The 65058-nt window shown below is 32.7% G+C and overlaps 3 protein-coding genes across 3 annotated transcripts; 1 reads left to right on the top strand and 2 right to left on the bottom strand.

Moving 5' to 3' along the window:
• The first annotated feature begins 1311 nt into the window (after positions 1–1311).
• LOC111699610 (uncharacterized) lies at positions 1312–9884 on the top strand. The gene is made up of 14 exons (XM_023470321.1): positions 1312–1379; positions 1939–2021; positions 2674–2795; positions 4380–4464; positions 4641–4724; positions 5375–5449; positions 5515–5588; positions 5716–5831; positions 6992–7072; positions 7134–7193; positions 7927–7981; positions 8329–8368; positions 8993–9036; positions 9576–9884. Exons 1-14 carry the CDS (start codon positions 1330–1332, stop codon positions 9780–9782), a joined length of 1176 nt encoding a protein of 391 aa, XP_023326089.1. The 5' UTR covers positions 1312–1329; the 3' UTR covers positions 9783–9884.
• Positions 9885–15120: 5236 nt separating this feature from the next.
• LOC111699604 (uncharacterized protein DDB_G0271670) lies at positions 15121–16251 on the bottom strand. The gene has a single exon (XM_023470313.1). The coding sequence runs from the start codon at positions 16249–16251 to the stop codon at positions 15121–15123; it is 1131 nt and encodes a 376-aa protein (XP_023326081.1).
• Positions 16252–24429: 8178 nt separating this feature from the next.
• LOC111699609 (uncharacterized) lies at positions 24430–49021 on the bottom strand. The gene is made up of 11 exons (XM_023470320.1): positions 48590–49021; positions 46740–46844; positions 45877–45973; positions 39938–40047; positions 37697–37785; positions 32630–32711; positions 30237–30292; positions 29424–29500; positions 28688–28784; positions 27973–28059; positions 24430–27142 (listed from the first exon to the last, which is right to left on the bottom strand). The coding sequence occupies exons 1-11, from the start codon at positions 48858–48860 to the stop codon at positions 26165–26167; spliced, it is 2049 nt and encodes a 682-aa protein (XP_023326088.1). The 5' UTR covers positions 48861–49021; the 3' UTR covers positions 24430–26164.
• Between the last annotated feature and the right edge of the window lie 16037 nt (positions 49022–65058).

Here is a 65058-nt window from a genome sequence, read left to right as displayed (position 1 = left end):
CCCCCCCCCCCGGCCCCTACTGGAAATTGGTCTCTAATTTTCACTAATAGCGATCGGCTTCTTGCTGAACCCTAGCACGTGATGGTCTGCATACCAGACCAGTGATTCAATTATACCCGGAGAACTCATCAAACCTTCCGGGGATGGGAGAATGGGGTTGAATGAAGCGAACTTGCAGGAAAACAGCTTCAGGGATGTAATCCTGAATAAATTGGTTGGGTTCACAGAGTAGAGAATATATATAGAGAGGAATTTACTCAAAATTGTTCCATTTTTTATTCAGATTGAGAAACAAGTAAAACACAAATGTTTAGTCACAGATATATTCTTTACCGTCACTCAAATTTTTAAATTAATGCAATCTTTCAAAAAAAACATGCAAATTTGCGAAATTTTACAGTGTTATTGTTTTGTACAGAGCGTCCAATATCATATTAGATTATCTTCAAGCTTTAACATCAAAATAAACAAATAATACTCAAATAAAAATAGCATTTTCGACAAAATTTTTTTTCAATTTTCAAAAAATTTTCAAAATGACTCATTATTCTTGAATTTTCTGATTAGTCCTGAAAATTGTATTTCAGACCCATTGACGATCTAATATGATGATGGGACACCCTGTAAGAAGAAAAAATCTCGAGGTGAAGCAACTAGTTTTATAATTCGTCCTGATCAAACATTGTTAAAATGTTTATTCTTGTAATTGAAATCCTATATCTTTTCAACCTAAAAAAGTATTTCAAACTTAGATTATTTAATTTACCAGAATTCATAGTTTGAAATATATCTTAGGTCTACGAAATTGGCTTGCAAATACAATTATTTTTATATTGTTCGTTTTTGTTAAAGTACTGACAGGTCCTATTTCTACTTTTTTCTCTTGAATTTTAATCTTTATGTAGATGCTCTTATGTTTACTGTATTAGTATAATTTAAGAAGAAAAGATCAGCTGTGTAAATATATCCTGCTTATCTATATACTTCTATATTAAAGTAAAGTTTACACATTTAGTTACATCTTGTACGTTGTACAGCAGTGTTTACTACTTCAGTCTTCTCATTATAATACTTAGTTATTGCCAAACCGATAATTATCTCCAAAGAAGGAAACTTTAATGACGACCTTTAATGACGACCTTTAATGACGACCTTTAATACTAATATAATTTAGCAATCTGAAGGTTGAATTTGATCTTTATTTAAAAATGATTTCAGCCTTTAAATAATTAAACTTTCGTGAATCGTGTATTGCCATCTTTGCATGGAGGTCACTTGAAAATCCGCTAACAGTCCCTTTAATATAGAAATAAACCTGTTTCAGAGGGAATGGAATCCTGGAATGAAGAATGGAGATCTATGCCTTGGAAGCATTGGACGTGAGTTTCAGGGTTTATTTATAAAAGAAGTTGGGAGGGGGGAACGTAACTTTAAACTATGATGGGCAATTTGCATTAGCAGTCAAAAAAAAATTCCGAAGAAATCCGAAATTTCGTATAATTTTTCGCAAACATGGTCCAAAGGTCACTTGCAAAAACGGTTACAGTCCCTTTAAAAGAGACTTTCGGATTTATGCAGGAGAGATATAATTGGAAAATGACACTTTTTAAGAATAATGGGGGGGGGGGGGAATTTAATTTACGTTGAAAACTCGAGTATGGAATCGAAGGGAGATACAACTGACGCGGCCCGCCCTACCATATGATTATACACTCCTTGCAGACGGTACTCCAGTTGTATATGAAATATTCAGAATAGGTTATTGTATACACGGTATTCGTACTTCAGACAAATATTTCTTATTCAAATGAAGTACCGTCTGCATAGCATTTATAATCATATGGTAGGGCGGGCCGCGTCAGTTGTATCTCCCTTCTATTCAATACTCCTTGGTTAAAAGTCCCTTTAAATAGTTCTAAAACAGGTTTATAATTTTAGTTCCCCTGTTGAGAGATTTCAAGTTCTTCCCTCCTTCGTCCTTGGAGAGTTCGTATTCATCTTCCTAACTCTAGTTACCTTAGGAATACATAAACATTCATCTTCCTAACTCTAGTTACCTTAGGAATATTTAAACATTCATCTTCCTATCTCTAGTTACCTTAGGAATATATAAACATTCATCTTCCTAACTCTAGTTACCTTAGGAATATATAAACATTCATCTTCCTAACTCTATAGTTACCTTAGGAATATATAAACATTCATCTTCCTAACTCTAGTTACCTTAGGAATATATAAACATTCATCTTCCTAACTCTAGTTACCTTAGGAATATATAAACATTCATCTTCCTAACTCTATAGTTACCTTAGGAATATATAAACATTCATCTTCCTAACTCTAGTTACCTTAGGAATATAAAAACAAACATCTTCCTAACTCTAAAAAAATCTTTTCGACATTACTGGCACGTTTAGTGATCTCGTAACTTCTTTATTTTTGAAAATAGCGTGTTTATTAGGTTACAAATAAGAAATTAAAAATATTTTTGATCTTCTCAATAGCTCTTTATTAAGATAAATTATGATTAAAAACATGTAAGATTTCAATCTTACGTCTGATTCACTTTAATCTAAAGTGTTTTTCAAATAAATTTAAGTGTTTTCTTGGATAAACTACAGCACACCTAGCTTTCTAAATGAGAAATCTGAAAAATGTTTATGTATTGAATAGTTCATGCTGCTAGACATGGAAGAAAATATGTAGCTGTCTGGTTAGCAGCTTTTCTAGCCGGGACAGCTAATGATGCTATATTTATGATGCTGCCAATGGTTGATAACTTCTGGCAGGCCCAGGTAAGACTTGTTTTTAGTGGTCTGGGACAAAAAGTGGTCATAGACAAAGTTGAACCACATCTCTTGAAATTGAATCGGTGCACAAAATAAGTGGTTGAACTTTTTCTCGCTATCCTTACAATGTGGTCCCCGAACCAGAATATTAGGACTAGAGTCTAAAACAAAAGAACGAAAAGTTTTGACTTAAATTTTAAGTTCGTGGTTAAATGCCACTTTTGACTTAATTTAAACCTGAACTTTAACCGTGAGGTTAAATATTTAACCCTGTGGTTAAATATTTAACTCGCCGAAATCGACGAGATAAAATTTAAACACAGGGTTAAAATCTTGAAATCCTGCATTTTCCCTATTTGTCTATTATTCAATCATCATTCAGCTGAGAAAGTGGCATTCAACTTTACGTTATATTTAAAAGTGAAAACCTTGTTAACGAAATTTTTCGTTTTAGGTTAATTAATTTTTGCATGTAAACCCAAAATACGGTTGTAACTCGAAATATGTTTTGTTTTCGGTTACGTAATCAGCTGATTAGCGATGGTTATGTAATATTCTTCGTAAATCCTTTTCTCTGATTGGTTCAGATTTTCCCGGGAAATTCAAATTTAAAATTGAGAAAGTTTAATATTTAAAAAGCTATTCATTATTTTACAGAACTTTTAACCCAGAACTTAAAATTCGCGCATTCTTTAGTTTTAGACTCTGGAATAGGAGGGAGGTAGCTATTCTCAATGGAAACGTTTAAATTTAAAAGTTGAGATTCTCTAGTTAGTTATCGTTTTGTACAAAATTTATTTACTACATAAATACATAGCAATTGAGTTTTTTATAACATCGTAATACATACAGGGTGTCCCACGAAACATGACCATAGCAAGACGACTTGAAAGTCGTCTTTGGTATTTGAATTTATTTGTGACATTTAGTCTTCTATCTACTTTAACATGTATGATTCTTGAAACAATTATCACATAATTCTCCTAGCCCTGGCATTTTCAAAAAGTGGTCTGGCTTTTTTTGTGCTTTCAATTTTACCGGAGATATAAAAAGTTTGCTTCAGATTTCAATTTTGTTAAATAAAAGCAAAATTGTCGAAATCTGAACGAAATTCTTCATATCTCGGGCAATATTGAAAGCACAAAAAAGGCAGACCACATTTTGGAAATGGCAGGACAAGGGAAATTTTGTGATTATTATCTCAAGAAATTTACTTCTAAAATTAGGTTGACAAAAAAACGCAGCAAATTATATCAAAAATCAAGACGACATTCAAGTCGTCCTGAATACTGTCATGTTTCGTGGGACACCCTGTATTTACGATCAAATGCCGCGGGAAAATGAGTTTAATATTAATATATCAATTGCATTCATATTTCAGGGCTATTAATTTACCTTGAATTAAAAATAAAAAGAAGTTTCTTTAGAATTATAAAAAACCTTATGACGGTCTATGTATTCATATATCTGGGATTCACTGTATACAATTCATATTTTATTCAAATAAAAACACAGTTTTTTTTCCTGAAAAATTGTTATAAATTACAAAAGAATTACATAAAAGATTTATTTAATATGAATAATATTTAGGCCTGCATAATGTTAACACCAAGAATGCCGCTGTACATTCCTTGTGTTTACAATATCTTTATGTACTGCGGATTTGTTGCTGCAGGTAAATAAGTAAAACGATAGTAAAAGCTTCTTTTATTTTGTCATTGTTGTTGCCCTTACTTTATCATCCAACAGATTTAAATGATACAGTTTCTGTTAGTGATATTTACTCACAAAGGATGATACATACTTAAGATCCAATATTATTATATATTATCATTTTTATAAATATATCAGATATGCTTCAGCTCTCCTTGGTACCTGGAGCTTGCCTTGCAGGGATACTTGGAGAAGCAATTTATTCTCCTTATGATATCACAGGTTCAAACTTTAAAATCATCTTTTACAAGTTTTACAATTAAAACTTTGCTGGTTTTTAAAATGTAAACTTTTTGTAAGGCTCATCATTTGTAATTGAGTACAGAGGGGGAGAGATGTAGTTTTAAATCTTTAAGTCTTAATTTAAGATGATTTCTTTTTATTTCTTTGACCAAATCATTTTCTTATGTCAAAGTACAGTTAAACCCTAAATGATCCATACATTGAAAGAATTTATCAAATGTCGTCCTGACAATTTTTCAATGGGTTTTACACTATTTTACGTAAATCTTAGTATTTGCGAAAATAAAGAAATAGCCATGAATATGCCGGAACAGTTTTAAACAGCTGCATATAATCATTTAATCAAAATCAAAAAACAAAATATCATTTCATTATCAGAAAGTTAAGAATACGACATTTGATGAATTCTTTCGATGTATGGCTTATAGGGCTTAACTGTATAACACTCAATTTGGATACTGATGCTCAGTGCTCGGTTCGAATTACTTCCTAATATTAAAAATGCCATTCAAGTTTATCTATAATGTAAAAAATAACAAAACTTTAAGTAAAAGAAGTAAAAGAAGAGTAACGCATATCATAACAGATTTGTCTTACATATGCATATCCAGATTTTTTAAAATGTTCAGGCGCCAAGTTTTTATGGTGGACCTGGCATGATACTGATGCCCCCATTCGGAACAAACTTCTTGGAGTGCCAATCGGTAATATTTGAATTTGATAATTTTTGCAAGTTTAAGAGAATCGATTAAATGTCGTCTTTGTGAAGGCTCCAGTGTCTGGGTTATTACATTTACCTGTTCTTTCTACTTTATCCTATCTATGACCCTGTTCAGAAAAAAGGTAACAAAATATACTATAAAGTCAATTAAATTTCTGTCTACACCCCATTAAGATTTGTTCATTAAAAGACTCGTCTATGAAGTCTCATCCTTTGTGGGTGCACCCCTGTAACAATTGACTTATTTAGATGTCTACGGGTTTGAGTTTATTATTAACAAGTTTGTTTTCTACTCCTCTCATGGTCCTTCAGATGTCAGTTCTTCAGCTAATAGCAGGAGAAGCACAGGGCTTACCTACTTACAGGTCATATATTTATATGTAGATCTCAGGGGAGGAACAGTTTATTCATACATACAGGTCACAAATAAAAAGATATCAGGGGAGGAACAGTTTATGTATTGAGATCTTGAACAATGTTTTAGAGGCTTTGATATTATCTTACTGTAATCTAGAGGAACAAACTGAACACCATTTTAGTACCAAGTCCAACCGCCGCGCTCATCGAGCGCTGCAACCAGGCCAGGGGGCGGCCATTACAGTTTGCACAAACGAAGCCAAGTTTAAGCTCCGTTCTTTTCGCGCTCCCGCCCTCCTCCCTTTCACAAGATATCTTTCAGAAGAGGGGAAAGACCCTCTCTTCACTTTGGGTCCTCCAGGTTGCTTTACCCAGGGCCAGTGAACAGGGTTTACCGGCCATGGGACAGCGGCCAGGGGGAACCAGGTTGACCGGCTAACGACAAACTATTCAGAGCCGGTCAGCAGAGTTGACCGACCTAACCTAGCAGATAGCAAGACAGGTAGGTCAACCAGGTCGACCAGCCTACCTGAAAACTATTCTTACGAAAGTCAGAGGTACTGTCACAGGCTGGTCGACCTCAGGAGGCAATTATTCAGATCCAACAGGGTAAGGGAGAACCATACAGTTGGTAGAGGAATACATACTTAATCCTTTCGCCAAATTCAAGTACAGGTAAGGAGGACAGAGGCGGCCAGAGACAGAAGCGACCTGGCCTTGAATGTTCATAGATGAGGTAAGATAATATCATGCATACATATTACATACAGGTCACAAATAGTAGATATCAGGGGAGAAACAGTTTATGCATACATACAGGTCACAAATAGTAGATATCAGGGGAGGAACAGTTTATATATACATACAGGTCACAAATAGTAGATATCAGGGGAGGAATAGTTTATACATACATACAGGTCACAAATAATAGATATCAGGGGAGGAACAGTTTATATATACATACAGGTCACAAATAGTAGATATCAGGGGAGGTACAGTTTATGCATACATACAGGTTTCAAATAGTAGATATCAGGGGAGGAACAGTTTATGCATACATACAGGTCACAAATAGTATACATCAGGGGAGGAACATTTTTAAGATTAAATTTCTCTATGAATCAAATGTTGCGGAAATTTTTAACACATTTTTTGTTTATTATTATAGGTCCCTGGTCTTAGTTCTTATCCTCTACTTATCATTGATCGTAGTTGGATATATCTACAGAGACCAAGCTAAACCAAGCAGGTTAGAACTCAGTGCAGTGGTGTCAATACATGCTCAAAATATCTTAGCTTTTTTATTTTAGATTTAAGGATGCAAATTACACCCTGCTGTTCTTTTTAGTTGGATACTATACATTTATGACGTAAGTTTTATATCTTTTGAAAATTTTATGAAACTATAGTTTACTTTATCATTCTTACTCACTTCATCGTGAATTTCACATGCTCTGTAAAGTTTTGATTGGTTCCCGGATTTTCTCCAAAAAATTTAGGATATTTCCAAAATATTTTTATCAATTGAAATGAAAATAAAATTAAATCAACTTTACATTTTGACTTCTGTTTTGTTTCAAAGCTTATTTGATCAAAGACCAGCCATTATAAGAGACAAAAACACAAACGTTTCATGAAATTACCTATGCCACTATTATTTAGGCTTGAACCTTCTCGATAAAGAGACAATTTCTGCCGACAACTTTATAAGATTGCGAACCAAAATAACAGTGTTATGAATAGTTATTAGAACCTCACAATGTTTCAATGAAACAGTGATAAACTTGCAAACTTTATGTCTTGCAAAGGAATTTTGTATTTGCCTCAAAAAAATGTCTAATCCCTTTTTCTTGCCAACATGATAGAGTAAATCTTAGATATTTTAAACTTAAACTATTCAATCCAACAAAATTTGAAATATCTCCGGCCCATATAGGTTAAAAAGGAGTTAGAAAATTAGAGTTTGCGACAAAGACTCAATTCCTTTTAAACTTTACCTATTCGGGTGAGTGTTTAAGTTTTCTGCGTCAAAAATTATGATAATTCGTTTTAAAATATATTCTACAGTATATCCCAAATATGAATAGAATTCTGTTTTTCTAGGGCTAACATGGGACTAGGAAACCCTGAATCTCATATATCCTCCGGAGTTCACCAGGTTTATTTAATTCTCCGGTAGTTTTGAAAGAACAAGAAAGGCAGACCATATTTTGGAAATGCCAGGACTTGGTGATTATGGTTTAAAGAATCATAATTGTAAAAGTAGGTTGAAGAATGAATGCTGCAAATTATTTAAAAGGTAATGAAGACGATATTCAAGTCGTCATGTTTTGTGGGACACCCTTTCTATAACCAACTGTAACAGCTTTGTTTTAGGTTTAACAAAATTTGGTTTGAACTGTTATAACGAAACTGCAGCTTGTTTAAAACGTTATAGAATAAATCACGATTTTAATCAAAAATTTTATTTCTCTAAAATAGAAATTTAACTTATTTTTATCTAAGGAGTATGGAGATTGTAATATAACCGCCCCGGATATTACAGGTGATAAACCACAGCCTAAACAAACAATCTTGAAGGAAATGTCGTCTTCGATGATTTAAAATATTTTTTATTTTTTGTCGTTAGTTACATCAATTTACAACCTTTACATGATTTATTTTTAAGTTTTTTTTTGGTTAAACTAAAGTTTTATACTCATTCATAAGACTCTTTCTGGAGCAAGGTTCTTTAATAAGATTGCTTACTCACGAGTCACGATGCGCTACAATGTACGAAAAATGTCGTTTCCTTAGACAAATAGAAAAAAAACCTCATATGACGTCACTCTCGCCGCTATAGTCAGTGACATTTGAGTTTTTTAGCTATCTATCTTAGGAGACGACATTTTTCATACAGCGATAACCAGAAAACTCTGGAAAAGGAAGTCGACATTTAGACTGAATTTTTGGCTTTAAATAGTCCAATGAACACGTTTTACAGAAATTGTGCAGCGTAAACAGACCCATTTCACATAATAATTGATCTATCGCTATCGCTTTAATGTCGTCTTCCTATTCCACAGTTTTCTGGTTATCACTGTACATTGTTGCGCATCGAACCTTGAACTGGAGGGTAAACATTACGTTTACCAGGAGACAGTCCCCGTAACACATTTACAAATTTCAGGACACCTGAGACAAGTCTATCTTTGTAGAGAAACCCATGTACAGGTATTATTTAAGTACATAAAATATATTTAACCTGTACGACCTGTTACTCTAAACTCTGCTGACCCTTTTTCAACATATTGTAAAATAAGATATTTTATGAAACTATTGTGTACTTTATCATTCTTCCTCACTTCATCGTGAATTTCATAATGAACGTGCTGTAAAGTAATCATCCTGATATAAATTTAAATTAGATGTACTTTATAGCTCGTGTGCTATAAAGTTTTGATTGGTTCCCGGATTTTCTTCAAACATTTCAGATATTTCCAAAATATTTTTTTCAAAAATGAAAATAAAATTGAAATCAACTTTATATTTTGACTTTGATTTGTTTCAAAGCTTATTTACCAAAGCTCATTTATATAATCTAATAAGACTTCAACCTTCTTCATAAGGAGAAAATTTCTGTCCAAAACTTATAACACACTAAAAACCAAAATATGTTATAAATAGTTAATAAAATTAGGACTCTTAAATCTATTTTTAAACCATCTACATGGAAAAAAAAATCATTTGCCCACTTAAATAATTTTTTTTAGGATTTCAGCTTTGATTGTGAAGACGTGTGTGGGAAGGTTGGGGTAGACTGTTCTGAAGCCTCTACAAGTTGGTATACCGTCTGTGGAAGACGACATTCAAATTACTCGCTGTATTTGCTTGCAACATCAATTATATCAACTCTAGGTTGTGTTTTCTACACATTCACCCTAACATACAGAGGAAGTACAAAACAGAAGAAAAACTAGACACCATGGAATATCACGGATTAGAGTATTTTTAATAAGAAATACTGAACAAGAACTTAAATTTTATTATTTCGTTTTCAGCTCGCGAGAAATCAATTTTTTTAAAATGAAAAGTTTGTTATTTTTTAAAATGTTCATAGAAAGAAATAAACAATAACTAACAAAGAAAAACAATGTACCAACAATATTCTTTTTTATATTTTCTAGGCTTTATCATCTTTTATTTACCCTTCTAGTTTGTTTGAGGTTTAGATTTAAGTTTTTTTCCCCATGTTTTGTCCAAGATTTTTAGTTGAACTTTTAATTTATTTAGAAGTCAGAACTTTTGTGCTGTAAATATTAGAATCAAGCAGTGCTCAGTCCAGTTCTACAGATTAATTCCTCTTAGATATCCTGTGTGATCACTCCCAGCAGGAATATCTTTAATTAAGGAATCCAGCAGTGCTCAGTGCTCTTTATCCAGTTCTACAGATAAATTCCTCTTAGATATCCTGTGTGATCACTCCCAGCAGGAATATCTTTAATTAAGGAATCCAGCAGTGCTCAGTGCTCTTTATCCAGTTCTACAGATAAATTCCTCTTAGATATCCTGTGTGGTCATTCACAGCAGGGATATCTTTAATTAAGGAATCCAGCAGTGCTCAGTGCTCTTTATCCAGTTCTACAGATAAATTCCTCTTAGATATCCTGTGTGGTCACTCCCAGCAGGAATATCTTTAGTTAAGGAATCCAGCAGTGCTCAGTGCTCTTTATCCAGTTCTACAGATTAATTCCTCTTAGATATCCTGTGTGGTCATTCACAGCAGGGATATCTTTAATTAAGGAATCAAGCATTGATCCTCAAATCTAAAAGTGCACACAATATATCAAGATCAAACGTTCAAATTTAAGTATATCCACACAAAATTTCAGATCCCAGTTAAAATCAGATTTTTGAGGCTGTTGATTGCTGATTGCTAATTTTCAAAGGATAAAACTAACAGGTCAAACCATAAACTTAGGTTAAGAAAATATCGGAAAGGACACTAGATGTCGTATTTTCAAGATTTGGTTAAAACTTGTTCAAAATGACCCTGAAGCAGAAGCCAAGAGGAGTATCGCCCAGTCGGCGTAGACTTTCAAGACGGAGAGAGCCTGTTCTTCGCCGACTGCGCGAAACTCCTCTGGGCTTCTGTCTCAGGGTTATGGTGAAGAAATTTCATCCAAATCTTGAAAAGACGACATCTAGTATCCTATCTGTTATTATAATTAATCTATGCCATACACTTTATAAGTTTTAGTGGTTTCTTAACGATTTAAAAAAAGAAAAGTTCCGACCATTGTCGGTTTACCAAGACAATGTTTTACCCAAGGATGTAATGCAAGGAAAGTTATTTCAGAAGTGTACACATCTTTTGTACTGCAGTGTACTGTCTCTTGGGCGCTAATGTAAACACAAGACGGATGTCGAAGACTGACATGGGATCTATCTTTCAAAATCAATGAAATATTCTGGTCATAGGAAATTATTATGTCGATTATCAAAATTATCAAAATTTAATGCTTTTAACCTCCTCGGATACCAAACGAAAACTGATGCATCTATTCTTGTTTACAAATTCCGCCCAGAGAGAACTGGTTTCAATATGTACGCAGAGTATACGCGACCGCAATTAACTTTCCTTGCATTACATTCTTGGTTTTACCTATTTGCCTCGGAACAATAAAATAACAGTTCATCCCAGGAATCATAATATTGCGATTAATAATCGGGTGAATTTTTCTTGTATTCGATACTTTTAATACTCTTATAAATATGGGATTATTATCTATGATTTCCCACAAAGAATGAAACTGTATAGACGACCTGAAACTCTAATAAACAAACGATCCCTGAGTAAAATTAAGTCTTTCGCCTGACATATTACCTTGTAATGACTAATTTATTTAATGAATTGGCAGAAAATTATGGAGAATCGTTCGAACATAAGGAAACAGACAGTATAAATTCCTTACAGTCGTCTTTGGGCAACACTGAATATGGATAAAAAATGTAGTCATTACTTGCTTATAAAAGATTGAAAGAATATTTTATAACATCGTGAAATTGTAGCTTAAACACAAACATTATTTTGATTTCTGGGGATTCATGCAAATATGCAATGACCAAAATGACTTAAGATTTTAGTAATCCCCTCCTGCCTCCCTCCACTTCATAAAATGAATATGAGTTGTGAAAACTGAAAGATAACGGATATAACAACAGTATATATTCACTGTGTACAGTTTAGAGGAGAAGAAATTGACGGATTTCCTGTTGCTGAACACGATCCGTAGATTCAGAGATTCATCATCCTATCATAATCATAGTCTATAGTAGATTCATTAGATGAATGGGGGGGAGGGGTAATGATATAGCATCTCAGATCGAGAGATTTTTATGATTTCTTAACGAGAAATTATGCAGTCTCCCTTCCCTCTTCCCTGTCCCCCTTTCAGTCCCAATTAATCATTAAAACAGAAATGTTCTTTAACAAGAATAATATAACAGCCACTGTATACTCTCTATTATCCTCTTTACTCTCCTAATCCTCTGTACTCTCTATAATCCTCTGTACTCTCTGTAATCCTCTGTACTCTCTATAATCCTCTGTACTCTCTGTAATTCACTGTCCTCTTTATAGTACACTGCAGTACTCTCTATAATCCTCTGTACTCTGTATAATATTCGTGTACTGTAATCATTTTACTCTCTATAATAGTAAAACTATATTACTCTCTTACGTAATGATTGTATAAAAATTCCTCGTGAGTACAAAATACTAACGAACCTGGGCTTTTTGCAGAGAATCCATTCAGAAGTTTTCCTTTGTAGAGTTGTCAATCAGGATCCTGGTGATTAATTATCATTATAGTGTAGGTTGATAATCAGTATACTGTAGGTTGATAATCAGTATACAGTAGGTTGATAATCAGTATGGTATCCTTGGATATATCTTCAGTATTCCTGGATGAATCTCCAGTATCCCTGGATGTATCTCCAGTATCCCTGGATGAATCTCCAGTATCCCTGGATGAATCTCCACTATTCCTGGATGTATCTCCAGTATCCCTTGATGAATCTCCAGTATTCCTGGATGAATCTCCAGTAATCCCTGGATGTATCTCCAGTATCCCTGGATAAATTTCCAGCATCCCTGGATGTATCTCCAGTATCCCTGGATGTATCTCCAGTATCCCTGGATGAATCTCCAGTATCCCTGGATGAATCTCCAGTATCCCTGGATGAATCTTCAGTATCCCTGGATGAGTTTCCAGTATCCCTGGATGAATCTCCAATTTCTCTGGATGTATCTCCACTCTCCAGTATCCCTGGATGAATCTCTAGTATCCCTGGATGCATCTTCAGTATCCCTGGATGTATCTCCAGTATCCCTGGATGTATCTACAGTATTCCTGGATGTATCTCCAGTCTCCCTGGATGAATTTCCAGTATCCCTGGAAGAATATCTAGTATCCCTGGATGCGTCTCCAGTATTCCTGGATAAATTTCCAGTATTCCTGGATAAATCTCCAGTATTCCTGGATAAATCTCCAGTATCCCTGGATACACCTCTAGGTTCCCACCAAATGTCCTGAAACTAGTAAATTGTCCTAATCTCTAGTTCTCCTCTCTCTGGTTAGAATTGTGCTCGGAGCAACCAAAGTTTCTCACTGAACCACTATTTTTGCAAAGGTGTCAACGATAATTTATATCCCTAGTTTCAGATTTTATTGTAATCAATATAAATTGATAAGCGTGATTTCTTCATCGATTTTAAGAAATTTTTGCAATGTTTTGCGATATAAGATTTTCCAAATGAGTAGATACTGAAAATATTATGAAATATTTGTAAAATATAGGTTCAGTCGCTTCTTCTTTCCCACCAAATGCTTTACAAGATAAATGATATAAGACGGGGTTTAATTATGTTATTTAGAGAGTGGAGGAGAAAATGCTAAAAACACTGTTTTAAATTTTTTTCATCAATCAATCATTTTCCTATCTAATAAAGATCAAGCATTATTTTTTTATTTGAATTTAAAAACGGGGGGGGGGGGGTTACTTCCTGTTAACTTGGAAACATTTATCCACTCTCTCTGATGGAAAAGACGTACTTATGAAGACGTAGAAAGAATTGACATTGAGTCTTTGCCACAAACTTTTCTAATCCACATATCTTTGCAACAGAGTGTCCTAGACCTTAGATATTTCGAAGTATGACTTCTTTTTTTGATCAAATAATTTAAGCATCCCATATAAATCTTTGAGTTTGTGGCAAAGACTCAATTCTTTGATTATTTCATTTAGGAAAACAGGGATGAAATGGAAAAACACATGAGGAATTTTAGAGAATGCACTTTTGAGAGCACTTGAAAGTGGGATATACAAAAAAAAGCTTTTCGCAAAAAATCTGCATTTATTAAAACTTCTTGTAAAAAGTGTTGAGTCTAATCTAGTAATCTAATCTAACCCTTTAAACAAGAAAAATGTCAAGTTATTCATTAAATTTTCTTTTCGTTCTTTAACATAAATAACAGTTGGTTTAGAGTGTAGACTGCTGTCATTGGTCACGTTTTCTTGAATTTTCTCCGTAATAAACAATATCCGCGCATGTTGAAGGGTTTATGGATAACATGACAATATATTTTTACACTAGAGATAAACATTTATAGTTATTCTCAGTCCATAGATAATAAAGATAGGAAAAAAGGAGTAATCGTTGAAAACCCACGGAATTAAAACGAGGTATTTGATAGAGAAAAATTGAGTCTTTGCCGCAAACTCTGATTTTCTTATCCCTATATCTTTGTAACCGAATTCGACATTAGATATTTCAAATATGAATTCTGATAGATCAAATAATCTAAATTTGAAATATCACATGTTTACACTAACAGGTTGCAAAGGTAAAGGGATTAGAAAATTTGAGATTGTAGCGAAGGCTCAATATCTTTAGAAAATTTTACTATTCATTTTATCAAATCCGATTCCTGTTTCCCCATAAAGTGGATTCAAGTATTCAATTATTGGTATAAATAATAGTAAGATTCCTAAGTTTTTAATCACTTATAAAAGCGCGCAAAACCCCTAAATGCGTACTTTGCTTTATTTTGATATAACAAGTATAGTTAAATGGGTTTGTCTAAAGAAGTTTTAACATATATAATCCATTCCTATTAAACTTGTCACAGTTCCATATTTTATCACAGAATTTTATCCTTCTTCAAAATCTGAATTACCAAAAATCGATAGTTTTCAATTATACCTTTATTAAAATATAAATATTTGGAAAAGGATCAATATTTTATAAGACTGCTACTGAAATCGTTTAGGCCATCTTAGAAGAGGAGCACGGGTAGAAGTAGTTGTAGATTGGGGAGAAGTAGCTTCTTCAGTAGAAGATTCAGCAGATGTAGCTTCTTCTGTAGAATGTTCAGCAGATGAAGCTTCTTCTGTAGAATGTTCAGCAGATGTAGCTTCTTCTGTAGAATGTTCAGCAGATGAAGCTTCTTCTGTAGAATGTTCAGCAGATGAAGCTTCTTCTGTAGAATGTTCAGCATATGATACTACTTCTGTGGAAGATTCAGTAGATGATATATCTTTTGTATAAGAAACGGTAGATGCAGCTTCCAGAGTCAAAGAATCAGCTTCTTCGGTGGGAAATTCTGTAGATGTAGCTTCTTCAGTGAAAGATTCTGTTGTTAATACTTCTTCAGTGGTGGAAGATTTGGTTGATGAAGCTTCAGCAGAGAAGGATCCAGTAGATGATGCTTGTGAAGAGTAGGATTCGAAAGATGTTGCTTCTGGAGAAGAAGTTTTGGTAGTTGTGGCATCAGATGTTTCTTCCACAAATTTTGAAGGTGAAGAAAAAAGAGTCGAGGTTGAGGATGTAAGTTCAACCAAATCATCATGGATTACTGTGGTTGTTGTGCTAGTTGTTCTAGATGATTTAAACAACGAAACTATCTGCTTTGGGGATATATCTTCAGCTTTAGTGGTGGATGCTTCAACTGTAGTTGTTTCTGATACTGTAGTAGATTCATCTGTAGGTTCTTCTTTAGATGCTTCATGGGTAGTCAAAGTAGGTGTAACGGTTGTAGAATCAACTACTTGGGATTCGAATGAAAGGGATTCTCTGAGAAATGTCTCACGAGTAAGAGTACAAACTCCATCCACACATTCAGTACACTCCTGGATACAGTCCTCAGTTCCACACTCAACCCTGCAGATCATTCCGAAGAGAAGCAAGGATGCATCCGAACCTGAATCTTTTTCAGTGGTTTCTTCTGGTTCGTCTGATCCACGTGGTTTAAACTGTAGGTTTACTCCTTCCTCGTTCTGAATACTCTGCAGGAATTCGTTAATAGGGGAGAAGAATTGCTTGGGTCTAGCACTAGTTTCCAGTAGGACCTGGAGAAGGATAAAGATAAAAACTTTAAACTCCATATTGTTAGACAACGTATAAGTGACTATACCATTCCAAGCCGGCTCCTACATTATATACCCCTAGGAATTAAAGTGACCGTCGACACGTGACCGACCTGTCAATCAAAGTAAACCTGACCGACAACAGCCCGGCCCAGGCCAGGGGTTATAGCACAAACTTAATCCATCGTCAAAGATCACGGAAAGTTACAATAATATATTCTCACGGTTCCTCTTGATAATAGTTTACAAAAACGTATCAAAAAATTTAACACAATTTAAACAATTTCATTTTACATCATATTATTTAAGACAGTTAAAATAATTTCGTTATACATCCTAATGCTTGTTATAATGCCTTACAGTACAGGTTATAACTCTGACGTGACTTTTATAATTCAAATTTATAGATTGTGTTAAGATTAAAACCATTACTGCATGTATCGATCAGTGTTAACCCTATTAGCCTGATGTTTAGTTTACTAACTGGCTGCTGGGGGGAGGAGGGGGGGTCAAATTTTCTTATTTTCTTGTTGTGATACAAACCTATAACATTTGATACGTTTTTGGAAAGCCCCTAGGCTCTACCTCAATAATCTGCAAAAAAATTGCAAATTTGCATAAATCCAAATAATTATTGTGAAATCTAGTTATTCAGCAAAAAATGTGCACACAAAAATGCACAAATTACAGCAATTATACATTTTTAAAAAGCCCTTGGCCCAGCAAATTCAAATATGCAAAAACATTTTTAAAATTTTTAAAACCTAATTGTGTATTCAAGAAAAACTGAAAAAGAGCAAATTCCCATTAAGTCGTCTGTGCAAAAAACTGCGCAAAATTTATTTGCAAAATTTGTGCAATCTGCTTGCTTTGGTTAAAGGCTTTCCAAAGAGCCGTAAAATGTTGAAAACCAATGATTGGAAGTAGGTCTAAATATAGATTTAGTCTGGTGAAGGTAAAATAAGGCAGTATGCCTAAGGATTCAGGCAGCAGGTATAAAAGCCCAGCTTTTAAACTTATGTTTGGGGCATAAGTTAGTTAGAAAAGCCAGAAAATTTGAGCTTGCTAGCTCAAATACACGATAGGGGGGGGGGGGTCAATTTGACCCCCCCTCCAGACTAAATAGGGTTAAATTGTGATTCTAATCTTTGATTACAATAAACTTTTTCAACTTCTTAAATTTTCGAAAATAAAGAAATCGATAAAAAATTGTTGAAAAAAACAAAATGAAGTATGGTTAGAAAGATATACATTTAATTGCAAGAATATTTTACGAAAGAAAGTGAAAAAGGAAATAAAGACTAAGACACGAAGAAAAAGATGAGTCAAAATAAATGAAAAGAACAAATAATTAAAGGACAATGGAAAGAATGAAAGCAAAAAATGGCTGAGAAGGGCAAAAAAAAGGTGAAAAGAACAAAGAAAACGGGAGAAGGAAAGGATGAAAACAAAAAATTAATGAAAAGGTCAAAGAAAAAGGGAGAAGGACAAAGAAAAAGGGAAAAGATCAAAGAAAATGGGAGAAGGACGAAGAAAAAGGGAAAAGGACAAAGAAAAAGGGAGAAGGGCAAAGATAAGAAAGAAGTTCAAAGAAAAAGGGAGAAGGACAAAGAAAAAGGGAAAAGGACAAAGAAAAGAAAAAAGGTCAAAGAAAAAGGGAGAAGGACATAGAAAAAGGGAGAAGTTCAAAGAAAAAGGAAAAAAGACAAAGAGAAAGGAAGAAGGATAAAGAAGAAGGGAGAAGTTCAAAGAAAAAGGGAGAAGGATAAAGAAAAAGGAAGAAGGATTAAAGAAGAAGTTAGCCTGGAGTAGGTTATATTCATTAGCTTAGGCCTACTCACATACTAGCCTGGAGTAGGTTACATTCATTAGTTTAGGCCTACTCACATACTAGCCTGGAGTAGGTTATATTCATTAGATTAGGCCTACTCACATACTAGACTGGTGTAGGTTACATTCATTAGATTAGGCCTACTCAGATACTAGCCTGGAGTAGGTTATATTCATTAGATTAGGCCTACTCACACAGTACATACTAGCCTGGTGTAGATTATATTCATTAGATTAGACCTAATAACATAATAATTCCTAATTCATTAGATGAGGCCTACTACTTACATACTAAACCTATTAGGCCTACTCACACGAATCTTTAACTTTGAAAGGGTGATTAAAATTTGAGCCGGATATAAGGATGTAATATCCTGGATGAATTACAGAATAAGGATATAAGGATGAGAATATCCTGGATTAATAAGAGAATAAAGGGATATAAGGATGAGAATACTCTAGATGTATTAGAGAATAAGTATATAAGGATGAGAATACTCTGGATGAACTAGAGAATAAGGATATAAAGATGAGAATACTCTGAATGAATTAGAGAATAAGGATATAAGGATGAGAATACTCTGGATGAATTAGAGAATAAGGATATAAGGATGAGAATACTCTGGATGAATTAGATAATAAGGATATAAGGATGAGAATACTCTGGATGAATTAGAGAATAAGGATTTAAAGATGAGAATACTCTGAATGAATTAGAGAATAAGGATATAAAGATGAGAATACTCTGGATGAATTAGAAAATAAGGATACAAGGATGAGAATACTCTAGATGAACGAGAGAATAAGGATACAAGGATGAGAATACTCTATATGTATTAGAGAATAAGGAAATAAGGATAAGAATACTCTGGATGACCTAGAGAATAAGGAAATAAGGATGAGAATACTATGGATGAATTAGAGAATAAGGATATAAGGATGAGAATACTCTAGATGAACTAGAGAATAAGGATACAAGGATGAGAATACTCTAGATAAATAGAGAATAAGGATACAAGGATGAGAATACTCTAGATGTATTAGAGAATAAGGATAAAAGGATGAGAATACTCTGGATGAATTAGAGGATAAGGATATAAGGATGAGAATACTCTGGATGCATTAGAGAATAAGGATATAAGGATGAGAATGCTCTGGATGAATTAGAGAATAAGGATATAAAGATGAGAATACTCTGGATGAACTAGAGAATAAGGATATAAGGATGAGAATACTATAGATTTATTAGAGAATAAGGATGAGAATACTCTGGATGAATTAGAGAATAAGGATATAAGGATGAGAATACTCTGGATGAACTAGAGAATAAGGATATTAGGATGTATAAACAGGAAGTGAGATTGAGAAGATTAAGTTGAACAATGAAGAAGATTTGAGAATTCTCACCTATTAACTCCGTCCCAATGAATAGTTCTAGGATTATCTACACTTTCATCCGGGTACCTTACTGTGTGTGTACTAGAGCAAGCTTAGGGTACCTTACTGAATAATATATACTGAGCTCAGGGTTTTTAATCCTCAAGATCATACTAAGAATACTGTGTAGTTTGTATTGAGTATTATGTTTCTGTATTCTATTTAGTTTGGAAGTTTTTCCTTTATAAAAACAATTTCAATTTCAGTTCTTTGGGGCCAATTTTCAATTAAACTCTATCTTCTTTCACTTTTTCACGAAGACTCGATCGTTTTATAAATAAGAAAAATGTATGCAAAATTACTAGAAAGACTTTGTGACCCCGTAGATCCTCTAAATTTGATTTTACGCCCGAGTTTATTCTGTTGCATATTAGAAATTAAAAACTATTTTTCCTCAAATCCTCAAGATCATACTCAGAATACTTTGTACTTTGTATTATTTATATTCTAACTATGTTCAATTAGTATACATTTTTTTCTGGTATGCAGAGGGTTTTCTGGGTAAATCATGGTGCAGGTATTGGTTACCGCTCCTCTAATATTTGCAATATATGGTAATATGGACCTATGGTATTTCAAAACTTTGATCATTAGATCAGAGGGGTTTTAAAGTGATTTGAAATGACCATCGAAATAAACAGTGTCATTTACTATTTCAAGTTCATTTATTTTTCTATTAGGAAATAAGCATTTATTGGCAAAATTGCATATCAATTACTCTAATTAAATTTGTCTAATCTAAAAATGTTGTCTGGAAAAAATGTTGATTAAAAAATTTGAAATCTATCAATTGAAACAGAAAAATCCGCGAAATTTTTAGCAATATGATGTGAGCAAAAAAGGGCGGATTAAAAAACAATATTAAACACTAGAATATTTAAATAATTTAGAAATAAAGGAAGATTTCTTATTTTCTTACTTTTGGGACATTTATTATGATATATTAGATAAATATAATAATAAAGATGATGTTCATAATCTCAGGAGGAGTTCCGTAATTTAGCGACATCTTTTAGACATAAAGAGAGTTAAACCAACAATTTATTATTTTATTTTTAAAGCCACAAACAAACTAAGAATGAAATGTTATTTTACAACGGAACATTCGCATAGATATGAAATGCTCCAAAACTGAATTTTTAAACAATAACAAAAATGATATAAAAACTTTTTGAAAAACTTGGCAAAAATATTGCGGATTTCTTTTATTGGAATATATTTAATCTAATTTGAAAACTTTCCAAACGAGTTAAAATGAAACAAAATGGTTGAAACGGATAAGATGATAACATGCGTGACTCTCCTGCATGGAAAAGATCTTGACTCTCTGATCGGCAGCGACAAGACGCTTGTTCGTGTACAGGAGCTGACGCAGGAGGAATCACTTGACAAACTCTTGCTTGTAAAACTCATTGCCACAAAAGTATATACATATCCAAATGGAAAGACGCTCACTAGATGAGAAGTTAAGGTTTGTAGAAAACGATCGATTCATTTTATGAATCCCTTCATATAATTTCTTTGTCGATTCATTTTATGAATCCCTTCATATAATTTCTTTGTCGATTCATCTAATGAATCCCACTCTCTATATAATTTTAAATTTATCATATAATCTATTTGTCGGTTCATTTTATGAATCACTTCTCTATATCTCAATAACTTATTATAAGCTTATTTATCAATTCATTTTAAAATTATTCGTTTCAACTCATGAATACCCTTTTTAAACACTCAGTTAACCGGGAGGGAGATTCTCTCTGTCAGCATTTAAATATGTATTTAATACAACTGTTTGGCAACTAGCTGACAATAGGAATCAGACCGGTGACATGGCTCAAATTTGGTCGTGTGTCCGACGTTAGGATTTAAACTATGTCAGGCTGAAAAGCCTTCACCTATAGGGGATTGTGATGGCATACCCCTTGTAGGTCAAGGAGCTGTTGGACGCATCCCTAGCTGTATGATATGATATGATATGATAGTAACAATTTCATCAGAGGTTCTTCGGGGACATTTTCCTATCGATTCGTCTCAATATTTCTTTTCACGAACACTCCCTTTAAGGAATAGAAAATTTATGGGTAATTATTAGAAAGACTTATGTGATGTCGTGGCTACTCTTGTTTTGGTTTTACGCCAAGTATGAGAAAATCAAGTTTATTCTGTGGCATATTAGAAATGCAACACTATTTTGATGGACAACATGTCGGATTTAACGTAAAATTTTCTTTGTTTTGACATCCTTCATAACCTTCAACCCCCTGCAGTAGGCCTGAATAGTTGATACACAGTGAAATCTATAAACTTAGCTTTGGGTGTCTTTGTGTTTGTATCCAAACGTCAAAACGGCTGAACCGATCAAGCGAAAATTTTGTGTGAGACCTCACGCGGCCCCAGGGAAGGTTTATGAATGATCAAAATTTCATATATTTGTCATCATCAAAATTTGATTTGAAAATTTAAGAAATTTTTTGTTAAAATCCGCGAAATTTTTTTGTTTTGTTTTACGATGTACACAAGAGAACATATTCTTTTTAAACTTTTAATTTTGGCTTTCTCTGTGAGCATCTTCTCTTTGTACAGTATAAACATTTTTTTTTTAATTTGCGGATTTCAAAATATTTTTTCGCGCATTTTCAAAATTTTACAAAATCAAATAATTTAAGATACGAATATTTTAAGATTACATATTTAAAGTCTGATTGGTCATACATCTTCCTTGGAGCTACGTGAGGTCCCACACAAAATTTGGGCCTGATTAGTTCAGCCGTTTGGACGTTTATTGAATACAAACAAACAGACACCCAAACAAAGAGACAGACAGACAAGGTAAATTTATAAATAGATATTCAACATATTTCATCAAATTTATTTATTTAGTTCTTGAAGGTAGAATCCATGTTTATTTATTATTGTTTGTGTGGAAAAGTTCTAGATCCTAAACTTATCCCTCACACTTGTATCCTGTCATACATAACAACCAGAAATGTAAGAATTAAAACGTATAATCGTTTTTTTAAAAATCTGGTTAAAAAGTAAAAAAAAATGTAAAAAAACATATTGTTGAAAGTCCCGTAAACAATTTCCTCAATAATATTCAGATATTCATGTTGAATTGAAATCTCATCAAAACCTTGCTTGATTATTTCCTAAATTTTTTTTTAGTTAGTTATTTAAAGGAAATGCGTCTTTGCAACATTCTTAAGTTTTCTAATCTCTATATCTGTTCAACTTAATGGTTTGAACTTGTGTTAACTTCAGGTTTACTTCAAACTCAGATTATTTGATCAAACAGAATTCATAGATTCTTTGGTTTACAAAAATATAGGGATTATATAATTAGAGAAACAGACAGCAAATGTATATTAAATATTTACGGTTTGATGAGAGCTTAACCCTGACTCCCATGGGATGATGGTTGACCATTTTATTTATTTATTTATTCCTGCAACCGTTTTTCATGCAGATTCAAACATATTTGAATGTAAAATAGTCTAGAAATACCAATTCTTCCACTGCACCTTAAAATATAGATCTCTGCAGAACATATCTTAAAGAAAAAGCATTTTCTTCCCACATAACTTTAGTTTTTAATATTTATATATCAGGATATATCTTATTTACGACTAGAGCTTTCGGATTCAAGATGCATCTTATTTTCCAAACAGTTGAGTTCAAAAAACAGGTTTAATATTCTATTTGTCGGATTTTCACGGTTGAAATTGGCGCATTCCGGGATTTTATGAGAACAAGACTCAACATTGAGCCTTATTCTCCACTAAAACCAACGAAGGTTGGTTTTATTTTCATTGAGCCTAACTCCCTAAGTCGAGCCGAAGATCTTGCAGCTGTCAATCACGTGACACAAGCTGTTGTCAGAGTTGGGTCGAAGATCGGGTCTTAAAGTCGGGTTTAAGGAATTACGGCTCGAGCCGAAGTTTTTAAACCGCGGGCTCAGGATATATTTATACATCAGTATATGTTTATATATCATAATATATTTATATATCAGGATATATTTATATATCAGTATATTTATATATCAGGACATATTTATATATCAGTATATTTTATATATCAGGATATATTTATATATCAGAATACATTTATATATCAAAATATATTTACATATTAGTATATATTCATATATCAGGATATATTTATATATCAGTATATTTATATATCAGGATATAATTACATATCAGGATATATTTATATATTAGAATACATTTATATATCAAAATATATTTACATATCAGTATATATTCATATATCAGGATATATTTATATATCAGTATATTTATAAATCAGGATATGTTTATATATCAGGATATATTTATATATCAGTATATATTTATATATCAGTATATGCTTATTTATCAGGATATAATTATATCTCATGATATATTTACATATCAGTATATATTTATATATTAGAATACATTTATATATCAGTATATATTAACATATCATGATATATTTATATATCAGAACACATTTATATATCAAGATATATTTATATTTTAGAATATATTTATATATCAGTATATATTTATATATCAGAATATGTTTATATGAACCAAACTCTTTTTATAGCAGGATACATTCAGCTTGGCTATTAGATATAGAGCTTTTCAAAATTTCTAAAGAAACGGGTAGTTTCTGGTTTATTCGAAACTATCCATTTGTAAGAAAATCCAAAAAAGAATCTTTTTAAACAGTTTGACCGTGAAATAATATCGTTTTTAATGTTTTCATTTTAAATTTGTATTTTCTGATGATTGCGATTAACTTTAACCCAGGGACTTTTTTCACCCCCCCACCCCCTCCAACCCCCACGGAGTTTTCTTTATGATCTAAAAACGTCAAGCACCAGAGCACTCAAACTTCTTCACTTTTCTTATAACTTCATACCATATCCATTTAAACATTTATTACATAATATAAACATACACAATAGGATATTTAGTTCTATTTTATATAAGAAACAAATCTAATATAACTTGCTATGCTTGGAAGACAAATTACAATTGAATTGATAAAGCACTAAGGGTTAGGTAGTTAGGTCAACATCGGCCTTAAAATATTGTAGTTTTCCTTCATATCTTTTCCACCTGATGAACTATACTTTTAATATTTCGAACTTAGATTATTTGATACAGTTTAAAATACCTAAGGTCTACGACATTGGTTGGCAAAAATAAAGGGGTTAAAAATTCAGTTCTGGTAAAAACTCAATTCTTTCCGTTACCTTTAGAATTATTTGGATTATAAAAAGTGAAGAAAAAACACCTGTTGTTACAGCATCAGATATTTTTGAGTTTATAATACTTTGTCCTGAGTGAACAAATATTTCATGTTAATTAAGTTAATGCTATTTTTATTTTTATTTTTAATGCTGTTCAAATTAAAGTAGATACAATCAGATGCTGTTTTATAGATTTTGAATTTGATGAAAGCAAGAAAGAAGAAATCAAACTTATAACTTCATAATCATATTCTCCACTTTTTAAGCGAACTACTTTTAGGAAAATCTTATGAAAAACTACAATATCTTGAAGCTCCCCGAATCCACGATATTGAAGATATTTTCCCATCCCTACAGAATTCTAGGATTATACAGTATTTTAGGATTACAGGATTACAGGGTTACAGGATTTAAGGATTACAGGATTGCAGGATTTAAGGATTACAGGGTTCTAGAATTACAGGATTCTAGGACTACAGGGTTCAAGGATTCTAGGATTCTAGGATTCTTAAATTCTAGGATTCTTGCATTCTAGGATTCTTGCATTCTAGGATTCTAGGATTCTAGGATTCCAGGATTCTAGGATTCTAGGATTCTAGGATTCTAGGATTCTAGGATAACATAATTGTGGATTTCAGGGTTCTAGGATTCTATGATTTCAGAATTCTAGGATAACAGAAGTCTAGGATAACAGAATTCTAGGATTACAGAATTCTAGGATTAAAGGATTCTAGGAAGCAGAATCCTAGGATTTCAGAATTCTAGGATTAAATGATCTAAGGATTACAGAATTCTAAGCTATTGATAGATTGTCTCATGGTTATCACTATATCACACTTATTTTACATTTTTAGCAAGTTTCGTCATTTTATAAATTTCTGTTTTTTTTTGCAAATAACTAGTAGAAACTAATCGTTAGTTAGTTAAACTTGGAAGCTCGTAGTAAACATAGTCGTAGGAAACCATTAGTCTGAGATTCAAATTTTCGGTGGAAAAATGATAATTTTCATATTCAGTGGATCAATTTGTTGCATTAGATTAGGCAAATTTTCCGCTTGGAAAATAAATAATTTACATTAATAACTGTCAATAAGAGTAAAGGGGGATATTCTAAACAATATAAGACTGCTCGCCACAAATAACAGTTTTTAATCCATATATCTTTTTAACCTAATTTTGTTTTGGGCCTGTGATATTTCAAGACAGAAAATCTGTTATATCAATTAGTCTAAGTTTAAAATATAAAGGTTTACACCATCAGGGTGAAAAGATAAAGGAGTTGGTTTGTGGCGAGTTTCCTAACCATTGTAAGATTTGGTTAATGTAAAGATAGATCTAGTTAAAGGGTAAGATTTGGTAAATGTAAAGATAGATCTAGTTAAACGGTAAGATTTGGTTAATGTAAAGATAGATCTAGTTAAAGGGTAAGTTTCCCTTTTTCCTCTGCCTTGACTGCCAGAAGTGGGTCCAGGCAAATACAAGAACTAGCTGGATAAACAGGAACAGTCCTACTCCAACAATAAGTCCAGTCAGGTTTAAACAAACCTCTAGTCCGGCAGGATCGAAGGATTCGGTTTTTGTTTCTCCGGAGAAGGAAAGTGAATCCTTGTCATAATAGTTTTCCGTGATCTTGTTCAGGTTACTTGATTTCTCTACATCATTCCTCCCACGATCTGTTTCCTTTTTCGCAAACTTATCCGTGATCACAAAAGCATGCGTAACAAGCACGTCGTCGGAGAGAGACAACCCGGCCTGACTCCGCCGAAACCTGGAGCTATCCCGCCATCTTGTCAACGGATTCTCCGCCAAACTTATATCTCTCCTCCGCCTTCCGTAGGAACTAATCCTAGTTTTGTCTCCGCCGAAATAATCTTGATAAACACACTCTACCGGTTTACATTTCGGCATACAGGGAGTAACAAGAGCTCGAAACTGAACAACCTCGCTAGTTGGAAACTTGAAAGCATCGAACCTTGCCATTAAGGATTTAGGTCTATCAGATTCCATGCCTAGTGGACCCAGGATCCTTCCCTCGGTGGGGCAACCTACACTGTCAAGTAGAACTATCTCATTCTGATCATTTCCGTCTTTAGCAACCAGCTCTCGGACAAATATCTCGTAGGGAGAATCCTGATCAAGGATTGAGAAATGTAGTTCTAACGGATCTCCCACAGCAGCCTGCTTGACCTGCCCTCCTCCCCGGGCAGTCACGCTCATGATGACGGTTGGGGACTCCACCTTCCCCTCCTCCACTAGGGCGGGTTGGATCTCACCCTTCACCTCCAGGTCTAGTCCGTTACTTACAGTTTTGTTTCCTAGATCATATTGACAATGCAGAGCTAAACCTAGGTCGGAGCTGGTCACTACACTGTCATGGTGCTGGATAATAACCTAAATATAACAAAATATAATAAATCAGATAAAAAGATGAAAATTAATTGTTTTTTTTTCATTTTTTTGTGCAAAGTATTTTAAAGTTTAAATTTAGTAAAATATAGAATATATGACGATACTTAAACTTTACGAAGCTTATAGTAGATTAAATCAGATAATTGACTATGCATAACAAATTTTAGAATTATAATTCGCGGTGTTATCTCGGCAAAAGTACATGGTGCATGATAGACTTTTACCCCTTTTAAATAGATTTGATCCTAGTAATCACCCTCACGGTAGTATTACATTTGGGATTTCTAAAATGTTTCTAATCTTTTAAATTTAATATTCAAATGTTATTGGTTTTATAAAACTAAATGATGTTAAAATATAAATTTTCGAAAGTTTACAAGATGGTAACACGTATTCTTCATTTACTCTTAATTATTCATTAAAGTAAATCAAAACGTGATTTTTAAAAAACTTCAAGTCACTGTTAAGTGTTTATAATAGTCCAAAAACATGAATGAAGGGACTTCTGATCTAATTTTAAGTGTGAATGACAACTAAAGCTTTCATATAATGCTAACTAAATATGTAAAGGGTCAGTAAAAAAACGCGATATAACGTTGTTTAACAACAGAATATGTCAATATTTGCAGGTTTCATGTTGTAGATGGAAAAATATTAAAATAAAGTGAACTATGCAAAATTATGCAAAAATTATTTCTTCTTCAGAAATCGATTAAAAAACTTAATTCTATTATATTCTAAAGTTTCCTCAATTTTTTAAACTTATTCTGTACTACATATACAACGTACATCGTACATACATCAGTTTATACCTGATTAGTGTACACTCCGTCTCCTTCCCTCTTCACGTTGCATTCAAGATCATTGTACGCCATAGTTATACTGAACTGTATATCCCCCTACAATACAATATAATACAATAATAATACATTCAAGATCATTGTAGGCCATAGTAATACTGAACTGTATATCCCCCACAATACTATAATACAATAATAATACATTCAAGATCATTGTACGCCATAGCTATACTGAACTGTATATCTCCCTGCAATACGATAATACAATATTAATACATTCAAGATCATTGTACATCATAGTTATACTGAACTGTATATTCCCCTACAATACAATAATAATAAATTCAAGATCATTGTAGGCCATAGTTATACTGAACTGTATATCCCCCTACAATACCATAATACAATAATAATACATTCAAGATATTATAATAATAAGAAGAATAATATTAATTTAGCAAATCAAAAATTAATTTAAATGTGATTTATTTCTTCGGACTTTTTAAAATCATAATTCTAAAAGTTGTCTTTTTTTACGGGTCCCCCTGTACAGTGTAAAGTGTACAGTGTACAGTGTACAGTGTACAGTGTACAGTGTACAGTGTACAGTGTACAGGGTACAGTGTACAGTGTACAGTGTACAGTGTACAGTGTACAGTGTACAGTGTACAGGGTACAGTGTACAGTGTACAGTGTACTTTTTATGTTTGTTTATTTATTTCCTGACCTCAACATCAACCAGACAACTGTTTGGGTTCTCCTTGGCGTAAATCTTCCCAGAGAATATCTTGTTGGTTGTAATCGTAGCAACCATATCAGAGGACCTAGGGTAGGAACATATTATAATAATTTACTAATCCTTATATCTTTGCAACCTTATGTTCACTCCTGTATGCCGAGTCCATTAACGCCTGATCAAATCAGGGTTCAGTCATGTGTTTGTTGTATATTCTTTAACAATAGAAATAGAATGGCAGTAACATCTATCTTTCTATCTCATTATCCGATCAGAGTTATGAATCTTTCAATTGGCGCTTTTAGTAAATGGAAATATTTACTTCTAATGAAACATGTTGTAGACCTTTGATATTTCAAAATAGGAAGTATGATAGATCAAATATTCAAAGTTTCAAATATCAAGAGTTTTCAACATAAGGTTGCAAAACTAAAGGCATAAGAAAAGTAGCGTTTGCAGCCAGTAATCCAATCTTATTGATCGACGCGTTTGTACAGTTAATACTTTGTATTTGATTTAGTATTTAGTGGAGTTCATTTTCATTTATGGGTAAAAAGTTCAAGTTTCCTGTAATATGTTAATTTTAGTTTAAATTAATGGCTACTAAGGTCCTAGAACTATGATTAGAAGCAGATATACAGATGTCATTTAAATATTAAAGTTTTAAAAATCATGGATATATGGTGAATGGAATGTTTAAAGTGGGACGAAGTGACGCGAATTCTACCTGCAATCAATGGTTACATTATAGCAGGAGCTGAGTTCGAAGGTTCCTCTCACATCTCCAATTACAAGAAACGGATCCTAGAAATATTTATATTTTAAATCCAAAAGGCTGAAGTAAATAAGATCAAACTACGAAGAGTAATTGCTCCGATTATTTCCTAATTTTCTAACCTAGACACAGACAAACTTGACACGGAATCAGGACAAATTGAAGAGAATTATTTAATAATTGTACAATGTACAGTGTACATAGATGTTTACTGTACAGAACATTTAGGTTGGAATTGCTCTCTTCTTTGTACATGATACACATTCTAGGTTAACACCACTACAAAATGTCAATGTAAAAGGAATTGAGTCTTTGCTACAAACTCTGATTTTACAATTCTATCTATTTGGATTTTTTAAAACTATTCTGTGACAAGGACTTAATCCTTTAACATTGACCAAAGCGAACGCCGTGGCTTGTTCTCTTGATCCTAATCAGCTAGATCCTAATCAGCTGGATCCTAATCAGCTGGATCCTAATCAGCTAGATCCTAATCAGCTGGATCCTAATCAGCTGGATCCTAATCAGCTAGATCTTAATCAGCTGGATCCTAATCAGCTGGATTTTCGACCACCGACGAAATTCCGGCCAATGAAAGGACTAAGTGCACATATTTGTCCTTTTAACTAGATTTTATCAGAGTTTTAAAAAGACCGAACGGTCCTCGGTCATATATGTAATATTTGTATATATAGGACGATCTCAAGGGAATAGAATTTACTCTGACAGTGCTATGGAACACCCGGAGAAAATTTTTTTGCCAACCTGAATCTGAGTAAGGGTAGCAGAGGTATGGTGAGATAATCTGCAAACTCTATCTCCTAAAATATAAATTTTAATGAACAATCATAGTTATATACAATTTACTTTTTTCAATCTTACAAAATAGTTGTTCGAATGAAAATTTATTGAAACCATTTTGAGTAAAATTAAAGTAAAATTAATTATTGCTTCAAATTGCTTGCGAAAACATCTAAACCTGCGCGCAACCGAGAAAGATTTGATTTGAGATTCTTTGTGATAAGTGAAATCAATAAAAATTAGTAATATTTATTTTAGTTCAAGATAAATACGCAAAACAGTTATTAAACAAATAAATACAATAAGACAGGCGATGAAGTGTTTATAAATTGCACCATTGACTAAATTCTTTTAAAATTAAACGCATAATGTTCGAGGGAATTGATCATAAATAGGCTTAGAAAACGACATTATACAAGTTCTTCCATTGTATTCGTATTTATGGGATAAACTGAATAAAAACACCAAAATACAACTTTACAAAGAAAACTTTGAATGTATTAGAACTTGTAAAAATAGAACTAGTATGAAAAGACTAGTTCATGAAATGCATAATTTAACCGTGCTTTGTCTGTTTATTCCAACTGTCATATTTAATGTCGGAGTTGTAAAGATATCTCAGCAAACTCTAGAATTAATTCAGAGAACAGACAAACAAGATTAAATATCTCAGGGAGTAGAGAAACAAGTTTAAATATCTCAGAGAGAAAATGAACAAGATTAAATATCTCAGGGAGTAGAAAAACAAGTTTAAATATCTCAGAGAACAGACAAACAAGGTTTAGTATTTCAGAGTACAGACAAGCAAGATTTAATATCTCTGAGAGCAAACAAACAAGATTAAATATCTCTAAGAACAGACAAACAAGATTAAATATCTCTGAGAACAGATAAACAAGATTAAATATCTCAAGGAGTAGAAAAAAAACAAGTTTAAATATCGCAGAGAACAGACAAACAAGATTAAATATCTCTGAGAACAGACAAACAAGATTGAATATCTCCTCAGGAAGTAGAAAAAAAGTATAAATAAATATATAAATAAAGTATATAAATATAAAGTATAAAAAAGAAGACAAACAAGTTTAAATATCTCAAAGAGAAGACAAACAAGTTTAAATATCTCTGAGAGCAGACAAACAAGTTTAAATATCTCAAAGAGAGGACAAACAAGATTAAATATATTCGAGAGAAGACAAACAAGATTAAATATATCAGAGAGAAGACAAACAAGTTTAAATATATCAGAGAACAGACAAACAAGGTTAAATATAGCAGAGAGAAGACAAACAAGGTTAAATATATCAGAGAACAGACAAACAAGGTTAAATATAGCAGAGAGAAGACAAACAAGTTTAAATATAGCAGAGAAAAGACAAACAAGTTTAAATATATCAGAGAACAGACAAACAAGGTTAAATATCTCAGAGAGAAGACAAAAAAGTTTAAATATCTCAAAGAGAAGACAAACAAGTTTAAATATCTCAAAGAGAAGACAAACAAGTTTAAATATCTCAGAGAGAAGAAAAACAAGTTTAAATATCTCAAAGAGAGAATAAACAAGTTTAAATATTTCTGAGAGAAGACAAACAAGATTAAATATCTCAGAAAGAAGACAAACAAGATTAAATATCTCAGAGAGAAGACAAACAAGTTTAAATATATCAGAGAACAGACAAACAAGGTTAAATATCTCAGAGAGAAGACAAACAAGTTTTAATATCTCAGAGAGAAGACAAACAAGTTTGAATATCTCAGAGAGAAGACAAACAAGTTTGAATATCTCAAAGAGAAGACAAACAAGTTTAAATTTCTCAGAGAACAGACAAACAAGATTAAATATCTCAGGGAGTAGAAAAACAAGTTTGAATATCTCAGAGAGCAGACGAACAAGATTAAATATCTCAGGGAGTAGAAAAACAAGATTAAATATTAAAGATTAAATAAGTTGTGGTATTATAGCTAAAATAATTCCATTTATTTGGAGTTTTTATTACCGATTACTCACCAAAAACTCAAATTTTTACTAATCCTTATATCTTTGCAACTTTATATGGTGTAAACCAGAAATTACAATGTATGGTTAAAAAGCTGTGTACCGCAGTTTATGGAAGGAGTATATATCCTTTCAGAAACTGCAGTACACTTAATTTGTAAACAACGCTATGCGAGTTCCTCTTATACTCTTTGCTTAAATCTTTGTTTTTTAAAGTTTCGACTTTTTACTCCAGCCGAATGTATAATTAAAATATTAAAGGTGTATTACTAATATTAAGATTCAAGGATATAAAGATGGGCAAATAAGTTCTCTTAAAAATAATTGTTTAACTATTTAATAACTTTATTAGTTAGTTTACCTGTATCTCCGTAATCAAAGGAATGGCATCTGTAAGGAGCTGTTAGACAGAGATCACGACACGCTTCCATAGCTGGGACATCCTGGATAGTTCAACTTTAAGCTTATATCTTTAAAATAGCTTCCATAGCTGGGATATCCTAGACAGTTCAACTTTAAGCTTATATCTTTAAAATAACTTCCATAGCTGGGACATTCTAGACAATTCAACTTTAAACTTATATCTTTAAAATAGCTTCCATATCTGGGATATCCTAGATAGTTCAACTTTAAGCTTATATCTTTAAAATAGCTTCCATAGCTGGGATATTCTANATGAGCATTTCCATATCTGGGATATCCTAGATAGTTCAACTTTAAGCTTATATCTTTAAAATAGCTTCCATAGCTGGGATATCCTAGACAGTTCAACTTTAAGCTTATATCTATAAAATAGCTTCCATAGCTAGGATATCCTAGACAATTCAATTTTAAGCTTATATCTATAAAATAGCTTCCATAGCTAGGATATCCTAGATAGTTAAACTTTAAGCTTATATCTTTAAAATAGCTTCCATAACGGGGATATCCTGGACAGTTCAACTTTAAGCTTATATCTTTAAAATAGCTTCCATAGCTGGGATATCCTAGATAGTTTAACTTTAAGCTTTTATCTTTAAAATAACTTCCTTAGCTGGGATATTCTAGACAGTTCAACTTTAAACTTATATCTTTAAAATAGCGTCCATAGCTGGGATATCCTAGACAGTTCAACTTTAATCTTATATCTTTAAAATAGCTTCCATAGCTGGGATATCCTAGACAGTTCAACTTTAATCTTATATCTTTAAAATAGCTTCCATAGCTGGGATATCCTACATAGTTAAACTTTAAACTTAAAACTTTAAAATAGCTTCCATAGCTGGGATATTCTACATAGTTAAACTTTAAACCTTTATCATTGAAAACAGTTTACCTATTATCTAATATTTTTAATCTTATATGTTAAAATTTACCGAGCTGTCCTGTACTTTTATACAGGGTTACCCTCATAGGATGAGACTGGAAAGACAACCTCAAACTCTTTAAATGAAGTCTACGGCATTAAATGTAATCTTTTTATGGCTTATTCAATGATTGGGCGAATATTAAACAAGCTAATAATTCCAGGGAATCATAAGTCTTATCCTTTGTGGGGAACCCTGTATCATTATACGACGTTAACAGTTAGAATTTCAGTTAGAAATATCATTACTGTCTCATGATATATTTTGAATTTTCTTGAATTCCTAAATATTACAAAGTATGTTTGATAAAATAATTTTGAATAAATATTTAAAAATATTAATAAATCAAGTCAGAGCTGACTAGAGAGAAGAAGAACAGATTACTTGTGTTTGTTTTTCATTATAAACTAGTTTACACAAACCTTCACAAAGGTTTACAAACTTATTTGAAGAAAAACATCATCATTTTGGGATTCAAGTTAACACAATAATTAACCTTAAACCTCCAAAAAAATAAAAGTTTTCCTTAAAAAATGTTAAATCATTTTGCTTGTTTTCTCTAATATCCTTTACTTTCATCCTTTTGGAAACTCTGTGAGAAGGCATACATTAATCAATACAATATTGATGGGATTTATTAAAAAGGGTGAGTTAAAATAACTCCAAGAATTTACCTTAATTGAAGGGATATGAGGCAGGGACAGAGAGGTTTACACTTTCAAAGTTTACACAATGAGGAAGGAAATCATAAGGGTAAAAAAGGGAAAGGAAAAATTTACACTTGCAGGTGAGGAAGGAAAAATAAAGATTATACTTGCAGGTGAGGAAGGAAAAATAAAGATTATACTTGCAGGTGAGGAAGGAAAAATAAAGATTATACTTGCAGGGGAGGAAGGAAAAAAGAAAGGTTATACTTGCTGGGTGAGGAAGGAAATAGAAAGGTTATACTTGCTGGGTGAGGAAGGAAATAGAAAGATTGCTTGCTGGGTGAGGAAGGAAAAAGAAAGGTTACACTTACAGGATGAAAAAGGGAAAGGCAAGGTTCACACTTGCAAGGTAAGAAAGGGACGGGAAAGGTTACACTTGCAGGGTAAGAAAGGGACAGGAAAGGTTACACTTGCAGGTTAAGAAAGGGACAGGAAAGGTTTACACTTGCAGGATGAGGAAGGAAATCATAAGGGTAAGAAAGAAGAAAGGAAAGGTTTGCACTTGCAGGGCGAGAAAGGAACACAAATGGTGAGAAAGGGAAAGGAATGGTTTGTGACCGAAGTATGAGAAAGGGAAATGACAAGTTTGGTAATTCTAGGGTAAAAAAGAGAAATGAATTAGGTTTTAACCTCACAATTATACTTTTAGAAAAATATGCTATGGAGAGAAAAAGAAGTAAACGTTTTTATCATAAGAAGGATGAGAAAAGAGTTAGAAGCTTGAGGACTGGAAGAGAGGGGAAGGCGTGGCGGGGGGGGGGGGGCGACGATGTTTTGACAACAGATGTTAATATCATTTAAACGCTGGACGACATAGTTTACAAGACATTTAGAGGATATTTACAGGATAGTTTCCCCTCAAATTTAAAATATTTATCATAATAATCCCACAAACCATCCCAAGCTCTAGGTTTAATCTGCAGTTTCTGAGGATTCGAATTAATCAGGATAAAGGATTGGGATGAGGAGAGAAATGGAGGAACAGGATGAGCATGAAATGGAGAACTGCAATGAGGAGAGATATGGAGGAACAGGATGAGTATGAAATGGACAACTGGGATGAGAAGAGAAATGGAGGAACAGGATTATCATGAAATGAAAACTAGGATGGGGAGAGAAATGGAGGAACAGGATGAGCATGAAATGGAGAACTGGGATGAGAAGAGAAATGGAGGAACAGGATGAGCATGAAATGAAGAACTGGGATGAGGAGAGAAATGGAGGAACAGGATGAGAAGAGAAATGGAGGAACAGGATGAGCATGAAATGGAGAACTGGGATGAGGAGAGAAATGGAAGAACAGGATGAGCATGAAATGGAGAACTGGGATGAGGAGAAAAATGGAGAAACAGGATTATCAGGAAATGGAAAACTGGGATAAGAGAGAAATGGAGGAACAGGATGAGCATGACATGGAGAACTGGGATAAGGAGAGAAATGGAGGAAGAGGATGAGCATGAAATGAAGAACTCGGACGAGGAGATAACTGGAGGAACAGGATGAGTATGAAATGGAGAACTGGGATGAGGAGAGAAATGGAGGAACAGGATGAGTATGAAATGGAGAACTGGGATGAGGAGAGAAATGAAGGAACAGGATTATCATAAAATGGAGAACTGGGATGAGGAGATAAATGGAGGAACAAGATAAGCATGAAATGGAGAACTGGGATGAGAAGAGAAATGGAGGAACAGGATTATCATGAAATGGAGAACTGGGATAAGAAGAGAAATGTAGGAACAGGATGAGCATGAAATGGAGAACTGGGATTAGGAGAGAAATGGAGGAACAGGATTATCATGAAATGGAGAACTGGGATGAGAAGAGAAATGGAGGAACAGGATGAGCATGAAATGGAGAACTGGGATGAGGAGATAAATGGAGGAACAATATGAGCATGAAATGGAGAACTGGGATGAGAAGAGAAATGGAGGAACAGGATGAGTATGAAATGGAGGAAATGGATGAGCATGAAATGGAGAACTGGGATGAGAAGAGAAATGGAGGAACAGGATGAGTATTAAATGGAGCACTGGGATGAGGAGATAAGTGGAGGAACAGGATGAGCATGAATTGGAGAACTGGGATGAGAAGAGAAATGGAGGAACAGGATGAGTATGAAATGGAGGAACAGGATGAGCATGAAATGGAGAACTGGGATGAGAAGAGAAAGGGGAGGAACAGGATGAGTATGAAATGGAGAAGTGGGATTAGAAGAGAAATGGAGGAACAGGATGAGCATGATATGGAGAATTGGGAAGCGGAGATAAATGGAGGAACAGGATGAGCATGAAATGTAGAACTAGGATGAGGAGAGAAATGGAGGAACAGGATGAGCATGAAATGGAGAACTGGGATGAGGAGAGAAATGGAGAACTGGGATGAGGAGAGAGATGGAGGAACAGGATGAGTATTAAATGGAGAACTGGGATGAGGAGATAAGTGGAGGAACAGGATGAGCATGAATTGGAGAACTGGGATGAGAAGAGAAATGGAGGAACAGGATTATCATGAAATGAAGAACTGGGATGAGAAGAGAAAGGGAGGAACAGGATGAGTATGAAATGGAGAACTGGGATGAGAAGAGAAATGGAGGAACAGGATTATCATGAAATGGAGAACTGGGATGAGGAGATAAATGGAGGAACAAGATGAGCATGAAATGGAGAACTGGGATGAGGAGAGAAATGGAGGTTCAGGATTATCATGAAATGGAGAACTGGGATGGGGAGATAAATGGAGGAACAGGATTATCATGAATTGGAGAACTGGGATAGGAAGAGAAATGGAGGAACAGGATGAGTATGAAATGGAGAACTGGGATGAGAAGAGAAATGGAGGAACAGGATTATCATGAAATGGAGAACTGGGATGAGAAGAGAAATGGAGGAACAGGATTCATGAAATGGAGAACTGGGATGAGGAGAGAAATGGAGGAACAGGATGTGCATGAAATGGAGAACTGGGATGAGAAGAGAAATGGAGGAACAGGATTATCATGAAATGGAGAACTGGGATGAGGAGAGAAATGGAGGAGCAGGATGATCATGAAATGAAGAACTGGGATGAGGAGAGAAATGGAGGAACAGGATGAGTATGAATTGAGAACTGGGATGGGGAGAGAAATGGAGGAACAGGATGAGTATAAAATGTAGAACTGGGATGAGGAGATAAATGGAGGAACAGGATGATCATGAAATGAAGAACTGGGATGAGGAGAGAAATGGAGAAACAGGGATGAACATAACATGCTTAAATGATCGAGTGGCGAAATTGGACAAAAATGCTGGGAGATTTGAACTTGTGTATACCTTGAAACTGAATCTACAGTTTTCATGATTCTATGCTCCAGGAGCTGGAAATCTTCGTGCGTACCTGATAAACTGAATCTACAGTTTTCATGATTCTATTCTCCAGTAGCTGGAAATCACAGAGTTTAACAGGATCATCGACACAATTGTTCTCTGTACTCAATACAATACAATCAGTACTCCAGAATAATAAATGGCGGGATAACGCTCAACTTAAAGAGAATTGTCACGAAAAATGAAAGGGGGTGTATGGATTGTAGGATGAATAATAATAAAATACAATTACACAAAGAGTATTTAATTTAAAGCACCTCAACGGAATACATTATATATCAATGACATCGATTTTTCATTATATAAGCAATGAGGATAATACAAAGCCTGATTATTATTATCTAGCTCTTGAATTTTTACAGTACACTAAATTAAAAATAGTTTTTTTTTATGACCCAAACTACATAATTAATAGTGCAAGATAAGATCATAATACATGTTTTACACTTTTTTGCATTTCTATAATTTAAAACCAAAATGTCCTTCCGTAGAAAGTTTTAGTATAAATCAATTTTGAGTAGAACAGTGAAGGGTGTGGAAAAAGAGAAAATTTGTGAAAACACGATTTTGATTATTTCTTGGACAAAAGATGGTTGAGAAAAATGTATTAGGGAGTAGAAGAGTATTAAAGGATTTAAAGGGCGTATCTGTTTTAACAATTGTAAAAAACGATTTTATTGCTTTTATAAGTCTCTAATTATCTTCCTTCTTAAGTTAAGACAGAGGAAGTCTATTAATGGTTTACTGTTATCAAAATCTAATTTTGTTTCTTCTATAAAACGGTCAAGTAAAGATGAAAATATAGAATGAATTTAATGTTAAAAAAGCACAAGAAATAATGAGCATGTATGTTCTGAATAATAATAAAAATTGTCAAATACCAAAGTTATGCATGATCTTAATACACGGTAACTTGATTTTTTTGGAGCAGGATAATTGAAAAGTACAGTTGAACTGTAATATATAAAAGTACAAAAATGAGCAGGATAATTGAAAAGTACAGAATTATAAACTGTAATATATAAAAGTAAAAAAATGAGCAGGATAATTGAAAAGTGCAGTTGAACTGTAATATATACAGGACAAAATGAGAAGGACAACTGAAAAGTACAGTTAAACTGTACTTTAAATAATAAATAATAAAATAATAAAAGTGCAAAAATGAGCAGGATAATAGGAAAGTACAGTTGAACTGTAATACATCGTAATATATAAAGGACAACATGAGCAGGATAATTGAAAAGTACAGTTAAACTGTAATAATAAAAGTACAAAACTGAGCATATATAGGATGAATGAAAGTACAGGAATGAGCAGGATAATCGAAAAGTAGGAGGATGAGTCGAATGATCTAGAAAACTAGAAAGTTAAGGACAGGTATGTGGGGGGGGGGATGACAATTAAATATTTTCAGATAATCCATGGGATAATTCCGCAGGGTTGGGAACTAATGTTCAATTTTTCAGAGATCTATATATCTACTATCTATATACTTAGATATATATTAAATATATGTTTAGGATATATATTATACAATACAGAGATTATGTTAGAAATGGCAGAGTAAATGTAAGAAATGGCAGAGTATAAATGTAAGAAATGGCAAAGTAAATGTAAGAAATGGCAGAGTAAATGTAAGAAATGGCAGAGTATAAATGTAAGAAATAGCAGAGTGAATGTAAGAAATGGCAGAGTAAATGTAAGAAATGGCAGAGTAAATGTAAGAAATGGCAGAGTAAATTTAAGAAATGGCAGAGTAAATGCAAGAAATGGCAAAGTAAATGTAGGAAATGGCAAAGTAAATGTAAGAAATGGCAGAGTAAATGTAAGAAACGGCAAAGTAAATGTAGGAAATGGCAAAGTAAATGTAAGAAATGGCAAAGTAAATATAAGAAATGACAGAGTAAATGTTAGAAATGGCAGAGTATAAATGTTAGAAATGGCAAAGTAATGTAAGAAATGGCAGAGTAAATGTAAGAAACGGCAAAGTAAATGTAAGAAACGGCAAAGTAAATGTAAGAAATGGCAAAGTAAATGTAAGAAATGGCAAAGGAAATGTAAGAAATGACAGAGTAAATGTTAGAAATGGCAGAGAAAATTTTAGAAATGGCAGAGAAAATGTTAGAAACGGCAGAATAAATGTTAGAAATGTCAGAGAAAATGTAATAAAAAACAACAGCAAAATGGAAACAATTTCCAACATAAGTATTCGACCCTAAGAAAGATTTTTTTAACGATTAATGATTGATTCCTAAATATTCATCTGGTGGTGACTGTTGCCAAGTTTGTGTTCCTGCAACTGTATGCCGATCCATATCCGACAACCGGCATTCTCCCGTCCCTCGGGTATAGGTTGCTGATCTAGTAATAATGTAAGTATTTTTTATTATAACTTGGTGTTTGAGAAGGAAAAACCAACAAATATAGAAGTTGTTTGGAATATTCCCCCCCCCCCCAATTTTAAAAAAGGGAAAAGGAAAATAATTTGTTGTGGATTGTTATCATTTTTCGACAATAAACTCAAAACTAATAATTGTAAATTTTATATTAAAAAATTTACATTGAAAAAATAATATAGGTTTTATAGTGTGTGGAAAAGAAATAAGGTTTAGACAAAAAGGTAAAAATATCTTTATCATTCGTGACGATTTTTCACATTTAGTATACTAGGCTTTAAGGGCGCTTCGCGCCCATCTTCTATCTCAATTTTAAACATTTTCTCTTTGTATCACTTTGTAAACATCGTAAAACAAAATCAAAAAAAGTTCGGATTTCATAAAAAAATTTATGGATTTACAAAATTTTAAAAAATTCAATGAAAATCGAATTTTAATGGAGGCAAATATCCGAAATTTTGATTCCATAAACCTCCATAGGGGTCACGCGAGGTGCCCCAAAAAATTTGGGTCCGATCGGATTATTGGATACAAACAAACCGACAAGCAAAATATATAATTATAATTGACAACAATTGCTTCTCATGAGAATATTATTTTAAAGTATAAAATAATGAATACAAAAAAGCAAAGTTTACATTAAAAATGGGGTCGAAGCCAACTGTTGGAAGAACCAAAAGTTTAGAGGTGCTTAATTTACGTTAATGTGTTATAAACCTAAAATATGAGATTGCAAGCGCTGCTTCATATTGAAAATAAATACCTTTTTCTATTTGATTTAAGTAAACGTCGCTCTAAACATAACATTACGATATCATTCAAACTTCAAACTTCATATTACATTATTGTTTAATAAAAAAAAAACATATAAACGGATCTTAACCCAAAAATGTTTCTATTTCTAAAGTATAGATATTATCTAGAATATACTTGTGTTGCAAAATTAGCTGTACAAATGGCGTAATTAAAGTAATTTAAAAATTTGGTTTGAAGAATTAAAATCTGTTGTGTTGTGTGTATCAGGTCGGGAAGGTTGAGAGGGAAAGTTGCCAGATGACAACACTGAGCTCCTCCAATACCTTCTAATATCTTCAAGCAGAATTTCAAGTTGGAGCATCGTTTAGCTGTAAGAAGTTTATAATCCCCCCCCCTAGGGGGGGGGGGAATAATTATTTCCTTTAATATATTTAAATATTTCTCTATCGTTTTCTTATGTAAGCTTTTGCCAATCTTATTAACAATGACATAAAGTTTAAAAGTCAGTCAACTGTTGAAGAATTCTTTGGAAATTGCCACAATCCATACATTACAAAGACTCATTTAAACAGATTTGCACTAATTTGTACTGATTTGTACTGATTTGTAATGATTTGTACTGATTTGTACTGATTTGTACTGATTTGTACTGATTTGTACTGATTTGTACTGATTTGTACTGATTTGTACTGATTTGTACTGATTTGTACAGTTTTATACTGATTTGTACTGATTTGTACAGTTTTGTACTGATTTGCACTGATTTTTACTGATTTGTACTACTTTGTACTGATTTGTACTGATTTGTACTGATTTGTACTGATTTGTGCTGATTTGTACTAATTTGTACTGATTTGTACTGATTTGTACAGTGTACAATTTTTTACTCATTTACAATCATATAATCGTTTTGTACCAATTTGTACTTATGTTTGCTTATTAAACTGTATTCCCTAAACTAGGGGAGATTGTACTATTCTTATGAACATGAAAGGTTATTGACCTAAACACTTTAATCATCTTTTCTACTCCAGATTGGTGTTGATGCTGATTCAAACCTGACAGAGTTAATAAAGTAGGTTTGAGTTCCATATTTTTATATAATATTCGATAATAAAGTACACAAAAGTTTAATAAACTATATTTCGACCCTTTTTCAGTTCTTGAGATTTGTTCCTGTTATGAAGATTTAAAACAAACGATGTTAAAAAGCACCATGCCTCTATCTATGCCTCTATCTATGCCTCTATCTATGCCNCTCTATCTATGTCTCTATCTATGTCTCTATCTATGTCTCTATCTATGCCTCTATCTATGTCTCTATCTATGTCTCTATTTATGTCTCTATCTATGTCTCTATCTATGTCTCTATCTATGTCTCTATCTATGCCTATATCTATGCCTCTATCTATGTCTCTATCTATGCCTATATCTATGCCTATATCTATGCCTCTATCTATGTCTCTATCTATGCCTATATCTATGCCTCTATCTATGTCTCTATCTATGCCTCTATCTATGTCTCTATTTATGTCTTAATTTCTAAACTATCTGTGTTATAAACAGCATCCAGAGTTTAACAGCCTGGATAAAAACTGATTAAACTGAGTGATTTGAAGAAGATTTTATTTTTGTGGAAACAAAAAACAAATAATTGGAGAGTTAACAAACCTTGAACACTCATCAGTTCCTCTTATTAGAATTAAACCTTAAAATACCATGGTGGGAAAATAACAAAACATCTTAGAAAACAGTAGGGAAGGGAGGGGAGTGAAGATTCCAGGGGGGTGGGGTAGGGGTTTTAAGGGATGGACATTTTTTTAGGGGGAGGGAGAGGAAACCAAGCTGAATTTAAAGTTGGAATACACTCATTCAAATCTATATTTAAATATTCGATTACAAGATTATGATTGCTTGAATAGAAATAAATGCAGCGTAAATAGCGTAAATAATATTTAGTGAATTTAATTGCTTGAGAAAATGTGAAATGTTGCGTACATCAAAGAAAGTGAGATTTTAGAAGTTTCGATTTCCTTCTCAGGTGTTCAAGGAAGGGAGGGGGGGAGTGAGGTGTTCAAGGAAGGGAGGGAGGTGTTTAAGGGGGGGGTTGTGTAAAATTATAACAATTTTTTAATTATAGGAGAGAATATATAAATGGGAAAGAAAAGACAGATTATGTAAGACGCGGAGAAAATGAAAGTAAGAACTAAAGATTAAACTATTTATCGATAATTACACGTTTTACCGAGATCTCACATCTTTCACAGGAATTATTTACCAACAAGAATCATTATTACATTTTTGGATTAGCAACAAAATGATATCCTTTTTCAAAATTTGATATGTTTCATGTCTGAATTTCAAGCATTACTAATTAAAGGAACTGTTGCTGTAATTTCAATTGACCTTCCATCTAAACAGAGCTGAAAACTTTAGAATGAGATATCCTTAATCCCGACTACTTAATTTAAGTATCCAATGGACACACTATTGATTTTCTTCTTAAACCGTTCATTCTTGGATATAGTAGAGAAAAATCAAAAACCGGTTTTTGAAATTAGAGAATTCCTCCCGTTTCTGTATATTAATCTTAAATGGCGCGCAAAATTTCAAAGTTATCGGCTTGACATAAGCGACTCTGATTGGTTGAATTTTACACTTTTCAGGATACAAGTACAAGAATAGGTCGATTATGATGGTCTCGATATTAAGAAAAAGAGAGGATTAAGCATTAATCTCGATATCCACCATTCTAAAGTTTTCAGCTCAGGTCGGATTCACAATTGTACCCTAATCTAATCAACAATTTAGAAGTTTTAAACAGAAAACATGGATGTTTCGAATGAATAAAAAAATGGCGTCAACACACCCTTTATTAATAATAATATAATTCTCACTGAAGTTTACGATATCAATTTATCAATAAAAAACATAATAATTTTATTTAATTGCATCGATTTAAAGGTTTAGTGAAGAAATGGAGAAATCTTAGAAGTGTGACAGGGCGCGTGATATAAACGCATTTATATTCATTCTAGTACATCACGGAGTAGGAATACAAGGAATTCAAACATTCTAGTACATCATGGAGTAGGAATACAAGGAATTCAAACATTTTAGTACACCATGGAGTAGGAATACAAGGAATTCAAACATTCTAATACACCATGGAGTAGGAATACAAGGAATTCAAACATTCTAATACACCATGGAGTAGAAATACAAGGAATTCAAACATTTTAGTACACCATGGAGTAGGAATACAAGGAATTCAAACATTCTAGTACACCATGGAGTAGGAATACAAGGAATTCAAACATTCTAGTACACCATGGAGTAGGAATACAAGGAATTCAATCATTCGAGTACACCATGGAGTAGGAATACAAGGAATTCAAACATTCTAGTACACCATGGAGTAGAAATACAAGGAATTCAAACATTCTAGTACACCATGGAGTAGAATACAAGGAATTCAAACTTTCTAGTACACCATGGAGTAGAAATACAAGGAATTCAAACATTCTAGTACACCATGGAGTAGAATACAAGGAATTCAAACTTTCTAGTACACCATGGAGTAGAAATACAAGGAATTCAAACATTCTAGTACACCATGGAGTAGAATACAAGGAATTCAAACTTTCTAGTACACCATGGAGTAGAATACAAGGAATTCAAACATTCTAGTACACCATGGAGTAGGAATACAAGGAATTCAATCATTCGAGTACACCATGGAGTAGGAATACAAGGAATTCAAGCATTCGAGTACACCATGGAGTAGGAATACAAGAAATTCAAACATTCTAGTACACCGTGGAGTAAGAATACAAGAAATTCAAACATTCTAGTACACCTTGGAGTTAGGAAAACAAGGAATTCAAGAATAGAACCGCGTAAAAACATTTCTTATGAATTTATATACGAAGAATTCAAACATATGTAGAACGGCATTAAAAACATTCAGTACACTATAAACATAGATGCAGCCTGCTTTAAAAAGTCTCATCAATTTTTAAGACAGGGTCGACTTTGCAGTGTCGCAACGCCTTGGGCTTTGATTTTACCGCTCTTACTCACTTATGCTTTTCTGTAGCCCTTTACACTTGAAGCACTATAAAGCATTTGTTGTTAGCTTTTGTTTTAAAGATGTAATTGGCAAAATTCTCTTTGATTTTTGCTTGAGAGCTTGAACCCTTTAAATCTCAGTGATACAAGGAATTCAAACATAGGACAGATTAAAAAACTTTCAGTACGCCAGAATCAAACATAAACGTATGCATACAATCTAAATTATGATCTAGCTAAAATTAAGAGTACTCCCTCTACTCCTACATCCATGGTTTGAAATTAATAAATTGTTTGAATGCTATATGTTCAGCTAGGCTGAGAAGGCATAGTAGGCGATTACAATAATAATACTGTTTCTCTATGCAACGGATTTATTACTTGATTACTATAGTATTTATGTTTATATATACAACCTTTACCAGGATATAGTCAGATCTAATATTAGATACAGATATCGATATTCTAGCCTCATTTTATTAGGTTTTATTTTATTCTAGAATATCAATATGCTAGCTTGAAAACTCAGCTTTCCCGTGAAACAAAATTTGCTTTGAAAGTCAGCTGACTCAACTTGGAACTTTTAACCATTAATGTCCGAATGTACGTGGTTTAAACGGGTTCCCCAATCCAAATTTGAGGCAAATTGGTCCAGGGGTTCATTTTTAGTTATTATCGGACATAAAAAACAGACAGACAGATTATTACATTATATATAGATACAAATATATATCCTGAAGATTTCAGAGTGCATGAAACATTATTTGATAGAAATAAAAATATTCTAATTTTTTTTTTTCGTTTCATATTACTTTTATTCATTTCATAAAATAGAACATAAGAAATAGATTCGTTCTTATAGAAAATAATAGAGAAATTACGGCGTGACAAAGTGATATTTTCGCATAAATTTAACCTTTCTTAGTACGCCCGGCCCCTGATTTTGGGATTAAACTGTTGGTTTTACCTGCAAGGAAATGCTCGTTCAGATTTACAAAGAGCCATACAGCTCTCTCTGTTGGGTACTACTCCTTTTTTTCTTGCATAGTCCATCAATCCATACCCTGATATAAACATACTTAATCCATACCCTGATATAAACATACTTAATCCATACCCTAGTATAATCATACTTAATCCATACCCTGATATACACATACTTAATCCATACCTTTATATAAACATACTTAATCCTTACCTTTATATAAACATACTTAATCTATCTGATATAAACATACTTGATCCATACCCTGACAGAAACATACTTAATCCATACCCTGATATAAACATACTTAATCCATACCCTGATATAAACATACTTAATCCATACCCTAGTATAAACATACTTAATCCATACTCTGATATAAACATACTTAATCCATACCCTGATATAAACATACTTAATCTATACCCTGATATAAACATACTTAATCCTTACCTTTATATAAACATACTTAATCTATCTGATATAAACATACTTGATTCATACCCTGACAGAAACATACTTAATCCATACCCTAGTATAAACATACTTAATCCCTACCCTGATATAAACATACTTAATCCATACCCTGACAGAAACATACTTAATCCCTACCCTGATATAAAGATACTTTATCCATACCCTGACATCTACATACATAATCCATACCTTTATTTAACCATCTACCAAATCCCTACTTTAATGTAATGTAAAAACAAATAATGAAACTTAAAAATGAATTAATAAATAATTGAAAAAATTACTCTATACATAACTGATCAATAAATAAGATATATATAAATAAATACATAAATAAGTGAATAAATGAATTGAATAAAAATGATTACCTAGAACTGATTCAAAAGACCAGGCTCTTTTACAGCTTGGGGTTGGTAAACATACTTTCTGTATATAGAGAGTGAACACTGGATACTGAGATACAGTTAAACCTCCTGAAATATACAAGAATACAGAGAACTAGACCTTAAATATACAATATTGAAATTATATTTCTTATTTCTTTATTTGAAAATAAAAATGTGACGTGAGTATTGAAGCCAAATTTTCTTTAACATTTATGCTAGTAGCGCGGGTGAATACTTGTATCTTGTTGTTAAATATTTGAAAATTATACATGTTGGTCAGAAAAGTGTAAACCACAATATATTATCAACTATTTATCTCTTTAAACATAATATTTCTTATTCTAATCAAGTCTATTATTTTCTGGTTAATATTGTCAGTTTCGGTCTAGAAACCCTTGCTAGCTTCTCATTCTAACGAATGAATAATGAATATATTTATTCATAAAACAATGATAAAAATGAATGAAAATGGATATTTTGGAGAAAAACTTTTAAAAATATCATAACAAAACATAAGAAAGTGTAAGTATTAGGACAACTTTAAACGAAATAAGGAAAAAATTTATTCAATGAATTCATTGGGACAGAAAAGTAAACTTAAATAAAGGTATCATGAATATTTTGATGTAAAAATGAAAGGAACTAATGAATAGATGAACTAATTACTTTTCAATAAATGAAATGATTTTCGGATTTTCTTTTGATAAATTACTTCATTAATTAATGTTAAATGTTATGGTTTACCAGGAAAGAATGAATAAATGAATGGTTTATCAAGGAAGAATGAATAAATGAATGGTTACCAGGAAAAAATGAATAAATATATGGTTTCTTAGGAAAGAATGAATAAAGGAATGGTTTACTAGGAAAGAATTAATAAATGAAGGGTTTACCAGGAAAGGATGAATAAATGAATGGTTTACCAAGAAAGAATGAATAAATGAATGGTTTACCAGGAATGGATGAATAAATGAATGGTTTACCAGGAAAGAATGAATAAATGAATGGTTTACCAAGAAAGAATTAATAAATTAATGGTTTACCAAGAAAGAATGAATAACTGAATGGTTTATCAGGAAAGAAAGAATAAATTAATAGTTTACCAGGAAAAATTGAATATAATGAATGGCTTACCAGGAAAAAATGAATATAATGAATGGTTTACCGGGAAAGAATGAATAAATAAATGGTTTACTGGGAAAGAATGAATAAATAAATGGTTTATTAGGAAAGAATGAATATAATGTATGGTTTACCAGGAAAGAATGAATAAATAAATGGTTTACTGGGAAAGGATGAATAAAAGGATGGTTTACCAGGAAGGAATGAATAAATGAATGGTTTACTAGGAAAGAATGAATATAATTTATGGTTTACCAGGAAAGAATGAATAAATAAATGGTTTACTATGAAAGAATGAATAAATAAATGGTTTACTAGGAAAGAAAGAATATAATGAATGGTTTACCAGGAAGGAATGAATAAATGAATGGTTTACTAGGAAAGAATGAATATAATGTATGGTTTACCAGGAATGAATAAATAAATGGTTTACTGGGAAAGAATGAATATAATGTATGGTTTACCAGGAAAGAATGAATATAATGAATGGTTTACCAGGAAGGAATGAATAAATGAATGGTTTACTGGGAAAGAATGAATATAATGTATGGTTTACCAGGAAAGAATGATTATAATGTATGGTTTACCAGGAAAGAATGAATATAATGAATGGTTTACCAGGAAAGAATGAATATAATGAATGGTTTACCAGGAAGGAATGAATAAATGAATGGTTTACTAGGAAAGAATGAATATAATGAATGGTTTACCAGGAGAAGATTGAGCTGAAGATGAGAAAAGTACACAGAGTCCTGTCTCGAAGTTTGCAGATTGACAAGTAGAGTTAGAGAGGCAGAGTTCTATACAGTCCGTGAGCATGAGAGTTCCAGGTCTAGAATCCAGCATATCTGTAGGAGCTGTGTACACCTGACCTGTTACAAGCTCAAAATGTACAGACTCTGATCCTGTACATGCAGACTCAGCTTTATGTACTGCAGAGGATAGAAGGATAAGAAGAAGATAGGGGTTTCTTCCAGCCATGGTTGGGTTTACTCCGGGTTTTATTTAAATTTAGTATCAGGTTCGGAAAAGGATTCAATAGTTGAAAAGTCAGAAAAAGTTTTGGTGCGCCAACCTCTCAGAGTGTTGAAAATATGAATTTCAATCTAAATGTAAATCTTTGATTGCAAACATTTTCATTTTTTTCTGAAATTTGTGTCGGAATATAGGTTGGAATATAGGTTGGAATATAGGTTGGAATATAGGTTGGAATATAGGTTGGAATATAGGTAGGAATATAGGTTGGAATATAGGTTAACAAAAATATAAGTCTGAAAATACTTTGCTCACTAATATCATGTTGCCCTGAATATTGTGGTCAGCAAAAATATTATTTGATCAATAAAATAGTAAAAAAATGTAAAAAAAAAAAAAACTGTTTAATCAAGATATAGAAGCTTTATGCCTTAAGGGTTCATGTATATAAGGTTCATATTGTGGCAAAGACTAAATTTCTTTACTCGAAAAGAGTCTGGTGAGGCATGGTTTTATTTGTTGTTGACATGTCAGATTTGTTGTTGACATGTCAGATTTGTTGTTGACATGTCAGATTTGTTGTTTACATGTCAGATTTGTATACGCGATAATTCTTTCACTAATACACCGGGAAAAGTGTTTTATAAACTGCATTTTTTCCCTTTTATTTGACTCAGAGATTTCCAAAGTTTGCTTTTAGTTTATCATGAAATTGTGCAGGTGAATAAACCCGTTTTAAAGCAACTAAAGGAATTGAGTCTTTGCCACAAATTCAGTTTTTGTAAAACCTATATCTTTGTAATCTTATGATGTAAAGCTTTGATATTTCAAACTTACATTATTTGATCCAATAGCGTTCATAGTTTGAAATATTAAAGATCTACGACATTGGGTTGCAACAATATTGAAATTAGAAAATCAGAGTTTGTGGCAAAAACTCAATTCCTTTGTATTATTGTTTCGTATTCGACGTCTGAGGCTTAAATTTGAGACGCGGCTCAAATATGGGTGGTTCCACTGTAAATTGTACGGCGCTCAATTGAAACCGGGTTTTGACGGAATTTAGACGCGGCTCAAATTTATTAAATTCGGACTCTGAACAATTAAGACTTTTTATTTCATAAATATCACAAAACTTGTTGTTTCTCAAAAATAAGTTGTTAATATTTTTAAAATGCAAAAAAACTACAATTTATAAAAATTACGTAAAAAACTAAGCCGATTTACCAGACCAAAGATGTCTCTGCAAATAAATTTCCCTAAAAGGAGATGTCTCATTTGGCATACTGGTCTCGTTTTGCCTATATATTTAGTCTGTAAGTGCACTGTGCTGCGTGCATGTCTGATGGCGACCTCTTCTTGTCAAAATAACAATCACATTTTTGCCATGAATTTCGTGGATAATATTCTGTTCCTTAGAATGGAATGACCAATATGAAAAAATAAAAACTGAAAAAAATCAAACATTCTATTGAAGAACTTATTTCTCGCCTCGAACTTTATTCCTCCTATTACGCAACCTGATTGTAAAGATAAAAAACGCGATGTTTATTTTTTACAGAAAGTATCATTCTGTCCATTAGAAACATCTTTGAGCTGTGAGATTGGTTTAGTTTAGTGTTTCTTATTGAACAAATTTGGACAACGTGTATATTCTAAAATCAGTGAACAGTTCCGTTAAATAAGGCTGCAGACTGTATAAACTGACGGAAGTGTATTTTGTCTAAAATTATAAAGATTAGAATCGGAACAAACAAACTCTCTCGAACAGAAATTGCAAAAAAAAATTAAGAATTAAGAATGAAAACAGAGATCACGTTCAGTTGGTTTTGTTCAAAGCATGATTCTCGTGAAGAATGTGACCAACTTTCTTGCTGTAAGATGCTTTATCAAATAAATGCTTAAAGAATAATTTAAAAAATGTTAATTTTTATATTTGTTAACTTATGATAAATATTTATTAAATCAATTTAGAAAATAACTGAGAAAAAGAGAGAGATAAGAACATGGTAATAAGGATCTATTTTTTGAATTTGTAGAGACAATATATATTCGTAAGTTTCTTGAGATTAAATAGAACATGATTTTTAATGATTTTTTTCTATGTAAATGAGTTATGTTCCAATATGGAAAGAGTTGTTATATCATTTTTAGATGTCTGTTTGGTATTCGTAATTTTTTCTTGGCTTATGTTTAAAATGATATGTAAGTGTCCAACTGTGCGCGCCAAGACGACGTTTCCCAGAGATGTTAACGGGATGAGAGGGGTTGAATCACTGCTCCTTGTATCCTGAGTTCGGAGACGAGAAAACGGTAGTTTCCCGGTACTCCAGTAGGACCTGGAGCAGGAGCAGGACAGATCTAATCTTGGGTTCACACAGTTTCTTTTCAAACACTTTTACATTCTTATCTTTAATCAACAATGGCAACTTCCGTTGATTGTTCCTGGTTTTATTTAATAATCAAATACAAGTTCGAAGGAAAGAACATTATGCCAATTATGGAAAAGTAATTAATACCTTTAACCGCGCAAGCATGTAATTTCATCCAATTTAATGATTTAAACATCCTCTTTGAGATTTAGAATTGTTTTGGCTTATTCACAGTTATACACTGAGTCTAGATAAAAAATCTGTAGTTCACACGTGAGTTGTCTCAAGAAAACTGAATTTAGGGTTTCTTTGTTTCAAATCTAGATTTTTAGTAATTCTTACAAAAAAGAGGACGGTCAAATAAGATTTGGTGTCTTAGGTATTAAATTACATTCCCAAAAGGGTTTCCCAAGAATGCATTATCCCAAGAGACAACTTGCCAAAAGTACAATATCTCAACTGGAACTTTCTGAAATGTCGATTTAGGCTGAAAGTGAAAAATCCTAGAACTTGCTATAAAGTGGGTAAGAAAGAGAAAGGAAAGGAAAGTATAAAATTGGTTCCAATTTGATTTCTAAGTTTAAGAGTAAAGGGTGTAAACCCCTTAAATAATTGATTTAGGAGACCACTAGGCTTCAATCTAATATCAAATGTAAAACTCACGTTCCTTTAAAACCATGATGTTGAAAATATTTCAATTATTTAAAAAAAATTTATATCAAATTATTTTAAGATATCCTAGCTTTTCTATTTGATAAGTTTTAGTTAAGGTTCTTTTAAAGAACTTGAGGATTTATCAAACAGAGACAATGGAGAAAATGAGACGAAACAACCAACGATTTATTTTTCATTGTAAATTCAATACAGGGCTGAAAAGCAACGCTTCAAATTGAGAACAAAAATAAATTGTTTATCATTGAAATTTCGCCTGATTTGTGTGCAATAGTAAAACTGATTTTATAAATGATGTGTAGGACAAATGATTGTAGGAAAAATAATTGTAGAACAAATGATTGTAGAACAAATGATTGTAGAACAAATGATTTTAGGACAAATGATTGTAGAACAAATGATTGGAGAACAAATGATTGTAGAACAAATGATTGTAGAACAAATGATTGTATAACAAAGGATTGTATAACAAATGATTGTAGAACAAATGATTGTAGAACAAATGATTGTAGAACAAATGATTGTGGAACAAATGATTGTAGAACAAATGATGAACTAACTGTCTGAGTCCTCAGGCACACTTCCTGAATAGCCACTTTTTATTGTGACAAACTAATTCTTTGTTTTGACCCACTTTCAGCTGTCAGATTTTGATAGTTTTTAGCTTTAGCATAAGGAAACGGAAAGCATAAGATTTGCAAGAAATTTTTGCAAATTATTTACATACAACCCGTCAAAAGAAATTTGCACATTTTTAGTTTTTCTTGATCAGACATAAGGTTATTTTAAATTTTGCTAAATATTTTGCATATTTGAAATGGCATGGTCCAGGGCTTTTCAAAAATGCATATTTATCATTTTTTGCACATTTTTTTGCAAACATTTTACAATATAATTGGATTTAGCAGAAAAAAAACAAATTTTTGCAAAGCTAATTTTTTTGTTGCAGATTCTTAAGGTAGAGTATAAGAGCTTTCCAATGATGCATCATTTGTCATATTTGGATATCAAAACATGGGATTTGGATATAAAACATGGGATTGACACCCCCCAGCGTATCCTGGTTTTCAAGTACTCCAGCAGGGATAGGGATAATGGGTCCCACAGTATCTAAACAGGGTTGAGCTGATCAGATCTTATGTTTAGGAAATAGCATTTTGGGTTTACACACCAAATTCCATCCCTTCTAGCTAAACCAGGCAGGATAGTATATATATCTTTTCTTTCTATCTGTCTATCTGTCTGTCTTTCTGTCTGGGTGTCGGGGTGTCTGTATGTCTGTCTATGTTTCTATCTATCTATCCTTCTATCTATCTATCTATCTATCTAGCTAGCTAGCTATCTATTGAATAGTGCCATATTTTCTACAGTTGTAGATGCCCTCCATCGTTTTTGTTTAAAATGCTTAATATTTAAATTAAAAAATTGCAAGATCACTTTGTTCTTGGTTGACCGTTCTATTTTCTGTTCCGGAACCGCGGCTTGTAATAGTATCCCATCTAGATTACAACATTCTATTCTTCTATCAGGGATTACAATCCACGTCTCATTAATTAAAATCATTCATCCCAGGGAGTACCAAGAATATATTATAGGCAATTATTGAACATTTCAAAGATACATGGATTAATTAAGGTATCAATGTACAGGGTTACCCACAAAGGATGAGACTTCAGAGACGATTGTACGAAATTTACACTGTCTGTTTCCTCATATTCATGACTTCCCGCAACTATAAACTTGTCTTTCTTTGCCAAATAATTTAATCACCCGTTTCACGACTTTATCCGAGCCAGAAGACTTAATTCCACCTTGAGAAAGTCATATCTATAAAGTTTCAAGTCGTCTCTACAGTCTTATCCTCTGTGGGTAATCCTGTATCGTAATAAATATATGGGCAGAGTAAACCCAATTCTTGTGCGTTATCAAGCAACTAAATAATTTGTTTCTTTTAGCTTGAAATCTTTCATCCTCGTTTTAATATTCTTAATAGTCTCCCCCTCCCTCCTTGAATCGAATGTATATTGTACCGCCCATCTGACCATCCTTTTTTAATATTAGAATTTGTTTTTCAATTATAGTTGGGTTGGAAGTACAAGCCATTTTTGAGTTAAGTTAACCCTATCCCTGCTGGGGTACTTGAAAACCAGGATACGCTGGGGGGGGTCAATTTGACCCCCTCCCCCCCTATAAATCCCATGTTTTATGTCCAAATATGACAAATGATACATCATTAGAAAGCTCTTGTGCTCTACTTTTAGAATCGGCAAAAAAATTTGCAAATTTGCGAAAATTGAATTTTTTATCGCAAAATCCAGTTTTATAGTAAAAATGTTTGCAAAAAAAAATTTGTCCAAAAAATGACAAATTATACATTTTTGAAAAGCCCTTGACCATGCCATTTCAAATATGCAAAAATTTTTGCAAAATTTTAAATAACCTGATTTTTAATCAAGAAAAACTAAAAATGTGCAAATTTCCTTTGACAGGTTGTTTGCAAAAAATTTGCAATTTTTTTTTCGCAAAACTTGTGCAATCCGTTTCCTTATTTCATAGGCTTTCCAAAAAGCTAAATTTTATCAAAATCTGATAAGTGAAAGTTGGTCAAAACAAAGATTTAGTTTGTTACAGGCAAAAGCAGTCATTCAGGCAGTGTGCCTGAGGACTCAGGTAGTTAGTATTAAAGCCCGGTTTTAGGCCTAAAGGGAGGGCTTTGGGTATGTAATAAAAGTCAGAAAATTTCAACAGCCTCAGACCAATACTTTTTGAGTTATGTAAAAAAAACTACAGGGGGGGGTCAAATCGACCCCCCCCCCAGCGGGAATAGGGTTAAGAAACCATTTATATATATATAATATGTTGCTCCATTTTTTTAGTTTTAGAGGACATTACGCAAAAAATATGAATTCTCTCAATCTACGAGCTCTACAGTAACAATAGCTAGCTAAAAATACTTGGGCGGCAGCTCTAGGTTTCATTGTGGATTTTGGGAGATTTTGAAAGATTTTGAAGGAATAGAGTAGCAGACATTATGACGAGCTTGTATAGTACAGAGCATTGATATAGTAAAGTATTCATGAAAAAAAGGGTTGAAAATTTCTTGCCATGAATGATCAAAGAGAAAAATTGTTCTTGTGGGGAGGGGGGGGGGGAGGAGTTAGAAAGCATCTTTAGTATAATTATAATCCCCAAATTAGGTTCCTGCAATGAACTTCGTGTGAAATATCGAATTTCTATAAATATCAATTATCAAATGACTCGGCAAATTTTCATTAATATGGTGAAAGTACAGAAAGATCAAAAGATATCAGAAGGGTTACATGAATCAAGGTCAAAAGACGTCATTGAGGTTCATGAGGTTAGAAGGTTTCAGGATTGTCCTCGGGTTCCAAATGGGTCATGAGGTTCATTTGTGTAGACAGGCAACCTAGACTAACCTGGGCTAGATGCGATCGGTTTCTTCAATTTGAATTCTATTACAAATGTTTTTCAAAGTAATTTCTTAACTCTCAAGATGTTGCAGTATACAGGGCCAGGGGTTGAAACGGATAAGTGGAATATTTCATGAGATAAAAAGTTTCTCCAAGTTGTAGTGTTTGATCCTTGATTGTTGGTTGGTGTATTCTCCGAGTACTAAACCCGGCAATACTCAGCACAGATCAGAGAGAGCAGAGAGTGGGCCTTGGATACAGTTTCAGGATACAGTTTAACTTTATCCTTCATCAGGCAGAGATACAGGGAGGGTAGGATACAGATTTAGGATACAGGTTTACTTAATTCTTCATCATGCAGAGATATAGAGACGGTAGGATACAGACTCCTTCATCAAGCAGAGATACAGGGAGTTTAGGATACAAATTCAGGATACAGTTTTACTTTATCCTTCATCAGACAGAGATACAGGGAGCGTAGGATACAGTTTAACTTAATTCTTCATCAAGAAGAGATACAGAGCGGGTAGGATACAGATTTTGGATACAGTTTTACTTAATTCTTCATTATACACAGATACAGGGAGGGTAGGATGAAGATTTAGGATACAGTTTAACTTTCTCCTTCATCAGGGAGAGATAGAGGGAGGGTTGGATACAGATTAATGATACAGTTTTACTTAATTCTTCATCAAGCAGAGATACAGGGAGGGTAGGATACAGATTTAGGATACAGGTTTACTTACTTAGTTTTAACTTTATCCTTCATCAGACAGAGATACAGGGAGGGTAGGATACAGATTCAGGATACAGTTTTATTTTATCCTTCATCAGACAGGGATACAGGGAGCGTAGGATACAGTTAGTTTCAGGATACAGTTTAACTGTATCAATTATCAGAAAGAGATACAGGGAGGGTAGGATACATATTTAGGATACAGTTTAACTTTATCCTTCATCATGCAGAGATACAGGGAGGGTAGGATACAGTTAGTTTCAGAATACAGTTTAACTTTATCATTCATCAGACAGAGATACAAGGAGGGCAGGATACAGATTCAGGATACAGTTTAAATTTGTCTTTTTCAAGCAGAGATACATGGAGAGTAGGGATAGGATAAAGGGATAAAATCATAAAGGATAAAATCATAGAGCCTACAGGAAGGGTTGGATAGTCTTTTGAATCTTCCTTAGTTTTACTTTGCGTAATCTCTCCTTCTCTTCATAATCTTCCCCTTGTTCTACTCTTCTTAATCTCCTCTTGTTCTAATCTTCTTATTCTCCTCTTGTTCTACTCCTCTTAATCTCCTCTTGTTCTACTCTTCTTAATCTTCTCTTGTTCTACTCTTCTTAATCTCCTCTTGTTCTACTCCTCTTAATCTCCCCTTGTTCTACTCTTCTTAATCTCCTCTTGTTCTAATCTTCTTAATCTCCTCTTGTTCTACTCTTCTTTATCTCCTCTTGTTCTACTTTTCTTAATCTCCCCTTGTTCTACTCTTCTTAATCTCCCATTTGTTCTACTCTTCTAAATCTCTCCTTGTTCTTTTTTTAATCTCCCCTTTTTCTACTCTTCTTAATCTCCTCTTGTTCTTCTCTTCTTAATCTCCCCTGGTTCAACACTTCTCAATCTCCCCTTGTTCTTCTCTTTTTAATCTTGTTCATCTTTACATATTCTATTCTATCCTTGTTAATCTCTTCCTATTATATCCTCATTAATCTCTATCTATTTTATTCTTGTTAATCTATACCTATTCTATTCTTGTTAATCTCTTCCTACTCTATTCGTAATAATCTCTAATTATTATATTCTTGTTAATCTCTACCTATTTCATTCTTGGTCATCTATATCTATTCTATTCTTGTTAATCTATACTTATTCTATTATTGTTGATCTCTACTAATTCTATTTTTGCTAATCTCTACCTATTATATTCTTGTAAATATCTTCCAATTCTATTCTTGTTAATCTCTACCTATTCTATTCTGGTTAATCTCTACCTATTCTATATTTCTTGTTAATCTCTTCCTATTCTATTCTTGTTAATCTCTACCTATTCTATTCTTGTTAATCTCTACCTATTCTACTCTTGTTAATCTATACCTATTCTATTCTTGTTAATCTCTACCTATTATATTCTTGTTAATCTATACCTATTATATTCTTGTTAATCTCTACCTATTCTACTCTTGTTAATCTATACCAATTCTATTCTCGTTAATCTCTACCTATTATATTCTTGTTAATCTCTACCTATTCTATTCTTGTTAATCTCTACCTATTCTATTCTTGTTAATCTCTACCTATTTTATTCTTGTTAATCTCTATCTACTCTATTCTTGTCAATCTCTACCTATACTATTCTTGTTCATCTCTACCTATTTTACTCTTGTTAATCTCTACCTATTCTGTTCCTGTTAATCTCTACCTATTTTACTCATCTACCAACCCTCTCAAATTTGAAGTATTTGTCCGCGGGCAAAATAATTATCTAAAGTTTCTGCAAAGTTAAAACAAACTTTTAGATTTTATTTAATTTGAAAATACACTTTTTCTTAATTCTCGTTGTATAACCCAAAGTTTAACAACTGTTTTTCATCCATCAAAATTTTCCACCTTTCTAACTAATCCTTTCTTACTAAATCCCTTCAATTGAATCAATTCTTACTAATTCCCTTCTTACTAAATCCTTCCTTACTAAATCCATTATTACTATCTCATTTCTTACTAAAACCATTATTACTATCTCATTTCTTACTAAATCCATTATTACTATCGCATTTCTTACTAAATCCATTATTACTATCTCATTTCTTACTAAATCTTTTTTACTGAATCCGTTCTTACTAAATCCTTTCTTACTAAATCCTTTCTTACTAAATCCTTTCTTACTAAATCCTTTCTTACTAAATCTTTTCTTACTAAATCCTTCCGTACTAAATCCATCTATAAAATAAAACAAGACATTTGTATATAATGTTGCCTATAGCCAGCTAAACGGCTGGACCGATTGGGCTGAATTTTTGTGGAAACATTGTATACGAACAACGCCGAACCCTCAGCTAGTTATTACTAAATCATCTTTTCTTACTAAATCCTTTCTTACTAAATCCATTATTACTAAATCCTTTCTTACTAAATCCATTATTACTAGATCCTTTCTTACTAAATGCGTTCTTACTAAATGTTTTCTTACTAAATCCATTCTTACAAAATTCTTTCTTACTAAATCCATTATTAATAAATCCTTTCTTACTAAATCCTTTCTTACTAAATCTTTTCTTTCTAAATCCTTCCTTACTAAATCCTTTCTTACTAAATCTTTTCTTACGAAATCCTTCCTTACTAAATCCTTTCTTACAAAATCTTTTCTTACGAAATCCTTCCTTACTAAATCAATTCTTACTAAATTATTTATTACTAAATCCATTCTTACAAAATCCTTTCTTACTAAATCCATTATTACCAAATCCTTTCTTACAAAATCCTTTCTTACTAAATCCTTTCTTACTAAATCCTTCCTTACTAAATTCATTCTTACTAATTCCATTCTTACTAAATCCATTCTTACAAAATCCTTTCTTACTAAATCCTTTCTTACTAAATCATTCCTTACTAAATTCATTCTTACTAAATCCATTCTTACTAAATCCGTTCTTACAAAATCCTTTATTTCTAAATCCTTTCTTACTAAATCTTTTCTTACTAAATCATTTCTTACAAAATCGTTTCTTACTAAATCTGTTTTCACTAAATCCTTTCTTACTAATTCCATTATTACTAAATCATTTCTTACTAAATCCTTTCGTACAAAATCCCTCTTACCAAATCCTTTCTTACTAAATTCACTTTTACTAAATCTTTTCTTACTAAATCATTTCTTACTAAATCCTTTCTTACTAAATCCTTCCTTACTAAAACCATTACTTAATCCTTTCTTACTATATCTTAGAATAAATATGTATAGATATAATTTTTTTTGTGGATATCGATATCGATATCATATCGATTATCAAAATGAGATTAATTTTTTAATTGGATTACATGAAGCCCATAGGATCTCCTTGCTGGCATTCTTTCTTATTTCTTATCATTTGGTGTATCTCAATCTCAAATTAGGGTTTAAACTAATGTTTCAACTTCTGTATAAAATCAACTCTAACTTTCATTCCTCTACCTAATTCAAACTTAGCCTTCATTTCATACTTTCTATGCGAAATTGTATTTAAATTCCTTATCTTTTATTTTATAGCCTCTCGTAGAAAAAAATAGGATGTACATTGTACAATGTACAACTCAGGTACTCGTAAAGCCTCTTAAAAGTCTAAAAACTTTGAATGTTTTAAAACGAAACCTCACGATGTCATGTCAGTGCCAACATCCAGCCCCATCTTCTTAATATTTTCAAACCTATTTCAGCAATGTTTTATAATAATCAAAGTTCAAATTTGTTGGACTGGTATATATGTGCACAACAACGAAGTTGAAATTGTATTTAATATTGTAAAATTTGTTTGAAAATTCTTGAGAAATCAACGAAATATATAAATATAGGGTTACCAACTAAAGACTAGATTTCAAATACTGTCCCAAAGAAACTGAGTTTTTGCCCCATCCTCCACCTTAAACAAATGTTTTCCACCAACTCTGAGTTTATAATCCCTATATCTTTGCAACCGGTTCTATTTCGTATACCATAGATATTTCAAACTATGGATTCTGTTAGATCAAATAGTCTAAGGTTGAAATAGCAAAAGTGTCCATAAAATGTTTTCAAAAATATAGAGATTAGAAAATTTGAGTTTGTGGCAAAAACTCAGTTTTCCTTTGTCCAGTATTGTTTTAGATCCAAGGTTTCCTAAAGCTGTAATCCTTTGCAAAACCTAAAAAGATTTCCTTTGTCCAGTATTGTTTTAGATCTAAGGTTTCCTGAGGCTACCTTTGCAAAACTTAAAAAGATTTCCTTTGTCCAATATTGTTTTAGATCTAAGGTTTCCCGAAGCTACCTTTGCAAAACCTAAAAAGTTTTCCTTTGTCCAATATTGTTTTAGATCTAAGGTTTCCTAAAGCTGTAAACCTTTGCAAAACCTAAAATGTTTTCCTTTGTCCAGTATTGTTTTAGATCCAAGGTTTCCTAAAGCTGTAAACCTTCGCAAAACCTTAAAAGTACAAAAGTTTAAATTTTACGTTTAATTTCATCTTTAATGTAAAGTTTTTTTGTGGGTAACCCTGCAGTTTATAATTCAAGTAAAATGTGAAATATACGTTCACTGTTGACATTTGGGATTATTTTTTTTGTAAATTGACCTAAAAATTCTTTAAAATAATTAGATTTAAAAAAGAAATCAACATTTCTAAGTGATCTAAATATTTGCTAAAGATTATACCTAAAGAAACTTTGCACCCCCCCCCCCCTGCCCTCATGTTATCACTATAATCTTGTCTAGATATTTATATATAGTTGTCTTATATCTTACATCTTGTCCTTGGATATTTATTCTTTTGTTTTATATTTTATGTTAATAATGCGTCTCTTTGGTCTCTTCAGACCTAATAAACAGAGAAATATTTACTTTATTATAAATATTCAGGATGTCAAAATAGCAGATTTATTAAAAATAGGATTTTCAAAATTAATGTCATTTTTTGTATTTAGATTCCATGTCTATTTAAAGTGTCTGCAGAGGGTAAACCTTTTGTGTTGGAAGCCATAAAAAGGAATTTATTCTTTGCCACAATCTCATATGGTCTAATCCCTTTATCTTTGCAACCTGATGGTGTAAACATTTGATATTTCAAACAAAACTCATAGTTTGAAATATCTTAGGTCTACGGTATTTGGGTTGCAAAGATATGGGATTAGAAATTTAGAGCAATTGTGGCAAAAACTGAACTCCTTTCATTGCAGATAGTTTTATGGTTTAAATATCTCAATGAAACGGAAGAAATGGCTCAATTATAATCCAGCAATTTCTTAAAGATAAATAATGAGGGACGACACCCAACTTAAAGTATACAAACAAGCTAAATTCTGTCCATTACGAAGCTTTAACTTTCCGGCCCGGAGAAGTGTGAAAGGGACTGTAAGCGTATTGCGTATATATTATAATATAAAGGGACCCTCCATTCAAAGATGACAATACCCGATTCACAACGGTACCATTAAAAGCTAAGTTTGATCAAGTATGAATTGGAAATTAATGTTTATAATTTTAAAAATTAATTTTTTTAAGTTGTGATTTCTCAACAAAACAAACAATTCCGCATTTCTACAGCAGGAAAACATACAGGATCACGTTTTGCCGAGATTACAATTTGTGTTACTTCGTTAGAACCTTCCTTGTCTGAAACTTTTAAATTTTCCTGTGCAATTTTGAATACGATTCTTTTAAATAAAGAAACTTTGAAGTTAAGAACAAAAAACTAGATAAAAACTAGATAATCTTAAAATCTAGACTTTTTGATCTATCAGAGTTTACCGGTATAAGACATCAGATTGCAAAGATATAGGGATTAGAAGCATTTGAATGTGGGGCAGCTAATTTTAAGAATTCTATCTAAAATTGATATAATAACAAACTCTGACTGTAAAAGTTTGAGTAAACGAATTTATGTTGTTCTCACGGCTGACAATAGATGTCAGGGTCTTGGTTAAACATTTCCACAAACATTTCAGTTTTATTTCATGTTCTGTCAAACAAAGAGTTTAACAATATACAGAGTGTCAAAAATTACTGCATAAGGATTTAAAGTAAGAATAAATTTAAACTTGCGGTTTATTTTTCTGAGGCAGGGTGTCCCACGAAACATGACAATAGCAAGACGATTTGAAAGCCGTCTTTACTCTTTGAATTTATTTGTGACATTCAGTGCTGAATCTTATTTAACACGTATGATTCTTGAAACAATTACCACAAAACTATCCAACAAGGAATGGCATTTCCAAAACGTGGTCTGCCTTTTTTGTGCTTTCAATATTGCCGGAGATATTAAGAATTTTGGTCAGATTTCAATTTGTCACATAAAAGCAAAATGTTCGAAATCTTAACGAAATTCTTCATGTCTCAGGTAATATTGATAACACAAAAAAGGCAGACCACATTTTGGAAATGTCAGGACTAGGGTTATTTAGTGATTACTATCTCTAGAATAACGAATAAATGCAGCAACTTATATGTAAAAATCAAGATGACGTTTCAATCGTCTTGCTACTATAATGTTTCGTGGGACACCCTGTATTTATTGCAGTTACATAGAATATGAAATCCAACCGTGCCTCCTTCCTATCCAACTGTTCCAAAACTGTTGTTCCTTGCTGAACCCTCCTCCTTTTCAGACTTTAATCTTCTTTCTAAGGATTTGAATTCCAGACATAAATTATAATTAGTTTTGTTTTAAGGATTTATTACCAGACTTTCTTATGTTCTTGGCATTCTCTCCAGTCTTCTCTTAAATCCGTAAAAATTTTGTGCTTTAAAATTAATTAAAAATTTGGGAACCATGGTCTCCTTCAAATGCTTCTTTAATTTTTTCTCTTCGAGACATTTTCGCAGCGTTCCGTCAAACTAAAATAAATCTCACGTAAGATTAAAATCTTACATCTTTTCAATCATAACTCCTCTGATAACTCCTCAATCATAACTCCTCTGATTGAATAGCTAGTATAACTCCTCAGGATTGAATAGCTAGTATAAGAAAAATATCTGTTTTTAATCTTTATGACAGAAACAATCTCAAGAACTGACGAGGGTCAACCCGGACCGAAATATATTTTCCATAAAATGTGGAACTGACATCTTCTTTTTTCTTTACAGAGGTTTAGTCCAACCCATCACCGAATTTTAAATGTTTAATGATTTCTTTCATGTAACCGGACAGGACATTTTTGCTTTTCTCATACTTGTGTATAAAATCAGAACTACAGGAGCTACAAGGTCACACAATGTTACAGTAATATGGCATAAACTTGACAGTCTACTTCTAGTTCACGGAGGCGCGCAACCTAAATATCACATAATTTTATTAGTTGAAGCTACACACATAAAAAGTACGGGTTTTATGCTTGTAAAGGGGATTAATTACTCACTAGAAATTCTAGTTTCTAATCCTAATATCATAGACCTGTATCAAGGGATGTGTATGAAGGGGGGGGGGGATTACGGGGTCTTAGCTCTCATGAAAAATGAAAACTACGAAATTTATGGGGGAATCAGGGGAGAATGTGAAAAAGTTTAGTTAAATAAAATTAATTAAAAATTGTACCAGATCAAATAATAAACGTTTGATATATAAAAGGTGTACACCATCAGGTTGCAAACATGCAGTGATCCGATAATCAGTTCTTTTGTGCATGAAACATGCTTCACATGATGATTACGTCCCCCCCCCCTCCCCTCTCTGACTAGTTCTATTTGCAAGTTGGTGGAGGGATTAATTGATCGATTATAAGGATTGAAGGTGTCTGAGCAGGGTTGGAGTAAAGTTTGATCAGTAGCTTTACTGCAGACCAACCTTACACTCACAAATCTTAATATTATTCCTTGTATAATATTTCAACTAGTTTAAGTTACCCACAGGGAACTCAGGATAAATTGGTACAATGAGGGGGATAAGGCAAGAACAACCCAAGAGCAGGCTCACTTGGAATTTAGAGAGAGGGATATGGATAAACCCCTCTGAACCGCTCGGTTTAAAACAGAAAATGTTCTGAATTTTTATACTAAAGACAAATTTATAATAAAATGTTCAAAGCAAGAAAAATAATGGTTTAAAATCCTTTTCCAACGATAAATTGTGACTTTTGAAGTGAAAATCAAATTATTTTGCATAAAATTGCTGTACAATTCCTTGCTCGTCTATCAGTCTGTTTTTATTAAAGAAATAAATTAGAATAAAGAAGTATTTATTTTTGTTCTAAACTCTTTTTAAATGTTCTGCAAGCAACGAATTTAACAATATCATATCCTAAATGCACTTTAAAGAAATCTAAAGATCCCTGAAGCATCATCCCATGTTATGATTTTTCCCCTATGGAAGTTGATTACAACCTTTCTTTTGGAAGCTAAAACCCTAAACTCAATAATCTGTACAATTTGCTCTAGCTCTGATTAAAGTGGGTCCAATACTTCTGTCCCGTTCTGCTCTTTATAGTCTGTACAATTTGCTCTAGCTCTGATTAAAGTGAGTCCAATACTTCTGTCCCGTTCTGCTCTTTATAGTCTGTACAATTTGCTCTAGCTCTGATTAAAGTGAGTCCAATACTTCTGTCCCGTTCTGCTCTTTATAGTCTGTACAATTTGCTCTAGCTCTGATTAAAGTGAGTCCGATACTTCAGAATAACCATAGTTTTCATTGCACAATTTAACTTATTGAAGTATCCTCTCTAACTCACACAGGGAATTTAACTCCAATCCCATTTGTAATCTGATTGGTCAAAGTTTATAGAACGGACCAATGAGAGATCAGTAATTCCAGATCTTTAAAAATCGATAAGTTAACACTTAATTCATAAGTCCTGTGTTGTCTTGTATTATACTTTACTGCACTGTATAATTGTACTGTTATTATACTATAACTGTACTGGTTATAAAATTCATAGATATTCATAGATGAATTCCGAATATAAAAAAAGATAATTAATGAACATGGTTAATATAGTTAGTAGTGTTACGCGAGCCATGCTGCGTGAAGAAAGTCTGTTTGTCGCCCCTGCGTAGTTCTGAGTTTCTCCT

This window comes from Eurytemora carolleeae, unplaced genomic scaffold (genome assembly GCF_000591075.1).
Source record: "Eurytemora carolleeae unplaced genomic scaffold, Eaff_2.0 scaffold293, whole genome shotgun sequence".
Lineage (NCBI taxonomy): Eukaryota > Metazoa > Arthropoda > Copepoda > Calanoida > Temoridae > Eurytemora > Eurytemora carolleeae.
This window is presented reverse-complemented; position numbering and strand designations above follow the sequence as displayed.

Bases quoted from the DNA above. Each gene is read 5' to 3' on its own strand.
- LOC111699610 (XM_023470321.1), top strand. From the start codon at position 1,330: ATGGAATCCTGGAATGAAGAATGGAGATCTATGCCTTGGAAGCATTGG. The intron at 5,450-5,514 runs GTAATATTTGAA...GTCTTTGTGAAG, and splicing joins ACTTCTTGGAGTGCCAATCG to GCTCCAGTGTCTGGGTTATT. The intron at 7,982-8,328 runs GTTTATTTAATT...TTTTTATCTAAG, and splicing joins TATCCTCCGGAGTTCACCAG to GAGTATGGAGATTGTAATAT.
- LOC111699604 (XM_023470313.1), bottom strand. From the start codon at position 16,251: ATGGAGTTTAAAGTTTTTATCTTTATCCTTCTCCAGGTCCTACTGGAA.
- LOC111699609 (XM_023470320.1), bottom strand. From the start codon at position 48,860: ATGGCTGGAAGAAACCCCTATCTTCTTCTTATCCTTCTATCCTCTGCA. The intron at 32,712-37,696 runs GTACGCACGAAG...TGAACTATCCAG, and splicing joins CTGTAGATTCAGTTTATCAG to GATGTCCCAGCTATGGAAGC. The intron at 29,501-30,236 runs GTTGGCAAAAAA...AAATATTTCTAG, and splicing joins CTACCCTTACTCAGATTCAG to GATCCGTTTCTTGTAATTGG.